Below are 51,818 nucleotides of genomic sequence, written 5' to 3' on the forward strand. Positions count from 1 at the left end.
GTCCGTGCCAGCCCCATATCCTTTTTGTTTCAGATGGATGGACACACAAAATTGGAGTGGGAAGTACAATTAACATGCCATCAGATTCGTGCTCCGTTCGCCAGAACATGCCGTGTCTCTCAATGGCCACCCATTTTAATTCCACTTCATTCCCATTCCAATATGTCCATGCATGACCTCCTCCACTGTTGGGATAAGGCCACACTTATGTTAGAGGAACAACACCTTATATTGCATTTCAATAGCCTCCAAACGGATGGCATGAACAGCGATTTTTCAAACTTCCAGTAATGCCTTCACCCCGCGTCACCATTTCCCATCCCGTTGTTCCTCTATCATGGTATCTCCTTGCCCGCCACTCTTCTTCCTCTGGTGCTCCTTGCTCCTTTCTTCTTTCATCCATCTCGTTCTGCCTCTTTCACCAATGAATTCCCAGCTACTTGCATCATCCCTGCCATTCCAAGTTTCACCTATCGCCTAACGTTTCTCCCGTTCCCCCACTCAAATCTCCTCCTTAGCTTTTTTCGCCAGTCCTCCCGAAACGTCAACTGTACTTTCCACCATAGATGTTGCCTTCCCTGCCGAGATCCACACGGAAAATACTGAGGCAGTTTTTGGGGTAAATTGGATCAGCAAGTTTGCTGATGGCACTAAGATTGGAGGCTTTGTGGACAGCGAGAAAGGCTTTCAAAGCTTGCAGAGGAATCTGGACCAACTGGGAAAATGTGCCAGAAAATGGCAGATGGAATTTAATGCAGACAAGTGTGAGGTGTTGCATTTTGGAAGGATACATTAAGGTCGGACATACAAAGTAAATGGTAGGGCACAGAGGAGTGCGGAGGAACAAAGGGATCTGGGAGTTCAGATACATAATTCCCTGAAAGTGGCATCACAGGTAGACAGGGTTGTAAAGAAGGCTTTTGGCATCCTGGTATTCATAAAGCAATGTACTGAGTATAGGAGTTGGGATGTTATAGTGAGGCTGTATAAGACATTTGGAAGGTCATATTTGGAGTATTGTGTGCAGTTCTGGTTACCTAACTATGGGAAGGAGATCAGTAAGATTGAAAGAGTGCAGAGAAGATTTACTACGATGTTGCTGGTTCTTCAGGAATTGATTTACAGGGCAAGATTGAATAGGTTAGGACTTTATTCCTTGGAGCGTAGAAGAATGAGGGGGGATTTGATAGAGATTTATAAAATTATGAGGGGTGTAGACAGAGTAAGTGCGAGTAGGCTCTTTCCACTTAGATCTGGAGAGATAAATACGAGAGGACATGGCCTTAAGTTAAAAGGGGAAAGGTTTAGGAGGAACATTAGGGGGATCTTCTTCACTCAGAGAGTGGTGGGAGTATGGAACGGGCTGCTATCTGACGTGGTAAATGCGGGATCACTCAAGTTTTAAGAATAAATTGGATAAATTGAACCCCTCAGAATACATGGATAGGAGAGGTCTGGAGGGTTATGGAATGGGTGCAGGTTAAAGAGACTAGCGGAATAAAGTTTCGGCACAGACTGGAATGACCGAATGGCCTGTTTTCTGTGCTGTAGTGTTCTATGGTTCTAAGAGTGAGTACAGTCATGCAGCCCAGAAACAGGACCTGTGGCCTATGGGTTAGCATCCGTCTTTCTCGAAGGACAACGGGTGATGATCCTGGGTGAAGTTATGGTCATCCTGGGATGCTCAGTCCTCAAGATTAACCAATCGGCCTCACCAGCGCAGTCCAAAGGAAAGCATATGAAGCAATATGTTTGCCACCATCTTGGCTGCAGGAACTTCCAGAAGGATGTTCGATAACGTCCAGCCGCCTTGGGGGCTCCACTCTGGATTTGCGGTCTGATTTTACTGCCACAGCCTTCGCCTCTCCCCTGGCTGCCCACGAGGCAGCGGGGCTAATTCACCATAGCTGTGGATCTGGTTCCTGAGCTTCACAGCGTGTCCACACCCCAGTGGGCCGGCATGCTACGTGTAGAGAGACCAGTGCAGTTTGATTTTCCATCTAGTCCACGCCGAAACCATATATGCTCCTACTGTCATCAACCTGCACCGGGGCCTTCGCTTCGCATGTTCCATATTCTTCCTGACACAGAGCTTTCACCTTTCAAATGAAACTATTCTATGTCTCAATGTTTTTACAACGTGCACAATCATACTCAAATGAACAGTAGGCGCAGCATATTGAGATATTTTTCAGTTATGGGAAGGCATGTTGCTTGGCTGTTAAATTCGGTAATCTTTTCCCTGGAAGGGAAATGTTCACGCCTCTTCGCTTTTTGTTTGGTTTGGTGCTGCAATACCGGTCAATGTCAATGAAAAATAACTTCCAGAACGATTAGAATAGTTATGTTACTCAAAGGACATCACCGCCTCCATAGAGATATGGGCGTCATTTGTGATTGATGTAAGGAGTCGGTTTCATCAAACTATTGAAACAAATGTACAGTTTAAATACCTGAATTTTCCAGCATAAAAATGCAGCGTTTAACACGGAACACTCGGATTTCTCCCACTGACATATCAGCCCATTTCCCTTATCATCATTGACATTTTCTGCTATTTCCTGTAGTTATATTATTTTCATCCACTGCTCACTGTATATTTTCTTTCTTTCTTTTTGCAAATTTTGCAAGGCTCGGAAACTATAAGCATTTTTATTAAGGCTGAAGGTAAGTAACGGCTAAAACGTATGTGTATGCATAGTTGATGCTAGTTTCCATATCTTCCTTACTGGATTTCTGACACTTGTTATTTAAGGCAAATGCATTCATAATCGCCAAAACAAAGCAGCATGAAATGACAACTTTACTCGTCCTGTCCCTGTGTCAGTATGTGAATTCGCATGTCTTCCTTATAATGTAAAATGTCCGATCAGTTTCTGTAATTTCCAATCCGACGTTATTTTATTCCAAAATCAGTTCGCGCCAAACTTTTTGTTCGGGACGTCCAACGCCTTCATTCCGTTCATGAAACATTTTACGACCAGCCCTTGCTGCCCAATGAAGAACAGGATAAGTGGGATGTAGCGTTCTATGTCGGTGCCTGAATCTTGACGAAAATATGAGACAGTTGACCTTTCCATTGCGTGTCAGCAAATGAGAACAAGTGTTTTGTATCTGTCTAAATATATTTTAACTCTGCTGGAAATGGGTAAGGCTATCAATGACCTATGCTGGATTAGGGACGGGAGACCATCAATGGCCTACGCTGGTTTAGTGGCATTTATAAAACAAGAAATTCGAAGTCTGTTTCCAATCCACTGTGTAACTCACCGTCAACATTTTCCTTATATTAAGATGTGGTGCACTTTGAGGTGCTGTAGAGAATATTGAGGGGCCTTGGCAAGTACTTATGTGCTTTAGGGGGGCATTAGGCAGAAAAGGCTTGGAAAAACTATTTCAAATTAAATGTGCTGGTCGATTAGGTTTATATCTCTGAATTCACTGTCTGTTCCCGTGCTTGTGTAAATAACCTTTAAATGAAATATTACATCTCTTCCCATCACCTCCCTCAAGCACTTTATTCATCCTGACTGTTCGGCGTGCGAAAGACCCAATATCCTCTCTACTGTAATGAGTTTTCGGGACTCAGTTGCTGAAATAAAGATACTATGGACAGAGCCAAGTATATGTACTACCTTCTCTCTTGTTCTGTTCTTCAATGTGCCGTCTTACCTGTCCTCTTCACATGCCTGTCACCTCCGCCTGGTACACTCCCTTCTCTCTCTTCCTCCTCGTCTCTCATGGTCCACTTTCCTCTCGTATCAGATGCCTTTATGTCCAGCCCTTTACCTTTCCCACCCATTTGACATCGCCCATCACGTTCGATCCTCCCCTTCAAACTTTTTTCTTCTCTTTCCACTCGCTCCACCTATTTTATTTGGGCTTATTCCCCCTTCCTTTCTCGTCCTGAAGAAGCGTCTTGGTCTGAACCTGTTTACTTACGTCCATAGATTCTGTCTGACCTGAGTTGCAAGGTGTAATGTCCCTATCGCCACACACTGAGGGTGAAATCTCATTTGCTCTCCACTCGGATATTGACGTTAGCGATAACTACTTTAGGTTGCTGTTTACTGATTATAGCTCAGAATTAAACGCAATCATATCCTCCATTCCAATCAGCAGCCTCGAAATCCTGAGCCGTTTACCTCCCTCAACAACGGATCCTTGACTTCCTCACTGGGAGAGCAGAGTCAGTGCGGATCGAAACGAAAAACATCTCCACCTCACATTCAGCACTGAACCAGCTCAAGGATGTGTGTTTAGCCTACGGCTCTGTTTTTTCTATACTGACAACTGTGAGAGGGATGGAGGTATTGGTAGAGTGGAGGGTGGTCATAGGCTGAAGGGTGACACCGATATGTTAGTGAAACGGGCAGAGATCAGGCAGATAAAGTTTATCCCTGATAAACATAAGTTTTACCCCGATAAGCTATACCCCGATAAGTTTTATCCCTGACAAGCATAAGCTGCTGTAGTTTCTATCATGGAGAAGGTAGAAATGTCGTGTAGGTTCCCGGGGTTTATTCAGGAATAGGAGGTTTTAGGGTTTAACTCAAAAGATGCTTTATGGTAGCAAACAAAGAGAGTTTACGTGTTTAAGAAGGTATACCATGTGGGAGATATACCTTTTCCAATGTAAGAATCTAGGCAAGTAAGTCAGCTGAACTCAGAGCATGGATTTGTCCATAGGTCTGAGATATTCATAGCAGAAACATGTTTGAGAAAGGGGCTAACTGTCATCTCAGTGTTCCAGGGCATAGAATTCACAGACAGCATACAGGTGGAGGTAAGAGAGAAGGAGGAGTTGAGTTTATGTTTAGGGAGAGCATCATGGAGGTACATAAGAGAAGGATCGTCCAGTGAGACTATGTAGGTGGAACGAAGGTAAACGATGGGAATGGTCAGTTTGATGGAACTGAATTATAGTGGGAATTCGAGGAACAGCTTCTCAGGGGCACTCCATGTAGATTTCAAATGATAATTTTCTGTTTGTAGGTGATTTTACTCCTCTCATAGAGTTCCTATAGTCCAAAGGGTTTGGAAGGGAGAGAATTTGTTAAAAGTGCCGCTGCAAGTCATCTCCAGCAGTCTGCAGATGAACCTATTAAAGGGAAAACATCTCGGGACCCCGGGTAGGGAAATGTGGTTGGGGAGGTGACTTAAATATGGTTATGGAAACAATTTGGGATCATTGACAATGACTGTTAGTTCAAAATACTTGTCTACAAAGTAAAATTATAAATCTGGGCGGGGCAGCCATTGAGAGCATTACAAAGGAAATTGGAAAGCATGACTGGGGGTGACTGTTCGCACATAACGGCGTGTCTGAGAAAAAAATAAGAATGGAGAAATCGGAGGCCTGTATATCACGTTACAGTGAAGGAAGGCTGGGTGTATTAGAGAATCCTGGACGATGAGGGATACTGAGGCTCTGGTCCGGAAAAGGAGATGACGTGTTAGATGTAAGCAGCTGGGAGCCCAAGTGAATCCCATGGAAAACATGCGATATATAGGCGTACACACTTGGGAATTGAGCAAATTTGAAAAGGGACACGTGATCGCATTAGCATAAGAGACACAGGAGGTTGCCAAAACACTGTGCGCATATTAAGGGTAAAAAAGTAAATTGGGAAAGAATCGATCCCGATGGCAATATTCAGGCGTATTAAGACCATAAGACCATAAGACAAAGGAGCAGAAGTAGGCCATTCGGCCCATTGAGTCTGCTCCGCCATCTTAACATAAGCTGATCCATTCTCCTATTTAGTCCTACTCCCCTGCCTTCTCACCATAACCTTTGATGCCCTGGCTACTAAGATACCTATCAATCTCTGCCTTAAATACACCCAATGACTTGGCCTCCACTGCTTCCCGTGGCAACAAATTCCATAGATTCACCACCCTCTGACTAAAAAAATTTCTTCGAATTTCTGTTCTGAATGGGCGCCCTTTAATCCTTAAGACATGCCCTCTCGTACTAGACTCCCTCATCGTGGGAAACAACTTTGCCACATCCACTCTGTCCATGCCTTTTAACATTCGAAATGTTTCTATGAGGTCTCCCCTCTTTCTTCTAAACTCCAAGGAATACAGTCTAAGAGCGGACAAACGTTCCTCATATGTTAACCCTCTCATTCCCGGAATCATTCCAGTGAATCTCCTCTGTACCCTCTCCAACGTCAGCACATCCTTTCTTAAATAAGGAGACCAAAACTGCCAACAGTACTCCAAGTGAGGTCTCACCAGCGCCTTATAGAGCCTCAACATCACATCCCTACTCCTATACTCTATTCCTCTAGAAATGAATGCCAACATTGCATTCGCCTTCTTCACTACTGACTCAACATGGAGGTTAACTTTAAGGGTATCCTGTACGAGGACTCCCAAGTCCCGTTGCATCTCAGAACTTTGAATTCTTTCCCCATTTAAATAATAGTCTGCCCATTTATTTTTTCCGCCAAAGTGCATAACCATACACTTTCCAACATTGTACTTCATTTGCCACTTCTCTGCCCATTCTTCCAATCTATCCAAGTCTCTCTGCAGACTCTCCGTTTCCTCAGCACTACCGGCCCCTCCACCTATCTTCGTATCGTCAGCAAACTTAGCCACAAAGCCATCTATTCCATAATCCAAATCGTTGATGTACAATGTAAAAAGAAGCGGCCCCAATACGGACCCCTGTGGAACACCACTGGTAACCAGCAGCCAACCAGAATAGGATCCCTTTATTCCCACTCTCTGTTTCCTGCCAATCAGCCGACGCTCTATCCACGTATGTAACTTTCCCGTAATTTCATGGGCTCTTATCTTGTTAAGCATCCTCATGTGTGACACCTTGTTTAGGTAGATAAAACTCCAGGGTATAATCAGGGGTATCCTGTGACATAATGGAAAGCTCGGAAAGAAATTTCAGAGGCCCTGGCATTGTATCTGCATCATCTTTTACTCTGGAAGAGGTGTCCAATACGGATATTTTATTCGAGAAGTGCTGCAGGAACAAACCAGGGAACTACAGGACAGTAAGCCAAACATCAGTGGTGGGAAAGAGAGTGAAGGATATTCTGAGCGACAGGACCTAACTGTATTTGGATATAGATGCCCATTCTGATATTCAAGAGGGCCTATTCTGTCCCTTGCCACTTTTTTTTACCTTAATATAAACATATAAACCTATGGGATTCCCTTTCATCATGTTCACTGCAGCAAACTCTTTTCGTCCTCCAATACTCGCTGTTGTACTTCTACGTATTGGAACTGCATATATCTAATACGCACATCTTCATTTTTCTGTACCGGGGCCCGAATATCCCTCCATAATCAACCTTGTATGCATTTTCTTCTATTTAAACGGGAATGTACAGATCCTTCGTACGTAGTATTTCACGTTTGAAGGCCTCCCACTTAACAACCATCTCTTTTAGGAGTAACACCTCATATAGCGTCTAGGTAGTCTCCCGCCCTTTGGTATGAACATAGAATTCTCCAGCTTCCGGTAATTCCCTCCCCTCCCTTCCCCTATCCCTATGTCACTCTTCCCCCTCCCCCAGCTGCCTATCACCTCCCTCATGGTTCCGCCTGCTTCTACTACCCATTGCGGTTTCCGGTATTCTTTCTTCACCTTTCCTGCCTATCACCTCCCTGCTTCCCCTCCCCCACTCTTTTATCTTTTCCCTTACTAGCTTTTCACCTGGAACCCACCAGCCTTCTCCTTCCCACCCTCCCCCCCCCAACCTTCATTATAGGGCCTCTGCCCCTTCCCTCTACAGTCCTGACGAAGGGTTCCGGCCCGAAACGTCGACCGATCTTTTCCACGGATGCTGCCCGACCTGTTGAGTTGTTCCAGCGTGTTGTGAGTATCTCTTTGACAGGAACAACCTGTCCCAATCCACGCACATCAGGTAACTCCGGAATCCTGCAAAGTTCATATTACGTCATTACATTTGCATGGAGTTATGATCACCTAATACCGCGTGTTCCCATAAATACGTCACCTGCCTTGTATTATCCGTTAAGAGCGACCAGGTATCGCACGTTGTCTGGATGGGGCCTCGAGGTGTTTGTTCTGGAAACGTTCTTGAATACTGTTGACAACTCTCTCTCTCATCAAATCGTTTTACATTATAGGATTTTCAGACAGTAATTGGAAAGTCAAAAGAAGTCTATTATTTTTATTAGACCTGCCTGCTGTCTCTCTACAAAAGTGATCCCAAATACATGCATTTCATTGATTTACTCAGAGTGGAAGGTAACCCAGGAAGGCCTCCCAGCGTGGTGATGGAAGCAAACAGGATAGTGGCTTTTATGAGGCATTAGCCAGGTATGTAAATATAAGGTTTTTTTTAATGTCACTGCGTAGTCTAATTAAAATGGCTTCTTTGTTATGTTATAATTGAAAGGCTTGTTTGTTATATTAACTGCTGAGAAAGTCCTCCCGCTGGCAGTTCGTATGAATCACATTACTGATAAGAAGATGTTATGAACCACTTGGGATAGTTGTTATGTTTTTGGTGTGTCTGTAAGATATTGTGTGCGCAGGGTTTTGAGGGAGAAGACGGGAGAGAGAGAGACAGAGGATGGACAAGGTGCTGTGATTCCGCTAACGGGGTCGGACCCCGAGTGGGGCGTTCGGCGAGGAGACGGAGACGGACTCGTGTGGAGGGTCTGGTCGACCACCGTTGTTGGTCCCAGGCGGCCGGTCGAGGTGGTCCGAGCGGTCACAGGGTGAAGAAGAAGGTTCTTGAGCTCCAACTGTTTTGTGCACGAAGAGATTAAACTTTGAAAAGTGTGGCGTCTTTTATTTTCCCTTTATATTTTATTCTCTATTAATTATATGGTTCCAGTAATATCTATAAACTGTAAATCATTTAATCGTTTCTGGTGTATTTTCTGTTATTTGGGCAGGGTGGGGTACAACACACAGCATCCACACAAACTATTACCTAGTTCGGCGGGGCCGAGGGTTGTTTCCCTAGACGACAGCGAGCCGAGCGACCCTGAGGCTGGCCAGTGGGGGCTACATTGTGGGCTTTTGTCCGGGATTGGGTCTGCTAGTATGCTGTGTGGGTGCCCTGCTTAAATCTGCAATGTGTGTCTCTGTGGTTTATTTGCTGGTTATTGCTGCATGCGTGGTGGGTGCGGTTCTTGTTCGAGTTCAGGCTGGTATTGACGAGTTGGAGGTGGCACTCGGGGCTGTTTATGCTGTTGGGAGAGAGAGGAAACATTGGTCTGATTTGGAGGTAGGGTTTGCGAATAAATGTTCTAGCTCTGGCTGGCTCCGCCTGGCGTTTCGGATAGTGTCCACCCCAAGAGGGGTGGAGGCGTGCGAGACGTGGGCGGAGTGGATCTCTCAGTTGTTAGATGAGTGGCAGTGCTCAGTTGAGGGACAGCGACAGGGATTGGTTGAAAGTTTGAGTAGGCGGGCTGGTGACGGTGTTGGAGTTGTCAGGTTCACTTACACCGTAGTGACAGCTGTCCGTTATTTGAAAGGCGGGGTGGAGTTTTCAGTATGTCTTCTCTGGCTAGGAGGGCGGCTAAATTGCTTGCAGTGCCAGGGGGATCATTTCAGGGGATCAGTTGTTCAGCTGATCAGAGAGGCGTCGGGAAACTTAGTGGAGGCCCAATGGGGGAACGGCTTCGGGTCTCCGGGGAAGCACGTTCCCAGCAATGTCCTGATGAACTTCCGAAAGGAAAACACCCTATTGCTGAAGGCTTAGGGGGACCACGCCCCAGGGTGTCGTTACGGATAGAGGGAAACGATGTTAAAGCCATCCTCGACCCCGGGGCGCAGGTCAAGTTGTTGTACAGTTCGTTTTACAACCGGTGCCTGAAGCATTTACCCTTGACAACCGCAAGGTCACCGGAGATTTTGGGTACCAGTGCCAGTAGTTTTCCAGAAAACGATGATTGGTTAATGACCCTGGAGTTCATGGGGGCATTGTCTGGGCACCCAGCGTGTCGAGTTGCTTCTGAGGACGTGTGTAGCAGCCTTGAGCCGGTACCGAATTTAAACGAGACCCAGCGGTGGTACGATCTGGGGAAAGTAGCTGAGGGTGAGACCCTCTTAGTAGACATTCCGAACTACCACGAGGGAGGGGAGTTGACCGCTGAAAACACCTCAGTGAGAGAGAGGTCGCGTCAACTGGACCCTGGCGCTGTGGAAGATGAAGGGAGCATGTGTGTGGATTATGCGACGTGGTTTAATGTGCTGGATCTGAGGAGTGGATGTTGCCAGATCCTGAGGAGTGCGGCTGTTGAGCCGAAGACGGCCGTTGTTAGTTCGCTAGGATTATTCCGAATCGGAAAAGATGCTCAAGGGCATATCCGGAGCCCCTGCATCCTTCCCGCGGGGCATGAAGAAGACCATGGGGGAAGTGAAGGTGTGTGGAGTTTTGGCGTATGTGGATGACCGCCAAGAGCTTGGATTTGCCTGGGGGGACAATGAGGCGAGGCGAGTGGCTGAGCCCGGGCGACAGAAGCGAAGTGTCACATGTGGAGGAGTTTTTGGCCGGAGGAGTTTGGTGCTATGTGAGAAAAATGACCCGACATACCAGTTGAACTTCCCGGTGTTGGGACAGACGGTGGTGGACCGGGGGATGGAAACCCAGGTCGTCAATCTGAATGAGGACACAGGGAAGAAAGGGGATTTGCACCGCTGAACTGAGTGCTCAGAAATGCCGGCCGGAGACTGAGTGCCGCACTTGTGGGACGACTATTGCAGACTTGGAATTCACGCTCGTCAACGTGGAGAAGGAACAACAGAAATCCGAGCCGACATTGCGGTGATGTACTGACGAATTAATCCAGCGAGAAGAAACAATGACCCACCTTCGAAAGGATCAGCAGACACTCAAGACGTTGATTCAGAAAAGATTGGAAGACTTACAAGTTGGAGAAGATCAAGGAAGTGTTCTGATTAAAGCTAACAGAAAACCGAGAGCCCGGGCAGGGGAGTTTGACTGCACTCCCGAGGAGGTGAAGAAATGGAGGACAGATCTCGGAAAAGGGAGGCGGACGCTTGAAAGGAACCTGAAGATGACTATTGACAGCTTAAATGAAGTGGAAGAACTGAAAGTTGACCTGTAAGACGTCATCAGGAAGAAAACAACTGGAGGCTGAGCTGCTGCTTTTCAGGTCAGGGTGGGAGAAGCTGGTGGGGTAACTGCGTCCCAGACTGAGATGGCCAGGAACCGTGAATCAGAACTGCTGAGGCTGTGGCGAGAGTTGAAGGAGTCCCCGAAGAAGCTGACGTCTCGACTGCAGGAGGCTGAAGGGGTAGCCCCGGCTAAATGTTTCAGTTTGGAGAAAGTTAAACAGCAGCTACCGATCGAGGGAATGAGGAAGGATACGGATTCGAAGGATGATGTGCTGCATATGTGGTACATGCTGTCTTTCGCTAACTTCCCCGTGATTGAGGAAGAGAACTTTGGCCCTTCTCCCACTGAGTCAGGTGTAGTGGGGAGGGCTAGCTGGGGACAGTCTGAGTTACGGCAGGATCAGGAAGGAAAAGGAGCGGGGCCCCGGACACGGGACAGGGGGCTCCGAGTTGTAATGGTGACCTGAGTGAGAGAGGAGTTGGCAAGCAGGCAGGAGGTATCCCTAGTAGTGTCTGAACCTTTAGGGTTTAGGTGAGGGGGTACGGAGGTCTCGCAGGATTAGGAAGCCCTCAAATAGTTTGGCCTATGTAGCGCCCGTGTACAAATGTCTTTCTGTAACCTTAATTGATGAGGTAATGTTCGTTGTAGCTGAAGTGTTTGGGTTATAATTGTAGATAACGGGGAATTAACCAATGGAAGTTATGTTATTCTATCTGTATGTGTGGGAACCTGAGTGAGTGCGCGGGAACTTCGGCGAAGAGAGGCGAAGAGGAAGGACGTGCGAGAAGTGCTCTGATAGACCGCCGTGGTTGGTCCCAGTCCGAGGGTCGTGGAGTTCGGAGGAAATCGAATGGTGGACCGAAGATATTGCGTGAACTCCAACGTGTGCATGAACTGTATAATCTCTATTTTTGGCGCCTTTTTATTTTATATTTTTGTTTCTCTACTAACTCCATAGTCACAGTAAAATTTATAAAGTGTAACCGTTTAAACGTACATTGTGTACTGACTGATATTTTACGTTGTGGGTTTGTGCCAGCGTGCATGCACAGCATCTACACTAACGTGAGACACAGTTTGGCGGTCAGACGGCGGTTTCCACCAGACTAATGTGGGTTCATAGAGCTGAGTGTTACAGGCATATACCAAACAACAGCTCGCACGTATATTGCAAATGATGATTATGGGGACCAGCACGTATATCTATGGATTAATGTAGACAAAGTTCAGAGAGGAGCTGTAGAATGGAATGAAGTAAATGGTTACATTCGGTAGGCTGCTGTGCAGATAACGCACGACTCCTATTGCACGTTGGTAGAATATGGAATCAAAAGTTGTGCAACTTTAGTTTGGCAGGTCTGGCCTTTATTAATTGAATTATAGATTCATGGAATTATAGAGACTGAAATAAACACTTCGGCCCAACTAGTCTTTAAAGACAAGTCACCTATCTGCGCTAATCTGATGCCTACTTGTCAGCCCTATCCAGTTAACTGTCCAAATGTCTATTAATCTCTCCAAAAGAAACTGTCCAACTGTCTGTTTTAATTTTACTTATCTCTATCGGTTCTGTCAGTTCGTTTCATACATTCACCAACTTTTGCGTGAAACTCCTTTCCTTCGCAACATGTTAAATTGCAGTGTTGACGTGTTTCCGGCCATCGCTGTAAGCTGAGCGCACAATATTTCCTGTCCCTTTCCAAGGCAAATATATTAATTCAACAAGGCATCTGCTTGACCACTGAGATCCTCTTACATCCGCCGAAGGTTGCATCATTACTTTCGTTGGGGTGGGAATCTGGGGCAAACAACAAAGTATCGTGTTAGTAGAAGTTTATTTTAGGAAGAATTTGGCAGCTTTAGTGAGGGTGCAGACGTGATTTACCAGAATGCTGCCTGGACTTGAGGGCGTGTCCTATGAAGTTAAGTTAACCGAGCTAGAATTTCCCGTTTTGGAGCAAAGGAGGACGACGGATTTACTAGATGATGAAGGGCTTTGATAGAATGTATACCCAGATACTTTTTTCCCATTTCCGAAATAGTCAATCTGAGAGGACATTATTTTAGGTGATTGGAAATAAGTATAACGGGGAGTGTCAGAGAAAAAAAATAGTTTACAGAAAGTGGTGCGTGCGAGGAACACCCTGCTAGTGGCGGTGACAGAGCTAGATAATTAAGGGGTTTTTATCAATCTGTCTTCAGGCAAATAGGTGGGAGTCAAATGGATGGCTATGTAGGTGTGATTCGTTACTGTGCAGTAATGATTCTTTTCAGTTTTTTCAGTTGTTTGCGAAGTTTCTGAAGGAAAGAAATTGGAAGCATGAATTTTGGTGTTGTATTTCATTCATTCATTTTAATTCTAGAGTTTCTTAGTACTTGTTTACTTTGCCTATGTGGAGTCTACGATAGCGTGTTCGAAATGTGAGTGTTTCTATTCTAGATACGAGTTTCCCAAAGTCAGAGAGAATTGGTCATTGGGGAAGTTACTGATCGGTGCTCATTTAAGTAGGGAATTTAAGTGTGGCATTTTGGGAGGTAATTCGGGGGCAATCTTTAAAGTAGACTTTTCACGGTGCGTATCCACAGAATGATAAACAGTGTTGCACTAAATTTCTAACACACTGATTTTGAATTTAGAGTCCACATGGAAAATGTTTTAATGCAGGCACCGTGTTTCTCTCTAAAATGCTGAAGAGGTGATAATAGATTCCTAAAATGTAATTGCTGGCGTCATCCATGCAGAGCTGCTTAGATTTTCAGCTTGTAATTACTCTGCCTTTTTAAAATCTCAAAATTACTCCAAACTTGACTCTGTCGAGACACCATTCCAAACCAGAGACTAAAGGAAGGCAGTAAAATGGGTATTCTGCACGAATGGGGACGAATTACCTTTGGGCTGCTGAGAACAGTGTCCGTGCCAGCCCCATATCCTTTTTGTTTCAGATGGATGGACACATAAAATTGGAGTGGGAAGTACAATTAACATGCCATCAGATTCGTGCTCCGTTCGCCAGAACATGCCGTGTCTCTCAATGGCCACCCATTTTAATTCCACTTCATTCCCATTCCAATATGTCCATGCATGACCTCCTCCACTGTTGGGATAAGGCCACACTTATGTTAGAGGAACAACACCTTATATTGCATTTCAATAGCCTCCAAACGGATGGCATGAACAGCGATTTTTCAAACTTCCAGTAATGCCTTCACCCCGCGTCACCATTTCCCATCCCGTTGTTCCTCTATCATGGTATCTCCTTGCCCGCCACTCTTCTTCCTCTGGTGCTCCTTGCTCCTTTCTTCTTTCATCCATCTCGTTCTGCCTCTTTCACCAATGAATTCCCAGCTACTTGCATCATCCCTGCCATTCCAAGTTTCACCTATCGCCTAACGTTTCTCCCGTTCCCCCACTCAAATCTCCTCCTTAGCTTTTTTCGCCAGTCCTCCCGAAACGTCAACTGTACTTTCCACCATAGATGTTGCCTTCCCTGCCGAGATCCACACGGAAAATACTGAGGCAGTTTTTGGGGTAAATTGGATCAGCAAGTTTGCTGATGGCACTAAGATTGGAGGCTTTGTGGACAGCGAGAAAGGCTTTCAAAGCTTGCAGAGGAATCTGGACCAACTGGGAAAATGTGCCAGAAAATGGCAGATGGAATTTAATGCAGACAAGTGTGAGGTGTTGCATTTTGGAAGGATACATTAAGGTCGGACATACAAAGTAAATGGTAGGGCACAGAGGAGTGCGGAGGAACAAAGGGATCTGGGAGTTCAGATACATAATTCCCTGAAAGTGGCATCACAGGTAGACAGGGTTGTAAAGAAGGCTTTTGGCATCCTGGTATTCATAAAGCAATGTACTGAGTATAGGAGTTGGGATGTTATAGTGAGGCTGTATAAGACATTTGGAAGGTCATATTTGGAGTATTGTGTGCAGTTCTGGTTACCTAACTATGGGAAGGAGATCAGTAAGATTGAAAGAGTGCAGAGAAGATTTACTACGATGTTGCTGGTTCTTCAGGAATTGATTTACAGGGCAAGATTGAATAGGTTAGGACTTTATTCCTTGGAGCGTAGAAGAATGAGGGGGGATTTGATAGAGATTTATAAAATTATGAGGGGTGTAGACAGAGTAAGTGCGAGTAGGCTCTTTCCACTTAGATCTGGAGAGATAAATACGAGAGGACATGGCCTTAAGTTAAAAGGGGAAAGGTTTAGGAGGAACATTAGGGGGATCTTCTTCACTCAGAGAGTGGTGGGAGTATGGAACGGGCTGCTATCTGACGTGGTAAATGCGGGATCACTCAAGTTTTAAGAATAAATTGGATAAATTGAACCCCTCAGAATACATGGATAGGAGAGGTCTGGAGGGTTATGGAATGGGTGCAGGTTAAAGAGACTAGCGGAATAAAGTTTCGGCACAGACTGGAATGACCGAATGGCCTGTTTTCTGTGCTGTAGTGTTCTATGGTTCTAAGAGTGAGTACAGTCATGCAGCCCAGAAACAGGACCTGTGGCCTATGGGTTAGCATCCGTCTTTCTCGAAGGACAACGGGTGATGATCCTGGGTGAAGTTATGGTCATCCTGGGATGCTCAGTCCTCAAGATTAACCAATCGGCCTCACCAGCGCAGTCCAAAGGAAAGCATATGAAGCAATATGTTTGCCACCATCTTGGCTGCAGGAACTTCCAGAAGGATGTTCGATAACGTCCAGCCGCCTTGGGGGCTCCACTCTGGATTTGCGGTCTGATTTTACTGCCACAGCCTTCGCCTCTCCCCTGGCTGCCCACGAGGCAGCGGGGCTAATTCACCATAGCTGTGGATCTGGTTCCTGAGCTTCACAGCGTGTCCACACCCCAGTGGGCCGGCATGCTACGTGTAGAGAGACCAGTGCAGTTTGATTTTCCATCTAGTCCACGCCGAAACCATATATGCTCCTACTGTCATCAACCTGCACCGGGGCCTTCGCTTCGCATGTTCCATATTCTTCCTGACACAGAGCTTTCACCTTTCAAATGAAACTATTCTATGTCTCAATGTTTTTACAACGTGCACAATCATACTCAAATGAACAGTAGGCGCAGCATATTGAGATATTTTTCAGTTATGGGAAGGCATGTTGCTTGGCTGTTAAATTCGGTAATCTTTTCCCTGGAAGGGAAATGTTCACGCCTCTTCGCTTTTTGTTTGGTTTGGTGCTGCAATACCGGTCAATGTCAATGAAAAATAACTTCCAGAACGATTAGAATAGTTATGTTACTCAAAGGACATCACCGCCTCCATAGAGATATGGGCGTCATTTGTGATTGATGTAAGGAGTCGGTTTCATCAAACTATTGAAACAAATGTACAGTTTAAATACCTGAATTTTCCAGCATAAAAATGCAGCGTTTAACACGGAACACTCGGATTTCTCCCACTGACATATCAGCCCATTTCCCTTATCATCATTGACATTTTCTGCTATTTCCTGTAGTTATATTATTTTCATCCACTGCTCACTGTATATTTTCTTTCTTTCTTTTTGCAAATTTTGCAAGGCTCGGAAACTATAAGCATTTTTATTAAGGCTGAAGGTAAGTAACGGCTAAAACGTATGTGTATGCATAGTTGATGCTAGTTTCCATATCTTCCTTACTGGATTTCTGACACTTGTTATTTAAGGCAAATGCATTCATAATCGCCAAAACAAAGCAGCATGAAATGACAACTTTACTCGTCCTGTCCCTGTGTCAGTATGTGAATTCGCATGTCTTCCTTATAATGTAAAATGTCCGATCAGTTTCTGTAATTTCCAATCCGACGTTATTTTATTCCAAAATCAGTTCGCGCCAAACTTTTTGTTCGGGACGTCCAACGCCTTCATTCCGTTCATGAAACATTTTACGACCAGCCCTTGCTGCCCAATGAAGAACAGGATAAGTGGGATGTAGCGTTCTATGTCGGTGCCTGAATCTTGACGAAAATATGAGACAGTTGACCTTTCCATTGCGTGTCAGCAAATGAGAACAAGTGTTTTGTATCTGTCTAAATATATTTTAACTCTGCTGGAAATGGGTAAGGCTATCAATGACCTATGCTGGATTAGGGACGGGAGACCATCAATGGCCTACGCTGGTTTAGTGGCATTTATAAAACAAGAAATTCGAAGTCTGTTTCCAATCCACTGTGTAACTCACCGTCAACATTTTCCTTATATTAAGATGTGGTGCACTTTGAGGTGCTGTAGAGAATATTGAGGGGCCTTGGCAAGTACTTATGTGCTTTAGGGGGGCATTAGGCAGAAAAGGCTTGGAAAAACTATTTCAAATTAAATGTGCTGGTCGATTAGGTTTATATCTCTGAATTCACTGTCTGTTCCCGTGCTTGTGTAAATAACCTTTAAATGAAATATTACATCTCTTCCCATCACCTCCCTCAAGCACTTTATTCATCCTGACTGTTCGGCGTGCGAAAGACCCAATATCCTCTCTACTGTAATGAGTTTTCGGGACTCAGTTGCTGAAATAAAGATACTATGGACAGAGCCAAGTATATGTACTACCTTCTCTCTTGTTCTGTTCTTCAATGTGCCGTCTTACCTGTCCTCTTCACATGCCTGTCACCTCCGCCTGGTACACTCCCTTCTCTCTCTTCCTCCTCGTCTCTCATGGTCCACTTTCCTCTCGTATCAGATGCCTTTATGTCCAGCCCTTTACCTTTCCCACCCATTTGACATCGCCCATCACGTTCGATCCTCCCCTTCAAACTTTTTTCTTCTCTTTCCACTCGCTCCACCTATTTTATTTGGGCTTATTCCCCCTTCCTTTCTCGTCCTGAAGAAGCGTCTTGGTCTGAACCTGTTTACTTACGTCCATAGATTCTGTCTGACCTGAGTTGCAAGGTGTAATGTCCCTATCGCCACACACTGAGGGTGAAATCTCATTTGCTCTCCACTCGGATATTGACGTTAGCGATAACTACTTTAGGTTGCTGTTTACTGATTATAGCTCAGAATTAAACGCAATCATATCCTCCATTCCAATCAGCAGCCTCGAAATCCTGAGCCGTTTACCTCCCTCAACAACGGATCCTTGACTTCCTCACTGGGAGAGCAGAGTCAGTGCGGATCGAAACGAAAAACATCTCCACCTCACATTCAGCACTGAACCAGCTCAAGGATGTGTGTTTAGCCTACGGCTCTGTTTTTTCTATACTGACAACTGTGAGAGGGATGGAGGTATTGGTAGAGTGGAGGGTGGTCATAGGCTGAAGGGTGACACCGATATGTTAGTGAAACGGGCAGAGATCAGGCAGATAAAGTTTATCCCTGATAAACATAAGTTTTACCCCGATAAGCTATACCCCGATAAGTTTTATCCCTGACAAGCATAAGCTGCTGTAGTTTCTATCATGGAGAAGGTAGAAATGTCGTGTAGGTTCCCGGGGTTTATTCAGGAATAGGAGGTTTTAGGGTTTAACTCAAAAGATGCTTTATGGTAGCAAACAAAGAGAGTTTACGTGTTTAAGAAGGTATACCATGTGGGAGATATACCTTTTCCAATGTAAGAATCTAGGCAAGTAAGTCAGCTGAACTCAGAGCATGGATTTGTCCATAGGTCTGAGATATTCATAGCAGAAACATGTTTGAGAAAGGGGCTAACTGTCATCTCAGTGTTCCAGGGCATAGAATTCACAGACAGCATACAGGTGGAGGTAAGAGAGAAGGAGGAGTTGAGTTTATGTTTAGGGAGAGCATCATGGAGGTACATAAGAGAAGGATCGTCCAGTGAGACTATGTAGGTGGAACGAAGGTAAACGATGGGAATGGTCAGTTTGATGGAACTGAATTATAGTGGGAATTCGAGGAACAGCTTCTCAGGGGCACTCCATGTAGATTTCAAATGATAATTTTCTGTTTGTAGGTGATTTTACTCCTCTCATAGAGTTCCTATAGTCCAAAGGGTTTGGAAGGGAGAGAATTTGTTAAAAGTGCCGCTGCAAGTCATCTCCAGCAGTCTGCAGATGAACCTATTAAAGGGAAAACATCTCGGGACCCCGGGTAGGGAAATGTGGTTGGGGAGGTGACTTAAATATGGTTATGGAAACAATTTGGGATCATTGACAATGACTGTTAGTTCAAAATACTTGTCTACAAAGTAAAATTATAAATCTGGGCGGGGCAGCCATTGAGAGCATTACAAAGGAAATTGGAAAGCATGACTGGGGGTGACTGTTCGCACATAACGGCGTGTCTGAGAAAAAAATAAGAATGGAGAAATCGGAGGCCTGTATATCACGTTACAGTGAAGGAAGGCTGGGTGTATTAGAGAATCCTGGACGATGAGGGATACTGAGGCTCTGGTCCGGAAAAGGAGATGACGTGTTAGATGTAAGCAGCTGGGAGCCCAAGTGAATCCCATGGAAAACATGCGATATATAGGCGTACACACTTGGGAATTGAGCAAATTTGAAAAGGGACACGTGATCGCATTAGCATAAGAGACACAGGAGGTTGCCAAAACACTGTGCGCATATTAAGGGTAAAAAAGTAAATTGGGAAAGAATCGATCCCGATGGCAATATTCAGGCGTATTAAGACCATAAGACCATAAGACAAAGGAGCAGAAGTAGGCCATTCGGCCCATTGAGTCTGCTCCGCCATCTTAACATAAGCTGATCCATTCTCCTATTTAGTCCTACTCCCCTGCCTTCTCACCATAACCTTTGATGCCCTGGCTACTAAGATACCTATCAATCTCTGCCTTAAATACACCCAATGACTTGGCCTCCACTGCTTCCCGTGGCAACAAATTCCATAGATTCACCACCCTCTGACTAAAAAAATTTCTTCGAATTTCTGTTCTGAATGGGCGCCCTTTAATCCTTAAGACATGCCCTCTCGTACTAGACTCCCTCATCGTGGGAAACAACTTTGCCACATCCACTCTGTCCATGCCTTTTAACATTCGAAATGTTTCTATGAGGTCTCCCCTCTTTCTTCTAAACTCCAAGGAATACAGTCTAAGAGCGGACAAACGTTCCTCATATGTTAACCCTCTCATTCCCGGAATCATTCCAGTGAATCTCCTCTGTACCCTCTCCAACGTCAGCACATCCTTTCTTAAATAAGGAGACCAAAACTGCCAACAGTACTCCAAGTGAGGTCTCACCAGCGCCTTATAGAGCCTCAACATCACATCCCTACTCCTATACTCTATTCCTCTAGAAATGAATGCCAACATTGCATTCGCCTTCTTCACTACTGACTCAACATGGAGGTTAACTTTAAGGGTATCCTGTACGAGGACTCCCAAGTCCCGTTGCATCTCAGAACTTTGAATTCTTTCCCCATTTAAATAATAGTCTGCCCATTTATTTTTTCCGCCAAAGTGCATAACCATACACTTTCCAACATTGTACTTCATTTGCCACTTCTCTGCCCATTCTTCCAATCTATCCAAGTCTCTCTGCAGACTCTCCGTTTCCTCAGCACTACCGGCCCCTCCACCTATCTTCGTATCGTCAGCAAACTTAGCCACAAAGCCATCTATTCCATAATCCAAATCGTTGATGTACAATGTAAAAAGAAGCGGCCCCAATACGGACCCCTGTGGAACACCACTGGTAACCAGCAGCCAACCAGAATAGGATCCCTTTATTCCCACTCTCTGTTTCCTGCCAATCAGCCGACGCTCTATCCACGTATGTAACTTTCCCGTAATTTCATGGGCTCTTATCTTGTTAAGCATCCTCATGTGTGACACCTTGTTTAGGTAGATAAAACTCCAGGGTATAATCAGGGGTATCCTGTGACATAATGGAAAGCTCGGAAAGAAATTTCAGAGGCCCTGGCATTGTATCTGCATCATCTTTTACTCTGGAAGAGGTGTCCAATACGGATATTTTATTCGAGAAGTGCTGCAGGAACAAACCAGGGAACTACAGGACAGTAAGCCAAACATCAGTGGTGGGAAAGAGAGTGAAGGATATTCTGAGCGACAGGACCTAACTGTATTTGGATATAGATGCCCATTCTGATATTCAAGAGGGCCTATTCTGTCCCTTGCCACTTTTTTTTACCTTAATATAAACATATAAACCTATGGGATTCCCTTTCATCATGTTCACTGCAGCAAACTCTTTTCGTCCTCCAATACTCGCTGTTGTACTTCTACGTATTGGAACTGCATATATCTAATACGCACATCTTCATTTTTCTGTACCGGGGCCCGAATATCCCTCCATAATCAACCTTGTATGCATTTTCTTCTATTTAAACGGGAATGTACAGATCCTTCGTACGTAGTATTTCACGTTTGAAGGCCTCCCACTTAACAACCATCTCTTTTAGGAGTAACACCTCATATAGCGTCTAGGTAGTCTCCCGCCCTTTGGTATGAACATAGAATTCTCCAGCTTCCGGTAATTCCCTCCCCTCCCTTCCCCTATCCCTATGTCACTCTTCCCCCTCCCCCAGCTGCCTATCACCTCCCTCATGGTTCCGCCTGCTTCTACTACCCATTGCGGTTTCCGGTATTCTTTCTTCACCTTTCCTGCCTATCACCTCCCTGCTTCCCCTCCCCCACTCTTTTATCTTTTCCCTTACTAGCTTTTCACCTGGAACCCACCAGCCTTCTCCTTCCCACCCTCCCCCCCCCCAACCTTCATTATAGGGCCTCTGCCCCTTCCCTCTACAGTCCTGACGAAGGGTTCCGGCCCGAAACGTCGACCGATCTTTTCCACGGATGCTGCCCGACCTGTTGAGTTGTTCCAGCGTGTTGTGAGTATCTCTTTGACAGGAACAACCTGTCCCAATCCACGCACATCAGGTAACTCCGGAATCCTGCAAAGTTCATATTACGTCATTACATTTGCATGGAGTTATGATCACCTAATACCGCGTGTTCCCATAAATACGTCACCTGCCTTGTATTATCCGTTAAGAGCGACCAGGTATCGCACGTTGTCTGGATGGGGCCTCGAGGTGTTTGTTCTGGAAACGTTCTTGAATACTGTTGACAACTCTCTCTCTCATCAAATCGTTTTACATTATAGGATTTTCAGACAGTAATTGGAAAGTCAAAAGAAGTCTATTATTTTTATTAGACCTGCCTGCTGTCTCTCTACAAAAGTGATCCCAAATACATGCATTTCATTGATTTACTCAGAGTGGAAGGTAACCCAGGAAGGCCTCCCAGCGTGGTGATGGAAGCAAACAGGATAGTGGCTTTTATGAGGCATTAGCCAGGTATGTAAATATAAGGTTTTTTTTAATGTCACTGCGTAGTCTAATTAAAATGGCTTCTTTGTTATGTTATAATTGAAAGGCTTGTTTGTTATATTAACTGCTGAGAAAGTCCTCCCGCTGGCAGTTCGTATGAATCACATTACTGATAAGAAGATGTTATGAACCACTTGGGATAGTTGTTATGTTTTTGGTGTGTCTGTAAGATATTGTGTGCGCAGGGTTTTGAGGGAGAAGACGGGAGAGAGAGAGACAGAGGATGGACAAGGTGCTGTGATTCCGCTAACGGGGTCGGACCCCGAGTGGGGCGTTCGGCGAGGAGACGGAGACGGACTCGTGTGGAGGGTCTGGTCGACCACCGTTGTTGGTCCCAGGCGGCCGGTCGAGGTGGTCCGAGCGGTCACAGGGTGAAGAAGAAGGTTCTTGAGCTCCAACTGTTTTGTGCACGAAGAGATTAAACTTTGAAAAGTGTGGCGTCTTTTATTTTCCCTTTATATTTTATTCTCTATTAATTATATGGTTCCAGTAATATCTATAAACTGTAAATCATTTAATCGTTTCTGGTGTATTTTCTGTTATTTGGGCAGGGTGGGGTACAACACACAGCATCCACACAAACTATTACCTAGTTCGGCGGGGCCGAGGGTTGTTTCCCTAGACGACAGCGAGCCGAGCGACCCTGAGGCTGGCCAGTGGGGGCTACATTGTGGGCTTTTGTCCGGGATTGGGTCTGCTAGTATGCTGTGTGGGTGCCCTGCTTAAATCTGCAATGTGTGTCTCTGTGGTTTATTTGCTGGTTATTGCTGCATGCGTGGTGGGTGCGGTTCTTGTTCGAGTTCAGGCTGGTATTGACGAGTTGGAGGTGGCACTCGGGGCTGTTTATGCTGTTGGGAGAGAGAGGAAACATTGGTCTGATTTGGAGGTAGGGTTTGCGAATAAATGTTCTAGCTCTGGCTGGCTCCGCCTGGCGTTTCGGATAGTGTCCACCCCAAGAGGGGTGGAGGCGTGCGAGACGTGGGCGGAGTGGATCTCTCAGTTGTTAGATGAGTGGCAGTGCTCAGTTGAGGGACAGCGACAGGGATTGGTTGAAAGTTTGAGTAGGCGGGCTGGTGACGGTGTTGGAGTTGTCAGGTTCACTTACACCGTAGTGACAGCTGTCCGTTATTTGAAAGGCGGGGTGGAGTTTTCAGTATGTCTTCTCTGGCTAGGAGGGCGGCTAAATTGCTTGCAGTGCCAGGGGGATCATTTCAGGGGATCAGTTGTTCAGCTGATCAGAGAGGCGTCGGGAAACTTAGTGGAGGCCCAATGGGGGAACGGCTTCGGGTCTCCGGGGAAGCACGTTCCCAGCAATGTCCTGATGAACTTCCGAAAGGAAAACACCCTATTGCTGAAGGCTTAGGGGGACCACGCCCCAGGGTGTCGTTACGGATAGAGGGAAACGATGTTAAAGCCATCCTCGACCCCGGGGCGCAGGTCAAGTTGTTGTACAGTTCGTTTTACAACCGGTGCCTGAAGCATTTACCCTTGACAACCGCAAGGTCACCGGAGATTTTGGGTACCAGTGCCAGTAGTTTTCCAGAAAACGATGATTGGTTAATGACCCTGGAGTTCATGGGGGCATTGTCTGGGCACCCAGCGTGTCGAGTTGCTTCTGAGGACGTGTGTAGCAGCCTTGAGCCGGTACCGAATTTAAACGAGACCCAGCGGTGGTACGATCTGGGGAAAGTAGCTGAGGGTGAGACCCTCTTAGTAGACATTCCGAACTACCACGAGGGAGGGGAGTTGACCGCTGAAAACACCTCAGTGAGAGAGAGGTCGCGTCAACTGGACCCTGGCGCTGTGGAAGATGAAGGGAGCATGTGTGTGGATTATGCGACGTGGTTTAATGTGCTGGATCTGAGGAGTGGATGTTGCCAGATCCTGAGGAGTGCGGCTGTTGAGCCGAAGACGGCCGTTGTTAGTTCGCTAGGATTATTCCGAATCGGAAAAGATGCTCAAGGGCATATCCGGAGCCCCTGCATCCTTCCCGCGGGGCATGAAGAAGACCATGGGGGAAGTGAAGGTGTGTGGAGTTTTGGCGTATGTGGATGACCGCCAAGAGCTTGGATTTGCCTGGGGGGACAATGAGGCGAGGCGAGTGGCTGAGCCCGGGCGACAGAAGCGAAGTGTCACATGTGGAGGAGTTTTTGGCCGGAGGAGTTTGGTGCTATGTGAGAAAAATGACCCGACATACCAGTTGAACTTCCCGGTGTTGGGACAGACGGTGGTGGACCGGGGGATGGAAACCCAGGTCGTCAATCTGAATGAGGACACAGGGAAGAAAGGGGATTTGCACCGCTGAACTGAGTGCTCAGAAATGCCGGCCGGAGACTGAGTGCCGCACTTGTGGGACGACTATTGCAGACTTGGAATTCACGCTCGTCAACGTGGAGAAGGAACAACAGAAATCCGAGCCGACATTGCGGTGATGTACTGACGAATTAATCCAGCGAGAAGAAACAATGACCCACCTTCGAAAGGATCAGCAGACACTCAAGACGTTGATTCAGAAAAGATTGGAAGACTTACAAGTTGGAGAAGATCAAGGAAGTGTTCTGATTAAAGCTAACAGAAAACCGAGAGCCCGGGCAGGGGAGTTTGACTGCACTCCCGAGGAGGTGAAGAAATGGAGGACAGATCTCGGAAAAGGGAGGCGGACGCTTGAAAGGAACCTGAAGATGACTATTGACAGCTTAAATGAAGTGGAAGAACTGAAAGTTGACCTGGAAGACGTCATCAGGAAGAAAACAACTGGAGGCTGAGCTGCTGCTTTTCAGGTCAGGGTGGGAGAAGCTGGTGGGGTAACTGCGTCCCAGACTGAGATGGCCAGGAACCGTGAATCAGAACTGCTGAGGCTGTGGCGAGAGTTGAAGGAGTCCCCGAAGAAGCTGACGTCTCGACTGCAGGAGGCTGAAGGGGTAGCCCCGGCTAAATGTTTCAGTTTGGAGAAAGTTAAACAGCAGCTACCGATCGAGGGAATGAGGAAGGATACGGATTCGAAGGATGATGTGCTGCATATGTGGTACATGCTGTCTTTCGCTAACTTCCCCGTGATTGAGGAAGAGAACTTTGGCCCTTCTCCCACTGAGTCAGGTGTAGTGGGGAGGGCTAGCTGGGGACAGTCTGAGTTACGGCAGGATCAGGAAGGAAAAGGAGCGGGGCCCCGGACACGGGACAGGGGGCTCCGAGTTGTAATGGTGACCTGAGTGAGAGAGGAGTTGGCAAGCAGGCAGGAGGTATCCCTAGTAGTGTCTGAACCTTTAGGGTTTAGGTGAGGGGGTACGGAGGTCTCGCAGGATTAGGAAGCCCTCAAATAGTTTGGCCTATGTAGCGCCCGTGTACGGGCGGAAGGTCCACTGTTTGGGGAGCAATGTCACTGTGTGGATGGGTTTCAGCGTCTGTAGGACTGGTTGGCGAGTTATTTAGAAGTCATGAGGACATGACTTTATTTGGTGGGGGGGAGAGTGTAAAGGGTTTCTTTTTTTTTATCTCACTGCGTAGTCTAATAGAGAGAATTTGTAGAATGTCTGCGAGATGGGTTTTTAGAACAGCTTGTTGTTGAGCCCACTAGGGGATCGGCTGTACTGGATTGGGTATTGTGTAATGAACCGGAGGTGATTGGAGAGATTGAGGTGAGAGAACCCTTAGGAGGCAGTGATCATAACATGATTGAGTTCACTGTGAAATTAGAAAAAGAGAAGCCGAAATCTGATGTGTCGGTGTTTCAGTGGAGTAAAGGAAACTACAGTGGCATGAGAGACGAACTGGCCACAGTTGACTGGAAAGAGACACTGGCGAGAAAGACGGCAGAGCAGCAGTGGCTGGAGTTTATGCGAGAAATGAGGAATGTGCAAGACAGGTATATTCCAAAAAAGAAGAAATTTTCGAGTAGAAAAAGGATACAACCGTGGTTGACAAGAGAAGTCAAAGCCAAAGTTAAAGCAAAGGAGAGGAAGCAAAAATTAGTGGGAAGACAGAGAATTGTGAAGTCTTTAAAACCTTACAAAAGGAAACCAAGAAGGTCATTAAGAGAGAAAAGATTAACTATGAAAGGAAACTAGAAAATAATATCAAAGAGGATACTAAAAGCTTTTTTACGTATATAAAGAGTAAAAGACAGGTGAGAGTAGATATAGGACCGATACAAAATGATACTAGAGAAATTGTAATGGGAGATGAGGAGATGGCAGAGGAGGTGAACAAGTATTTTGCATCAGTCTTCACTGAGGAAGACAGCAGGATACCGGACACTCAAGGGTGGCAGGGAAGAGAAGTGTGCGCAGTCACAATTACGACAGAGAAAGTACTCAGGAAGCTGAATAGGTCGATAAATCTCCTGGACCAGATGGAATGCACCTTCGTGTTCTGAAGGAAGTAGCTGTGGAGATTGCGGAGGCATTAGCAATGATCTTTCAAAATTCGATATATTCTGGCATGGTTCCGGAAGACTGGAAGATTGCAAATGTCACTCCGTTATTTAAGAAGGGGGCAAGGAAGCAAAAAGGAAATTATAGACCTGTTAGCTTGGGAAGATGTTGGAGTCGATTGTCAAGGATGAGGTTACAGAGTACCTGGAGGCATATGACAAGATAGGCAGAACTCAGCATGGATTCCTTAAAGGAAAATCCTGCCTGACAAACCTATTACAATTTTTTGAGGAAATTACCAGTAGGCTAGACAAGGGAGATGCAGTGGATGTTGTATATTTGGATTTTCAGAAGACCTTTGACAAGGTGCCACACATGAGGCTGTTTAACAAGATAAGAGCCCATGGAATTACAGGAAAGTTACATACGTGGATAGAGCGTTAGCTGATTGGCAGGAAACAGAGAGTGGGAATAAAGGGATCCTATTCTGGTTGGCTGCCAGTAACCAGTGGTGTTCCACAGGGATCAGTGTTGGGGCCGCTTCTGTTTACATTGTACATCAACGATTTGGATTATGGAATAGATGGCTTTGTGGCTAAGTTTGCTGACGATACGAAGATAGGTGGAGGGGGCGGTAGTGCTGAGGAAACGGAGAGTCTGCAGAGAGACTTGGATAGATTGGAAGAATGGGCAAGGAAGTGGCAAATGAATTACAATGTTGGAAAGTGTATGGTTATGCACATTGGCAGAAATAATAAACGGGCAGACTATTATTTAAATGGGGAAAGAATTCAAAGTTCTGAGATGCAAAGGGACTTGGGAGTCCTCGTACAGGATTCCCTTAAAGTTAATCTCCAGGTTGAGTCGGTAGTGAAGAAGGCGAATGCAATGTTGGCATTCATTTCTAGAGGAATAGAGTATAGGAGCAGGGATGTGATGTTGAGGCTCTATTAGGCGCTGGTGAGACCTCACTTGGAGTACTGTTGGCAGTTTTGGTCTCCTTATTTAAGAAAGGATGTGCTGACGTTGGAGAGGGTACAGAGAAGATTCACTCGAATGATTCCGGAAATGAGAGGGTTAACATATGAGGAACGTTTGTCCACTCTTGGACTGTATTCCTTGGAGTTTAGAAGAATGAGGGGAGACCTCATAGAAACATTTCGAGTGTTAAAAGGCATGGACAGAGTGGATGTGGCAAAGTTGTTTCCCATGATGGGGGAGTCTAGTACGAGAGGGCATGACTTCAGTATTGAAGGGCGCCCTTTCAGAACAGAAATGCGAAAAAAAATTTTTAGTCAGAGGGTGGTGAATCTATGGAATTTGTTGCCACGGGCAGCAGTGGAGGCCAAGTCATTGGGTGTATTTAAGGCAGAGATTGATAGGTATCTGAGTAGCCAGGGCATCAAAGGTTATGGTGAGAAGGCAGGGCAGTGGGACTAAATAGGATAAAATGGATCAGCTCATGATAAAATGGCGGAGCAGACTCGATGGGCCGAATGGCCTACTTCTGCTCCTTTGTCTTATGGCCTTATGGTCTTATAATTAAAATGGCTTATTTGTTATGTTATAATCGAAAGAGCTTCTTTGTTATGTTAACTACTGAGAAAGTCCTCCCACTCGCAGTTTGTTTGAATCACGTTACTGATAAGAAGACGTTATGAACCAATTGGGATAGTTGTTATGTTTTTGGTATGTCTGTGAGATATTGTATGCGCGGTGTTCTGGGGGGAGAAGGCGGGAGAGAGAGACAGAGGATGGACCAGGTGCTGTGATTCCGCTAACGGGGTCGGACCCCGAGCGGGGCGTTCGGCGAGGTGAGGAGACGGAGACGGACTCGTGTGGAGCGTCTGGTCGACCACCGTTGTTGGTCCCAGGCGGCCGGTCGAGGTGGTCCGAGGGGTCACAGGGACCTGAGCTCCAACTGTTTGTGCACGAAGAGATTGAACTTTGATAAGTGTGGCGCCTTTGATTTTTCTTTTTTATTTTATTCTCTCTTAATTATATAGTTCCAGTAATATCTATAAACTGTAAATCATCTAATCGTATCTGGTGTATTGTCTGTTATTTGGACGGGGTAGGGTACATCACACAGCGTCCACACAAACTGATTACCCAGTCTGGCGGGGCCGAGGGCTGTTTCACTAGACGACAGCGAGCCGAGCGACCGTGAGGCTGACCAGGGGGGCTACATAAATATGCAGAAAATGGATCACTTTGAGGGAGATAGGTGTAGTATAATTTGATACCATGGCTGGAATAGGCATCATGGGCCGAAGGACCTCCATCTAAGCAGTTTTATGTTTCATAGCTGCAATTATGTTTCATCTAACACGATGTAATTTACGGAGACCGGGACTGGGAACATCCGTTTTCCGGGATACTCAATATTCATCAAGATGAAAGTATGAGGACGAGGTTGGCCGTGTTCTTTGTATGGTGATGATGGGGTATATGGATGAACCCATGAACACCATCTTAGTATTGCTCTCTTTTTGTACTGTTCATTTAACTGATTGTTATAGATTCTAATTGTAATGTTTAACTTTTATTAATATGTCTCCCAATGTACTGTTTCGAGAGAACAACAAATTTGACAACGTATACCAATGATATTAAACTTGATTATGAAACATAGGCACGGTGAAGGGTAACGACGCTGAATGTGGAAATAATGAACAGCAGGGGAAAGAAGACATGGATAGGAATGGTTTCAAGGCCCCCGGGCTTTGCCTCTCAATGGGACAAATCATGAATGGGAAAATTGCAAACAAACGTAAAAAGGGAATCGTGTGCTTGAGTGGCTTTGATCACTATAATGATTAACCCAATGCAACTGGAATTCTTGGTGTGCTCAGAAACTGTTTCTTACAGTAGTGTCTTACATAACCTATCCAAGAACAGGCCATTTTTGACGTGTTTCTTTGTAATAAGATGGAATTATTAGATGATGTTGTATTGAAAGATCCCATGTAAGAAGTGGTCGCAAGAAGGAGAATTCAAGGAACCGTCTGAGGATGAGCACCCGGGTCTGGAATCAATGTCCCCAACCTAAACAGGGACAATTACAGGGGAATGAATGTGTCGTAGTCTGAGGTAGACGTGGTAAATAGGCTCAAGACCAGGCATAACGGCCAGTAGACAAACAACCTAAATAGAGTGATTCCTGGGAAAGATGGTCAGCAAAGGAGGTCAAGATAAATATTGTATCAAAGACCATATAAGAAGCAGGGCAGGAGGTAGGGGGTAGACGGAGAATATTTCAGCAACCACAGAGAAGAGACACAAAAACTAAAGCGAACATAGACGCTGCAGATAAGTTAAATTAATACTGTGATCAATGTTCATGGTGGGAGCAGGGCAAATACACCATCGATAATCTGCTGGATGGTACTTCAACAATGCAACAATCGGTAACAATCACTATCACTAAGGGGAACAAAAACTAATGGGACTAAAAGAAATGTCATCAGGTCGCAACTATCTGCAGTGGAGTGTTTTAAATAATGACGCTGGAGATAAACTTAATAAATTTGCTAAAGTTTGACAAAGTTCATTATTTCAAGATGTAACCAGCAGCGCAGCTAGAGGGGAACCAATGATGTGCTGTGCTTATATTTTCAGAAAGCATTTGACAAGGATCCACATTAAAGGCTGCTGCACAAGACCAGAGCTCAGAGTACTGGTGGGAAATGTATTGACGAGGTTTGAAGACTGGTTTTCTCACAGAGACAGAAGCAGATTAAACAGGCCTGTTTCATTCTCAGAGGATGTAACTAATGTAGCCTAACGATCGGTTCTGGCCACTCAATAATTTAGTATTAATTTTAATATGCTGGAAGAGGGGACAGAGCATGAGGGGGTCGAAGTTGGTCAACAACCGTGAAAGAGGTAGGAATGGATGATGTGATAGGGACATTTAGTTCCAAAACATAAAATAGAGAGATTGGGTGAGTGGGAGAAAACTTGGTAAATGGAGCTTCATGCATGTAAGTGTGCGGAGAGAGAGTGACGTCACAGCAGTGGAAGGATGGATTACAAAGCAGACTATGGTTTCTGTGGGGATCGATTGTAAAGTACAAAGGGATCGAAGTTTCCTTGTGCATAAACCTCTGTGCTTACTAGCCAAGTGCAGCGAGCATTTAGGGACTGAAGTGGTATAACTGTCTTTGTTACGGAAGGGTTTGAAATGAGAAATCGGGAAACATTCGTACAGTTGAACAGGTGAGACCACACCTGCGGACAGTTCTGACCCCTAACTGCTGGTATTCGAGTCAGTACAACAGTGTTACATCAGGTCAGTTCCTGGGATAAGAGGGGTTTCTAGTAATGAGATTGCAGAGTAACTTTATCCAGGTATTTTGGACTTTAGAAAACTGAAGAGTGGCATTCCAGAAACACACGAAGTCCTTAGTGGTGCTGGCAGGGAAATATTGAGATGTTTCCACCAGTAGGAGAAGCTGTAATGAGGGTTTAGAATTACAAGGTCGCAAAATGTCCATTTAAATCCAAGTTGTAGAGACCAGGCAGAGGATGGGTAATATCTGGAATTGTCTACCTCTGGAGGCCTGATCACTGCAGTGACTTAAAGAAGATGGAGATGGGTTTTGGGAATAACAGGGAAGTGAGGGTGATGTAGAACTGCTGGAGAAGAAAGGTTGAGGCCTGGAACAGATCAGCCAGGATCACATTGAATAGTGGGGTACAGGTGAGGGAACAGGAGGACAACTCACGTGCGAATCACTAGATTATGGAATCATTCCGGAGGACTGGAAAATCGCAAATGTCACTCCAGTCTTTATTAAGGAAGGGTATCAGAAGAATGGAAATTATAGGCTCGTTAGCCTGCTTCAGTGTCTGGGATGATGTTAGAGTCCATTATTAAGGACGAGGTTTTGGGTAGCAGGTACGTATGATAACGTATGCCGATGTAGGCATGGTTTTCATCAGGGGAATCTTGCCTGTCAAATCGACAAAATTTTTTGTTGAAATAACAGGCAGGATAGATAAAGAAGTATCAGTGGATTTGGGTTCCCTGAGTTTTGAAAAGCCTTTGACAATGCCGTATATGAGGGTACTTGGCAAGATAAGATCCCATGGTATTGCAGGAAGAAATCTAAGATAGATGAAAGGTTACCTGAATGGCAGGAAGTAAAGAATAGGATAAAGGGTTTTTTTTCTGATTGGGATCCGGTGACTACTGGTGTTTCGCAGGGGTCAGTGTAGCGCCTGCTACTTTTCATAGAATGAAGCATGGTAACATAGAATACCTAAAGCGCAATACAGGCTCTTCGGCTCACAAAGCTATGCCGAACATGACTTTACCTTAGACAGAGTCATGTTATATTTGATGATGGCGTCATGGCTCTGCAGACGATAAGAAGACAGATATGAAAACAGTTAGTGGAGATGAAGCAGGTTGGCTGCAGAAGCAGCTGGACAGTTTGGGAGAATGAGTAAAGAGGTGGCCGATAGAATACAGTGTCGGGAAGTGTATGGCCACATACCTTGTTAGTAGAAATGAAAGGAGTAACCATTTTCCAAATGGAGAGAAAATAGAACAAAACTGAGGAGTATGGAAGGGCTTGTGCAGGATTGCTTAACGGTTAATTTGCAGGTCGAGTCTCTGGTGAGGTAGGCAAATGCGATGTTAGCATTCATTTCAAGAGAATAGAATGTAAAAACGAGGATGTAAGCTTCGATAAAACACTGGTGAGGCCTCGCGTGGAGTATTGTGAGCAGGTTCGGGCCCTTACCTGAGTAAGGATGGAGAGGATTCAAGGGTAGAGAGGGTTCAAAGGATTTTCAGGAAAATGATTCCACGATTTAACGGTTTGTCATATGATGAGCGTTTGATGGTTTTGGGCCTGTATTCACTGTAATTCCGAAGAAAGAGGGGTGACGCAATTGAAACCTATCAAATACTGAAAGACCTTGATAGAGTGGATGTTCCTTCCAGTGGGCAAGTCTATTACCAGAGGACACCGACTCAGATTAGGGAGGCGACGTTTTAGAACAGAGCTGAAGAGGTATATCTTTAGCCCAGAGAGTGGTGAATGAATGGAATTTGTTGCCACAGGCAGCTGTGGGCGCGCAGTCGTAGGTATACTGAGCCTGGCGCTCTTGTGCAGGAGGGAAGGAAGGAGAAGAGGAATGCGGTAGTCATAGGGGATTCCATAGTTAGGAGAACAGAAAGGAGATTCTGTGAGCCTGATAGAGATACCCGCATGGTGTGTTGCCTCCCAGGTGCCAGGGTATGGGATGTCTCGTATCGGGTCAAGAATATTTTGAAGGGAGAGGGTGAGCAGTCAGTTGTCTTGATACGTGTTGGTACCAATGACATAGATAGGAGAAGGGAGGTGGTCCTGAAGAGAGATTTCCGGGAGATATGAAGGAAGCTGAGAGGCAGGACCTCCCGGGCAGTAATCATGATGGCTACCTGTGCCACGTGCCAGCGAGGTCAAGAATAGTAGGATCAGGCAGATGAATGCGTGGCTGAGAGACTGGTGCAGGGGGCAGGGCTTCAAATTCTTGGATCATTGGGATCTCTCCTGGAGGAAGCATGACCTGTTCAAAATGGACAGGTTACATCTGAACCCGAAGAGGACCAATATCCTGGCAGGAAGGTTTAATAGAGCTGTTAGGGAAGGTTTAAACTAATTTGGCAGGGGGATGAGAACAGGAATGATAGAGCGGAGGAAGGGGAAAACACTAAAGACAGACAGACAGGTAATGGGGCAAATTTGCAGCCATTGAGGTGAGTTCCAGTGCAATAAATTTGCAGTGCCAAATACTGGTCTTAAGGTGTTATACTTAACTGCAAGCAGAATAAGGAATAAGGTGGATGATCTTGTCGTACAGCTACAGATTGGCAGGTATGATATTGTGCCCATCACTGAGACGTGGCTAAAGGATACATGTCTCTGAGAGCTGAACGTCCAAGACTACACGATGTATCCGAAGGATACGAAGGTAGGCAGAGGGGCTGACGTGGCTTTATTGGTAAGAAATGATATTAAATCATTAGAAAGAGGTGATATGGGAACGGAAGGTGCAGAATCTCTATGAGTTGAGCTAAGAAATCGCAGGGGTAAAAGGACCTTGATGGCAGTTATATACAGGCCTCCAAACAGCTGCAGTGATGTGGACTACAAATTACAACAGGAAATAGAAAAGGCTTGTCAGAAGGGCTGAATTATGATAATTGTGGGGGATTTTAACATGCGAGTAGATTGGGAAAATAGGTCAGCACTGGATCTCAAGAGAGAGAATTTGTTGAATGTCTGCGAGATGGCTTTTCAGACCAGCTTGTTGTTGAGCCCACTGGGGATTGGCTGGACTGGATTGGGTATTGTGTAATGAACCGGAGGTGATTAGATAGATTGAGGTGAAGGAACCCTTAGGAGGCAGTGATCATAACATGATCGAGTTCACTGTGAAATTTGAAAAGGAAAAGCCGAAATCTGATGTGTCAGTATTTCAGTGGAGTAAAGGAAATTACAGTGGCATGAGAGGGGAACTAGCCAAAGATGACTGGAAAGCGACACTGGCGGAAAAGACGGCAGAGCAACAGTGGCTGGAGTTTATGCAAGAAGTGAGGAAGGTGCAAGATGGGTATATTCCAAAAAAGAATAAATTTTCGAATTGGAAAAGGATGCAACCATGGTTGACGAGAGGAGTCAAAGCCAAAGCTAAGCAAAGGAGAGGGCATACAAGGAAGCAACAATGAGTGGGAAGACAGTCGATTGGGAAGCTTTTAAACGCTTAGATAAGGAAACTTAAGAGGGAAAAGATTAACTATGAAAGGAAGCTAGCAAGTAATATCAAAGAGGATATAAAAGCTTTTTCAAGTGTATAAAGAGTAAAAGACAGGTGAGAGTAGATATAGGACCGATAGAGAATGATGCTGGAAAAATTGTAATGGGAGATAAGGAGATGGCGGAGGAACTGAACGAGTATTTTGCATTAGCCTTCACTGAGGAAGACATCAGCAGTATACCGGACACTCAAGAGTGGCAGGGAAGAGAGGTGTGCGCAGTCACAATTACGACAAAGTACTCAGGAAGCTGAATAGTCTAAAGGTAGATAAATTTTCAGAACCACATGGAATGCACCTCTTGTTCTGAAGGAAATACTGTGGAGATTGCGGAGGTATTAGCAATGATCTTTCAAAAGTCGATAGATTCTTGCATGGTTCCGGAGGACTGGAAGATTGGAAATGTCACTCCGCTATTTAAGAAGGGGGCAAGGAAGCAAAAAGGAAATTGTAGACCTGCTAGCTTGACATCGGTGGTTGGGAAGTTGTTGGGGTCGATTATCAAGGATGAGGTTATGGAGTACCTGGAGGCATATCACAAGACAGGCAGAACTCAGCATAGTATCCTTAAAGGAAAATTCTGCCTGACAAACTTATTACAAGTGTTAATGAAATTAAAAGTAGGCTAGACAAGGGAGATGCAGTGGATGTTGTATATTTGGATTTTCAGAAGGCCTTTGACAAGGTGCCACACATGAGGCTACTTAACTAGATAAGAGCCCATGAAATTACGGGAAAGTTACATACATGGATAGAGCATTGGCTGATTGGCAAGAAACAGAGAGTGGGAATAAAGGGATCCTAATCTGGTTGGCTGCCGGTTACCAGTCGTATTCCACAGGGGTCGGTGTAGGGGCCGCTTCTTTTTACGTTGTATATCAACGATTTGGATTATGGAATAGATGACCTTGTGGCTAAGTTTGCTGATGGTACGAAGATAGGTGGAGGGGCCAATAGTGCTGAGGAAGCAGAAAGTCTGCAGAGAGACTTGGATAGATTGGAAGAATGGGCAAAGAAGTGGCAAATGAAATACAATGTTGGAAAGTGTATGGTTATGCACTTTGGCAGAAGAAATAAACGGGCAGACTATTATTTCAATGGGGAGAGAATTCAAAGCTCTGCGATGCAACGGGACTTGGGAGTCCTGGTGCAGGATACCCTTAAGGTTAACCTTCAGGTTGAGTCGGTGGTGAAGAAGGCGAATGCAATGTTGGCTTTCATTTGTAGAGGAATGGAGTGTAGATGTGATGTTGAGCCTCTATAAGGCGCTGGTGAGACCTCACTAGGAGTACTGTGGGCAGTTTTGGTCTCATTATTTAAGAAAGGATGCACTGACGTTGGAGAGGGTACAGAAAAGATTCACTAGAATGATTCCGGGAATGAGAGGGTTAACATATGAGGAACGTTTGTCCACTCTTGGACTGTATTCCTTGGTGTTTAGAAGAATGAGGTGGGACGTCATAGAAACATTTCGAACGTTGGAAGGCATAGTCAGAGTGGATGTGGCAAAGTTGTTTCCCATGGTGGGGGAGTCTAGTACGAGACGGCATGACTTAAGGATTGAAGGGTGCCCATTCAGAACAGAAATGCGAAGATTTTTTTTTAGCCAGTTGGTGGTGAATCTATGGAATTTGTTGCCACGGGCGGCAGTGGAGGCCAAGTCATTGAGAGTATTTAAGGCAGAGATTGACAGGTATCTGAGTAGCCAGGGCATCAAAGGTTTTGGTGAGAAGGCGGGGCAGTGGGACTAAATGGGAGAATGGATCAGCTCATGATAAAATGGCGGAGCAGACTCGATGGGCCGAATGGCCGATTTCAGCTCCTTTGTCTTATGGTATTCTCTTATGGTATAGGTAGATAGATTCTTGATGGATCAGGGCGTGAAGGAATATGTTGAAAAGGCGGGATAGTGGGGCTGAGAGGAAAATTTGACCAGCCATAATGGAATGGCGGAACAGTCAGCAAACACTTCCTGTGTATGTTCCAGGAAGTCAATGTCGTTCTCTCTCACATCTAGAGAGTTCGTGTCTGTCCTCGATTAAAGATAGATACAGAAAATTAATTTAATATCTCTCCATCTCTTTGGCTCCGATCTTCCAGACGACCAATTTTGTAATCCTCAATAATTAGGTTGTCATTCATCTTGTTTGTTAGGGCAACCTCATGCTGCATCTATTAAAATCCTGGGATGCTTATACCTGCCAACTTGACATTTTATTCGGAAAGGCGAAAACAAGTTTATACTCTCATAATTTCATCTTTGAAATCTTCCCACTTACCACGTGCACCTTTGCCAGAAAGCAGCCTGTCAAAATCCACACTTGACAGATCATTTCAGATACAGTACACTAAACCACAGCGCCCCACTTAAACAGGCCCATGCGTCTTCCACCCTGGAGACTGTATACTGGTCGGGAACCGTGCGCCGGTTCAGGGTCCTATAGTCCACGCACATGCGTACCTTCCCATTTTTCTTCCTTGCCACCACTATGGGAGACGCATAGGGGCTTCGGGACTCCGGGATAATCCCTGCATTCTTCAACTGCCGCAAGTTCTGCCGCACATCTTCCACATCTGCTGGGACCAACCGCCGCGACCTTTTTCTAAACGGGGTGTCATTTGTCACCCGGATAGTGTGCCGAGCGCTCTTGGAACATCCCACATCAAACTCGCCCTGAGAAAAGACATCCCCTAGCTTCAGCATCTTCTCCACCAGCCTGCTCTTATACTCCAGCGGTACAGGGGAGTCTTTAAAATTAAAGGCCTCCTCGGTCACCCCGTTCTCCAATAGTTTTCCTCCAGTGGGCCTCACGGGGGCGCTAGACATCGCTGTCACCGGGAACAAGTGCGCAAGGGGCATCCCGCGCTTAAAGGTGGTCTCCCTCTCCGTTATGTTCCTTACCATCACCCCCATCCGCCGTGCCTGTACAGCTGAGGGCCTCTGTAATTCAGGTCTCACCAGCGCCCCAGCGGGAACCGGGACGCCCCTTCCAGGTCTTCCGGGGCGTCTACTAACAGGGCCTCACCCGCTGGTATTCCGGGGTATCTGGGGGTCCCCATCACTAATGCCACCTCCCCTGGCCGTATCACCTTAGGCCTCACCTGAGTACACCACACCGTCCCTCGTTTGCACTCAGGATCCAGCCCCTGGGGGTCACCCACTCCTTCGTACACCGCTCGAAACGCTGGGTGTACCGAGAGGGTCTCCAGAAAGTTCTCCCCCGCCTTCTCCTTACAGGCTCCCAGGAGCCGTCGCACCAGAGGAGAGTTAGTCCCCACCAGCAGGGCAGCGCCACCGATTTCCACTGGGTCCGGACAAACCAAAACTAACGTCTCAAGGGCTTCCGACACTCCCACATCGCCCTCCGAGAATTCCAATCTCACTGGCAGGTACCCATCGTACGGGTAATCACCGTCACTTATGTCCCAAATCTCCAGTGCATTAAACGGGGTTACTGGCAAATGTTTCAGATATTTGTTGTAGAACGACCGGTCCAGTAAGGTAACCTGCGATCCTGTGTCAAGGATGACGTTTGCAAAGATTCCCTCTATCCGTAGGGATACGCTGGAACGGGGTCCCACCAGTCCATCCGGAATAAGGGCTTGGGCTTTCGGGGGTACCATGGCTGCTTTCCGGGAACGTGTTCCTCCTGAGACTCCAGTCCGTTCCCTCACTGAGTCTTTCCTAAGTTTCCCGACACCTCTCCCTTCTTAGTGGCCCGGGGGCCCTCCCTCCTCGGAGCATCTCGACTCTCATAATCCCTCCGCAAGTGACCCGCTTCCCCACAGCTGTAGCACACCCCCGGCCACTCACATTCCCGCCGGAAATGCCCCTCTCTCTCCCGCAGTTATAGTACCCGCTACCCGCTGCCTCTCTGCTCCCGGAACGCCCCCCGAAGGGCGTACTCCCCCTGTCCCTCCCCCGCCCCCCCGGGACCCCTTGGATTTCTCTGTTCTCAACCCAGTTACCACCTCCTGAACCGCTGAAGACCATCCCCGGGGGTCAGAGCCCCCTTTTCGGCCCGAAGCTCTCTCTTCCTCCCGCACCTCTTTAATCAGCTGCCCGAATGATGGAGGGGCTGCGGGGGGGGGGGGGTTCCTCTTATATGACTGCCGGATACTCCAAGCCACCCTGTCATCCTCCCGGGATCCGTTACATATCTGACTCATCCTCAACTTCGCCACTTCATCCGCCTTCACTACCCCTCGGCGCCGCAATCCTGTAAGCTTCCCTTCCAGCCGGAAAATGTATTCTGAGAGCTTCTCCCTCTTCCCTGCCCCATTTTTTGAAACTCCGCTAAAAGTCGCCAGGGACCTCCTGACAGTCCAAACACTTCCTCCAAGGCGTCCAAACGCTCAACAGGGAAACCGAGGGCCGTTCCGTTCTCAGCTCACGGATTACGCTGGCCGCCCCTCCCCTCAGACTTTCCACCAATCTCTGTCTCTTGTCCTCATCCGAAACTGACCACGCCTCTAACAACAGGGATAGGAAGGTAGGCAAAGGGGGAGGCGTGGCTTTATTGGTAAGAAATGATATTAAATCTTTAGAAAAAGGTGATATAGGATCGGAAGGTGCAGAATCTTTATGGGTTGAGCGAAGGAATAGCAGGGGTAAAAGGACCCTGGTGGCAGTTATTTATAGGCCTCCAAACAGCTGCAGGGATGTGGACTACAAATTACAACTGGAAATAGAAAAGGCTTGTCAGAAGGGCAGTGTTATGATAATTGTGGGGGATTTTAACATGCGAATAGATTGGAAAAATCAGGTCGGCACTGGATCTCTAGAGAGAGAATTTGTAGAATGTCTGCGAGATGGCTTTTTAGAACAGCTTGTTGTTGAGCCCACCAGGGGATCGGCTGTACTGGATTGGGTATTGTGTAATGAACCGGAGGTGATTGGAGAGATTGAGGTGAAGGAACCCTTAGGAGGCAGTGATCATAACATGATTGAGTTCACTGTGAAATTAGAAAAAGAGAAGCCGAACTCTGATGTGTCGGTGTTTCAGTGGAGTAAAGGAAACTACAGTGGCATGAGAGAGGAACTGGCCAAAGTTGACTGGAAAGAGACACTGGCGGGAAAGACGGCAGAGCAGCAGTGGCTGGAGTTTATGCGAGAAATGAGGAATGTGCAAGACAGGTATATTCCAAAAAAGAAGAAATTTTCGAGTGGAAAACGGATGCAACCGTGGTTGACAAGAGAAGTCAAAGCCAAAGTTAAAGCAAAGGAGAGGGCATACAAGGAAGCAAAAATTAGTGGGAAGACAGAGGATTGTGAGATCTTTAAAACCTTACAAGAGGAAACCAAGAAGGTCATTAAGAGAGAAAAGATTAACTATGAAAGGAAACTAGCAAATAATATCGAAGAGGATACTAAAAGCTTTTTAAAGTATATAACGAGTAAAAGACAGGTGAGAGTAGATATAGGACCGATAGAAAATGATACTGGAGAAATTGTAATGGGAGATGAGGAGATGGCAGAGGAACTGAACAAGTATTTTGCATCAGTCTTCACTGAGGAAGACAGCAGGATACCGGACACTCAAGGATGGCAGGCAAGAGAAGTGTGCGCTGTCACAATTACGACAGAGAAAGTACTCAGGAAGCTGAATAGGCTGAAGGTCGATAAATCTCCTGGACCAGATGGAATGCACCCTCGTCTTCTGAAGGAAGTAGCTGTGGAGATTGCGGAGGCATTAGCAATGATCTTTCAAAAGTCGATAGATTCTGGCATGGTTCTGGAGGACTGGAAGATTGCAAATGTCACACCGCTATTTAAGAAGGGGGCAAGGAAGCAAAAAGGAAATTGTAGACCTGTTAGCTTGACGTCGGTGGTTGGGAAGTTGTTGGAATCGATTGTCAAGGATGAGGTTACAGAGTACCTGGAGGCATATGACAAGATAGGCAGAACTCAGCATGGATTCCTTAAAGGAAAATCCTGCCTGACAAACCTATTACAATTTTTTGAGGAAATTACCAGTAGGCTAGACAAGGGAGATGCAGTGGATGTTGTATATTTGGATTTTCAGAAGGCCTTTGACAAGGTGCCACACATGAGGCTGCTTAACAAGATAAGAGCCCATGGAATTATAGGAAAGTTACATACGTGGATAGAGCGTTGGTTGATTGGCAGGAAACAGAGAGTGGGAATAAAGGGATCCTATTCTGGTTGGCTGCCGGTTACCAGTGGTGTTCCACAGGGATCAGTGTTGGGGCCGCTTCTTTTTACATTGTACATCAACGATTTGGATTATGGAATAGATGGCTTTGTGGCTAAGTTTGCTAACGATGCGAAGATAGGTGGAGGGGCCGGTAGTGCTGAGGAAATGGAGAGTCTGCGGAGAGACTTGGATAGATTGGAAGAATGGGCAGAGAAGTGGCAAATGAAGTACAATGTTGAAAAGTGTATGGTTATGCACTTTGGCAGAAAAAATAAACGGGCAGACTATTATTTAAATGTGGAAAGAATTCAAAGTTCTGAGATGCAACGGGACTTGGGAGTCCTCGTACAGGATTCCCTTAAAGTTAACCTCCAGGTTGAGTCAGTAGTGAAGAAGGCGAATGCAATGTTGGAATTCATTTCCAGAGGAATAGAGTATAGGAGCAGGGATGTGATGTTGAGTCTCTATAAGGCGCTGGTGAGACCTCACTTGCAGTACTGTGGGCAGTTTTGGTCTCCTTATTTAAGAAAGGATGTGCTGACGTTGGAGAGGGTAGAGAGAAGATTCACTAGAATGATTCCGGGAATGAGAGGGTTAACATATGAGGAACGTTTGTCCGCTCTCGGACTGTATTCCTTGGTGTTTAGAAGAATGAGGGGAGACCTCATAGAAACATTTCGAATGTTAAAAGGCATGGACAGAGTGGATGTGGCAAAGTTGTTTCCTATGATGGGGGAGTCTAGTCCGAGAGGGCATGACTTCAGGATTGAAGGGCGCCCTTTCGGAACAGAAATGCGAAAAAATTTTTTTGTCAGAGGGTGGTGAATCTATGGAATTTGTTGCCACGGGCAGCAGGGAGGCCAAGTCATTGGGTGTCTTTAAGGCAGAGATTGATAAGTATCTGAGTAGCCAGGGCATCAAAGGTTATGGTGAGAAGGAGGGGCAGTGGGACTAAATAGGATAAAATGGATCAGCTCATGATAAAATGGCGGAGCAGACTCGATGGCCTGCTTCTGCTCCTTTGTCTTATGGTCTTATGGTCTTATATTCTCAATCCATATCTCATTGTCGTTCTCTCCTTCCTGGGTGGGCATGGCTCCTGAGAAAATTCTCAGCTTCGGGCGGGGCCCCTCAACCCTTCTCGCCAGGGAGGTAATGGCTGCCGCTAACTCGGAAGTCTCACCCCTAACTGGGGGACGGGGCCTGGACAAGCCTTCCCACTCTAACCCTCCACCCCTGGCTCCTGGCACCTCCCCTGGGGCCTCATCTAGCTCCTCCTCCGGCACCTCCTCACTTTCGTCCTCCGGGATGGTGTGGAGACCCCACGGCTCCGCCTCCCCCTGGACGTAGACTGTCGCTGGTAGTTCCAACGTCATGACGTCGGCACTCGTCCGAACCAACACCCAGCTAACTCCTTTTCTTTCCCACACCTTCTAGCTATAAGTTCTACCTGCCCGATACCTTTAATCAAACTCAACCCTCGCACTAGTACATCTGCCGAAATGCGGAAATCGACCCCGCTGAGCACGCACGCATGATCCACCGGTAGTTCCTCTAATTTACACCAATTTACAATCTTATCTCGATTCATGTTCGCACCACTTAACGCGGCAACTATTACAGCTTTACCGAAAATCCAAATCCGGGACGGTAGCCCCAACTTGTAACGCTCAGCTATATTAGCTCGTATATGTCGAGGGGAAGTCCCGCCCAGCACCTGCCTGAAGGCTTCACGCTGAGTCGGTCTCTGCACCACTGCCGCCCGAATCAATCCCAAACATCAATCATCAGCCAGCACACACAGTACGTTTTACCAAGTACACTTTATAGATATTACTAAGTCTATGAGATTAATATAAGTTCGATACAGAAAAGGAAGTGGTGGGGGAAAAAGGCACCAGACTTATCAAAGTCCAAGTTCTTTGTGCACAACCGTTGGAGCTCAATAAATTCCTGATGACCACCCGGATCCTGTCGACTCACGGATCGGGACCACCCGGAGTGATAGACCGGAGTATTTCCGCACGTCCGCCGTCCTCCCCGCCTCTTCTCCGACTCCCCGCCAAAAACCCCGTCCACAGTCATATGATACAGCATTATCACCCGAAAAAACGATAACATGAATACCCATTGGCTGATAACACCCTGCTGTCTGTATTAACCAAAGCAGATGTCTAGCTAGAGACTTTCTCAGAATTTAACATAACAAAGAAGCCATCTTAAATTTAACATACAAAAAAGAGACCCCGTACAGTAAGATAGCACTAAATACCCTACTGACAACGAATGTAAATTCATTGGGTAAAGACGCTGCACGGTTTATCCCTGTGAATATCTGTATGGGCTTTAGTCACCATAATAATTTTCAACTTCTGGGTTGAGTGAGAGAGACCGGGCCTTCCATTGGAGCCGGGACGGACACGCGTTAAGTCACGAAGGTTCTCACACGAAGGGCTGTTGAAATCAGGACGTCACCAAAAAAAATATTGTTTTGCACCCTGCGACGTAGAATGTCCGGTCCTGTGTTTTTTTTTCTGCAGCCACAGGTCGGTCATCACCAATGCATCTGTCTCCTCAAAGAACAATATCGTCTCCACATCCCCAGTTTCATGGCATGAACTAATTTAATAGCTGCTTTCAATATTTGCCACCGTTTTGCACCCAAGTCTTACTCATTTAGATCTGGAGAAAAAACATTAAAACGAGCTGTGTTGAAATTGCAGGGGCCCTGGCAGAAATATTTAAAATGTCGCTGTCTACGGGTGAAGTGCCAGAGGATTGGAGAGTGCGTCATGTTGTTCAGTTGTTTAAAAAAGGATCGAAAAGTAATCCGGGAAATTATAGGCCGGTGAGTTTAACGTCAGTAATAGGTAAATTATTGGAGGGAGTACTAAGAGACAGTATCTACAAGCATTTGGATAGACAGGGGCTTATTAGGGAGAGTCAACATGGCTTTGTGCCTGGTAGGTCATGTTTGACCAATCTGTTGGAGTTTTTTGAGGAGGTTACCAGGAAAGTGGATGAAGGGAAGGCAGTGGATATTGTCTACATGGACTTCAGTAAGGCCTTTGACAAGGTCCCGCATGGGAGGTTAGTTAGGAAAATACAGTCGCTAGGTATACATGGAGAGGTGGTAAATTGGATTGGCCATTGGCTCGATAGAAGAAGCCAGAGAGTGGTGGTAGAAAATTGCTTCTCTGAGTGGAGGCCTGTGACTAGTGGTGTGCCACAGGGATCAGTGCTGGGTCCATTGTTATTTGTCATCTATATCAATGATCTGGATGATAATGTGGTAAATTGGATCAGCAAGTTTGCTGATGATACAAAGATTGGAGGTGTAGTAGACAGTGAGGAAGGTTTTCAGAGCCTGCAGAGGGACTTGGACCAGCTGGAAAAATGGGCTGAAAAATAGCAGATGGAGTTTATTACTGACAAGTGTGAGGTATTGCACGTTGGAAGGACAAAACAACGTAGAACATACAGGGTTAATGGTAAAGCACTGAGGAGTGCAGTGGAACAGAGGGATCTGGGAATACAGATACAAAATTCCCTAAAAGTGTCGTCACAGGTAGATAGGGTCGTAAAGAGAGCTTTTGGTACATTGGCCTTTATTAATTGAAGTATTGAGTATAAGAGCTGAAATGTTATGCTGAGGTTGTATAAGGCATTGGTGAGGCCGAATCTGGAGTATTGTGTTCAGTTTTGGTCACCAAATTACAGGAAGGATATAAATAAGGTTGAAAGAGTGCAGAGAAGGTTTACAAGGATGTTGCCGGTACTTGAGAAACTCAGTTACAGAGAAAGGTTGAATAGGTTAGGACTTTATTCCCTGGAGCGTAGAAGAATGAGGGGAGATTTGATAGAGGTATATAAAATTATGATGGGTATAGATAGAGTGAATGCAAGCAGGCTTTTTCCACCGAGGCAGGGGGAGAAAAAAACCAGAGGACATGGGTTAAGGGTGAGGGGGGGAAAAGTTTAAAGGGAACATTAGGTGGGGCTTCTTCACACAGAGAGTGGTGGGAGTATGGAATGACCTGCCAGACGAGGTGGTAAATGCGGGTTCTTTTTTAACATTTAAGAATAAATTGGACAGATACATGGATGGGAGGTGTATGGAGGGATATGGTCCCTATGCAGGTCAGTGGGACTAGGCAGAAAATGGTTCGGCACAGCCAAGAAGGGCCAAAGGGCCTGTTTCTGTGCTGTAGTTTCTATGGTTCTATGGTACAAGCTGCTGGAATTACTCATCGGGTCAGGCATTTCGGGTTGAGACAGTCCAGATGAAGGATCTCGATCCGGAAAGACGATTGTACTTTCCTCTCCACAGATGCTACCTGGCCCGCTCAGTTCCTCCAGCACCACGTTTCTGACTCGAGTTTCCAGCACCTGCGGACTCTTGTGCCTCGCTTTTCAGAACTTCTCCCTTTCAGTCCTGCCTCAGACTGAACCAGGCTCTTCTCTCCGGCTTCATTTCTGTTCTGCTTCTTCCTTCGCCCATCACGCCTACTGGGGCACAGGCCGCCACCAGCAGCTCGCCAGCTTTCCCTAAAGTGTCTGTCGCACTGGGATTGCTAGAGTCATGCCTACATCCTCCTTTTGCAGCTGGGCTTGTGCAGTCCATGGTCAAGTTTTTATTTCCGACCTGTTTAATGTGCTTCCGACCCCACCCTGGTATGGAAATCACATGCAGTAACGTAATGTTCATTCCCTAAGTCTGCAGCGCGTGTACTGGACAGTCGCGGTACTGCAGGAGATCAGCAGCTCCCTGAAAGTGAAAGCATTCTGAATCAGGAAGTGCCGGGAGTTAACATGGATTCGAAAGGACAGGTCAAGAGTTTAACCGAGGAGGCAATTTGTTCCATCTGCCTGAATTTCTTCACCAATCCGGTTATACTGGAGTGCGGGCACAACTTCTGTCGCTCTTGTATCACACGGTGTTGGGAAAGGGAAGAGAGCAACTCCTGCCCGGAATGTAGAGAGGAGATTGCAGACTGCACCCTCAGGGTCAATCGGGCCTTAGCAAAGCTGGCTGAAGAAAAAATTCGAAATTTAAAGCTGAATCCGAAACGGAAGGAAAGTAAACTTCACTGCGGGGGACATGAGGAAGAACTGAAGCTGTTTTGTGAAACGGACAAGACACTGATATGTCTGATCTGCGCAGTTGCGCAGGAACACAGAGAGCACCACTTCATGCCGATTAAAGAAGCTGTTAAGTTCTACAAGGTAAAACTAACCTTAATTCGATACTGATCCTATCGACAACTGAATCCCCAAAGTGCTACCTACAAACACACGAGCCTCCACAACCAACATATCATTCTCCGCATCTTTCGCCATCTCCAACGGGATTCTGCCACCAAGCACGTCCGACCGCAATGTCACTTCCACAACTCTCCGCTCTCTGTAGCGATTACTCTCTACGTTACTCCGTTATCCACTCGCTCCGTCCCACTGATCTCCCTCCTGACACCGATACCTGCAAGCGGGACAGGTGATAAACCTGACTCCTGCACCTCCTCCCTCGTCACCATTCAGAGCACCAAACAGACCGAATTCCTCCCGTTCCTTCCATGGTCGGTTGTCCTCTCGTATTAGTTTCCTCCTTCTTCAGCTCTTTGCCTCTTCCACCTGTCCCCTCTCAGCTTCTCACTTCATCACCTCCTCCACGTTCCCCCTCACGTTGTCTCACCCGTCACCTGTCAGCTGGTTCTCATCCCCAACATTTTTATTCTGGCCTCTGTCCCATTCCTTCCCAGTCCTAATGAAGGGTCTCATCCCGAAACACCGACTGTTTATTTTCCTGCATACAGTGATTTCCAACTGATTTCCAAAAGGCATGAAGTTAAGGATGGCACATTTATTTAATATTTTAAGCAAGATTTTTTTTTTATTTCCATCTTCTACATTTTCAAAGTAACAAAAAAGGAAACGGGCCCGAAGCAAAAGTTTGGGAACCCTGCATGGCAGTACTTAGTAACACCCCCTTTGGCAAGTATCACAGCTTGTAAAATCTTTTTGTGGCCAGCTAGGAGTCTTTCTATTCTTGTTTGGGGGATTTTCGACCATTCTTCCTTGCAAAAGGCTTCTAGTTCTGTGAGATTCTTGGGCCGTCTTACATGCACTGCTCTTTTGAGGTCTATCCACAGATTTTCGATGATGTTTAGGTCGGGGGACTGTGAGGCCATGGCAAGATCTTCAGCTTGCGCCTCCTGAGGTAGTCCATTGTGGATTTTGAGGTGTGTTTAGGTTCATTATCCTGTTGTAGAAGCCATCTTCTTTTCAGCTTTTTTACAGACGGTGTGATGTTTGCTTCCAGAATTTGCTGGTATTTAATTGAATTCATTTTTCCCTCTACCAGTAAATGTTCCCCGTGCCACTGGCTGCAACACAAGCCCAAAGCACGATCGATCCACCCCCGTGCAGAACAGTTGGAGAGGAGTGCTTTTCATGAAACATTGACCCTTTTTTCTCCAAGCATACTTTTGCTCATTGCGGCCAAAAAGTTCTATTAAAGGGGTTAAAGGAACATCTAAACAAGTCTGATCCATTTTTGAAAAATGTCCTGCGGACTGATGAAATTAAAATAGAACTTTTTGGCCGCAACAAGCAAAGGTATGTTTGGAGCAAAAAAGGATGCAGAATTTCATGAAAAGAACACCTCTCCAACTATTAAGCACGGAGGTGGATCGATCATGCTTTGGACTTGTGTTGCAGCCAGTATGGGGAACATTAGAGGGAAGAATGAATTCAATTAAATACCAGCAAATTCTGGAAGCAAACATCACACCGTCTGTAAAAAAGCCGAAGATGAAAAGAGCAAACACGAGGAAATCTGCAGATGCTGGAAATTCAAGCAACACACATCAAAGTTGCTGGTGAACGCAGTAGGCCAGGCAGCATCTCCAGGAGGAGGTACAGTCGCCGTTTCAGGCCGAGACCCTTCGCAGGACTAACTGAAAGAAGACCCAGTAAGAGATTTGAAAGTGGAAGGGGGAGGGGGATATCTGAAATGATAGGAGAAGAGAGGAGGGGGAGGGATGGAGCCAAGAGCTGGACAGGTGATAGGCAAAGGGGATATGAGAGGATCATGGGACAGCAGGCCTAGGGAGAAAGGAAAGGGGGAGGGGGGGGAAAGCCCAGAGGATGAGCAAGGGGTATAGTGAGAGGGACAGAGGGAGAAAAAGGAGAGAGAGTGAGAAAGAATGTGTGTAGATAAATAAATAACAGATGGGGTACGACGGGGAGGTGGGGCATTAGCGGAAGTTAGAGAAGTCAATGTTCATGCCATCAGGTTGGAGGCTACCCAGACGGAATACAAGGTGTTATTTCTCCAACCTGAGTGTGGCTTCATCTTTACAGTAGAGGAGGCCGTGGATAGACATATCAGAATGGGAATGGGACGTGGAATTAAAATGTGTGGCCACTGGGAGATCCTGCTTTCCCTGGCGGACAGAACATGGGAGTTCAGCGAAACGATCTCCCAGTCTGCGGCGGGTCTCGCCAATACATAGAAGGCCACATCGGGAGCACCGGACACAGTACATCACCCCAGCCGACTCACAGGTGAAGTGTCGCCTCACCTGGAAGGATTGTTTGGGGACCTGAATGGTGGTGAGGGAGGAATTGTAAGGGCATGTGTAGCACTTGTTCCGCTTACAAGGATAAGCGCCAGGAGGGACCCGGTCCCGTGATCGTCTCATATCCCTTTTGCTAATCAACTGTCCAGCTCTTGGCCCCATCCCTCCCCTTCCTGTTTTCTCCTATCATTTCGGATCTCCCCCCTACCCCTCCCACTTTCAAATCTCTTAGTAGTTCTTCTTTCAGTTAGTCCTGACGAAGGGTCTCGGCCCAAAACGTCGACTGTATCTCTTCCTAGAGATACTGCCTGGCCTGCTGTGTTCACAAGCAACTTTTATGTGTGTTACAGGGAAAAGAGCATGGCTTCTACAACAGGATCATGAACCTAAACACGCCTCAAATTCCACAATGGACTACCTCAAGAGGAGCAATCTGAAGGTTTTGCCGTGGCCCTCACAAACCCCTGACATAAACATCATCCAGAATCTGTGGATAGACCACAAAAGATCAGTGCATGCAAGACGGCCCAAGAATGTCACAGAACTAGAAGCCTTTTGCAAGGAAGAATGTGCGAAATTACCCCAAAGAAGAATTGAGAGACTCTAAGATGGCTACAAAAAAGCGTTTACAATCTGTGATACTTGCCAAAGGGGGTGTTACTAAGTACTGACCATGCAGGGTGCCCAAACTCTTGCTTCAGGCCGTTTTCCTTTTTTTGTTATTTTGAAACTGCAACAGATGGGAATAAAAAAAAAACGTTTTCTTGCTTAAAATATTAAATAAATGTGTCACCTTTAACTTTATGTGTTTTAGGAATCAGTTCATCTTTTACTCGCTTATCTATTCACAATAAAGGAAATTTTGACCAGTGGTACCCAAACTTCTGCATGCCACTGTGAATGCTGAGTTCCTCTGGCATTTTGTGTGCGATAATCGGGTTTGATCGCCTGTTTCTTTTGTTCTATCTTTTTTCTCTATTTCTTTCGCTCTCTGACTTCCAGGATCAGCTAAATCTTCCTTAGACTCTCTCACAAAAAAATAAATCAGACTTCCAGGAAAAGGAGCAGCAACAGAAAGAGAAGATTTCGGGAGCTCAGGTGAGGCTTCCTGAGCGGAATTTCTGATGTCACTGTATAGTTTTGCTCCCTTTAATGCAGAATAGCAGAGTGTCGCAGCTCCAGTGACCTGGGTTCGATGCTGACATCTGGTGCTATCTGTGTGGAGTTTGCATGTTCTCGCTGTAATGACGACGGGTTCAGGCACATCCCAAAAACATGTTGAATGAATGATTAATTACCATTAACCCTGTGAAGGTGGGGGAGGTTGTATGTGAATCAGATGGGTGTTAAAGCGTCAACGAGGGATGATTGGTTACAGGAAAATGTGCGGGAATCGGATTGACTGGAATGCTCTAAGAACTAGCATGGACTTTAATGGACCAAATGGTCTCCTTAATGTCATAAGGAAACACAACACAGCAATAGAGTAAATTAATCTTCACCATTAACAACTATCTGCCATTCAATTCATCCACCTTGTTACGAATGTTCCTTGTATTCACACACAAAGCCTTCAGGATTGTTTTTACAACACTCTTAGCCCTTATAAAATTATGTTGAAAAGTGGCCCTTTTTGATTGTTGCCCTGGATTTGCCAGCCTGCCACTTTTACTTTCACTTTACTACTTTTTGCTTCTAACCTCATTTTATACTCCTCTGTCTCTCTGCACTTGTTCCCATCCCCCTGCCACATTAGCTTAAATCCTGCTGAACAACAGTAGCAAATGCTCCCCCTCGGACATTGGTTCCAGTCCAGCCCAGGTGCAGTCCGTCCGGTTTGTACCGGTCCCTCCTCCCCCAGAACTGGTTCCAATGCCCCAGAAATGTGAATCCCTCCCCCTTGCACCAGTTTTCAAGCCTCGTATTCATCTGAAATATCCTCCTATTTCTACTCTGACTAGCACATAGCACTGGTAGTAATCCAAAGATTATTACCTTTGTGGTCCTACTTTTTAGTTATCTCCTAACTCCCTAAATTCACCTTGTCGGACCTCATCCCGTTTTTTACCTGTATCGTTGGTACCTATGTGCACCACGACCTCTGGCTGTTCACCCTCCCACTCCAGAATGTCCTGCAGCCGCTCAGAGACATCCTTGACCCTTGCACCAGGGAGGCAACATACCCTCCTGGAGTCTCGCTTGCGGCCGCAGAAGCGCCTATCAATTCCCCTTACAAACGAATCCCCGATCACTATAGCTCTCCCACTCCTTTTCCTTCCCTCCTGTGCCGCAGAGCCACCCATGGTGCAGTGAACTGGGCTGCTGCTGCCTTCCCCTGATGAGACATCTCTCCCAACAGTATCCAAAACAGTATATCTGTTTAGGAGGGAGATGACCTCAGGGGACTCCTGCACTACCTGCCTACTGCTACGCTGTTTAGTGGACACCCATTTCCTTTCTGCTTGAGTAGCCTTTATCTGCGGTGTGGCCAACTCACTGAACGTGCTATTCACGACTTTCTCAGCATCGCAGATGCTCCAGTATGAATCCAGTCGCAGCTCCAGCCGCTCAATGCTGTCTGCCAGAAGTTGCAGCTGGACACATTTCCTGCACACATAGTCGTCAGGGACACTGGAAGTATCCCTGACTTCCCATATGCTGCAGGATGAACAAACCATGGGGCCGATCTCAGCTGTCAAGACCTACCCAATACGTTGCCTCAACTTTTGAAACGTTGCCGACTGCTTCGGCAGTGGTATGGGCCTCACTGGGAGCAATCTCCTCCTCAGCCTCTGCTCACTTCAGCCAAAGCCCGCGAAGCCAAAGCCCTTTCACTCTGCTACCACTCACTCCGCTGCCCGCTGGATAAGGAAGTCGTCCTTTTAAACGTTCGGCGCTCACCCGGCTGATGTCACGCACTTGCGCAGTCGTGCTCCGTTCAACTGCCGAAGAAAATGACCGACTTCCACAAACTGCTCTCTTTTAAATACTCCCGCTGCCTCTCCATCCGACTTACACACGCTTGCGCAGTCGTGCCCCGTTCCACTACCGAAGACAGTTCGTGCTGTAATGTGCTGTAGATTTCTATGTTCTGTGTCAAAGGCAGGCAGAGGGATTAGTTTAAATGGACCCCATGACAGCATGGAAAGTTTGGGCGAAGGGCCTGTATCAGTGCTGTAAGGGAGGGCTAAGTGAAACTGAATGCAACTTTTCAAGACCCTTTGCAAGTCGGGCAGAATCTATTGAGTGGTATAGAACACTGAGGCTGTCTACAAGAAGGGTCAGAGCCATCTCTATTTCCTGAGGAGACTGAAATCCTTTAATCTGCCGGACGATGCTGAGGATGTTCTACGAGTCTGTGGTGGCCAGTGCGATCATGTTTGCTGTTGTGTGCTGGGGCAGCAGGCTGAGGGTAGCAGACACTAACAGAATCAACAAACTCATTCGTAAGGCCAGTGATGTTGTGGGGCTGGAACTGGACTCTCTCACGGTGGTGTCTGAAAGGAGCATGCTGTCCAATTTGCGTGCCATCTTGGA

General features: G+C 46.2%; 1 protein-coding gene across 1 annotated transcript; it reads left to right on the forward strand.

The window, feature by feature from the left end:
- Window positions 1-45,500: 45,500 nt before the first annotated feature.
- Window positions 45,501-49,069, forward strand: LOC134346478 (E3 ubiquitin-protein ligase TRIM17-like). Its single transcript, XM_063047852.1, has 2 exons — window positions 45,501-45,927; window positions 48,632-49,069. Exons 1-2 carry the CDS (start codon window positions 45,514-45,516, stop codon window positions 48,716-48,718), a joined length of 501 nt encoding a protein of 166 aa, XP_062903922.1. The 5' UTR covers window positions 45,501-45,513; the 3' UTR covers window positions 48,719-49,069.
- The last annotated feature ends 2,749 nt before the right edge of the window (window positions 49,070-51,818 follow it).

This window comes from Mobula hypostoma, chromosome 5, assembly GCF_963921235.1.
Source record: "Mobula hypostoma chromosome 5, sMobHyp1.1, whole genome shotgun sequence".
NCBI lineage: Eukaryota > Metazoa > Chordata > Chondrichthyes > Myliobatiformes > Myliobatidae > Mobula > Mobula hypostoma.

What these genes read in the sequence shown, in the direction of transcription:
- LOC134346478 (XM_063047852.1), top strand. Translation starts at nt 45,514, where the DNA reads ATGGATTCGAAAGGACAGGTCAAGAGTTTAACCGAGGAGGCAATTTGT. An exon ending in AAGCTGTTAAGTTCTACAAG is followed by an intron (nt 45,928 to 48,631) that starts GTAAAACTAACC and finishes TGTGTGTTACAG; the next exon opens with GGAAAAGAGCATGGCTTCTA.